This window comes from Eptesicus fuscus, chromosome 3 (assembly GCF_027574615.1).
Source record: "Eptesicus fuscus isolate TK198812 chromosome 3, DD_ASM_mEF_20220401, whole genome shotgun sequence".
In the NCBI taxonomy this organism is placed as follows: domain Eukaryota; kingdom Metazoa; phylum Chordata; class Mammalia; order Chiroptera; family Vespertilionidae; genus Eptesicus; species Eptesicus fuscus.
Genome location: NC_072475.1, coordinates 94,313,487 through 94,385,575, shown reverse-complemented (window position 1 = coordinate 94,385,575; position 72,089 = coordinate 94,313,487). Strand labels below are relative to the sequence as shown.

Sequence of the window (72,089 nt, the reverse complement as noted above, 5' to 3'; positions counted from 1 at the left end):
GGCTGAAGCAATGAGTACTTTTGGTGGCCAAAAGTGTGAGGGAACCTAGGAAGTTGGCGATCGAAATCAGAAGCCAAAGGATAGATAGGCAGACGTTGAATATAAACTTTGATTTCTCCCTATTCTTGTCTAATGTGTTGGATATGTGGAAGGGCATTGACAGAAATGGCATTGTTTATAGAATCCAGTACTAGCAGCTCTTCAAGCTCCAAAATATTGATCAAGGCAATTCTTTGGATGAAGAGGGTAAAGGAGGTGAAATCTTTGGGGATGAAAGAAGACTAGACTTTGGGTGTTGAGCACACAATACTATAAACAGATTATGTATTCTAGCATTGTACACCGGAAACTCATATAATGTTATTAACCAATGTCATCCCAATAAATATAATTTAAAAATAAGTAAATAATTTTATTTTTTTAAAGAGAAATTCTTGCTCATCCTCAGAGAACACTAGTTTGTCCATTGCTCTGTGTATTATCCTGATATTCGATGGTAAACTGGAAGGTCAAATAAGAATCTTTTTATGAAGTTTTCTACTTTTTTATTGATGCTTCTAGTTGCTTATTTCTCATACTTTTTTTAGGCATTTGCCTAATGGATTTGGGGTATTGACAGTTTTAGAGTCATGGATTTAAGCTGTGAAGAGTAAATACCTAAATGTTTGTTTGTTCTGTGCACACACTAAGAAAGTAAACATGAATGTCTTTTAAAATCATGAAAAACTACAATAGAGCAACTCAGGTTAAGTCAATGTCTAAATCATCCTCTAAAATAGCAAAACAAATAGGCACAGAGCTCACTGGTACTTGGCCATTTTTGCATTGACTACCACCACATAATTCCCAAATCACTGCTCCTTCAGTTTGTGTGCATTCTGCTATCACCCGTTTCTTTCCTAGAAATACTTCAAACAATCTAATTTAACTCAGTACATAAACCTCTGAAAATTTGTCTTTTTCACAAGTTTTATTGTTAATTACCCAGGACCTGCCAATTTAGAGCATGCTAAATAATGCTCAAAAGCTCAATGGTTTCCTTTCTAATGATTTTCTTTTTGCTTGTGCCTTGTTAAATTATAATGCAGGAGAAACTGCAACATAATAAAGGTACACAAAGACATATTCGAAAGAAAATCGTAAGGAAGAAAGATGAGATGACAACTTTAAAAGACTGGGAAAGATGATCACAAAAACAATATAGATAGGAAAACAAGTGAAAAGAAAGATTATTATACAATTAGGGCTCTTTTATGTGTGTGTGATCACTGTCAGCTTTTCTTAAAGTAACTGGCTTCAGACTAGTATATTTACCTTTGAGAATATATTCATGCATGACTTCTGCCCTGAATTTCTGCTCATTCATTTCACCAGGCACATTTTGTTTAGATCATGTTCAGCCGTTTCTCATTAAAAAAAAAAAAAGAAAGACTTTGCATGTACCCAGAAAGTCATGGCATATAGCACTAATGACTTATAAATAAGCTCTACCCACCTCACCAGGATAATCACTGTTCTAGTTACACTGGAGAAAGAAAGAAGATCCATTCGAATGAATAATAAGACTGCACATTTAGAAAAGCCTCTTAGACTTTTTATTTTATACTAACAGTTGTTGGCAAAATGAATTAATAATTTAATAAACCAGTAGTACTTATTAGTATTACTGCAGCAAAAGCACATCCATCTATCTTCACAAAAACATAAATGTAATATTCTAGAATTTTACGTTTTTGTATTTAGAGTGCATAACTTTGACCTTGTGAAGTTCAACAATATTCTTGCGATCTACCCTTTGAGAATGAATAAGTATAAATGTAATAACTAGTGAGCTGACTTCAAAGCATACTTTAATTCTACAAAATAATTTTATAGTTCAGGCTCAGGTATAATATTCCATTTTATTTATTTCTTTGTTTCTTTCTTTCACCTATCTTTTTTATATTCATAAAGTACATTTCTGTTTTCATAATACTCTGATGTGAATATTGAAATGACTGTATCAGTTGTTTTCTGATGACAGCACATTAAAAAACATGCATGAGGGATGTTACTCTGTATTGTTTTGCTATTAAGTTTTCCTTTCCCCTTAATGACAGTGTTTTTAACTAAACAAGATCCTGAAAAGATTGGTGATAAAATGCTTGACAGCTGTTAGAATCGAGCAGACCATACTTTTTCTTTTAGAAAGAAACCTGAACACCAGGGAATCTTCCCCTACTGCTACTGTCTTTGGTGATTTAAGTAGCCTGCCATCACAAGAGAAAGCTGACATTGTTGGAGTGGTGGGCCTTTCATGCTCTTTCATTTATTATATTTTTACTTTTTGACAAGTGATGTTCAGAGTTTCTTTTTCGTTGTTGCTTGGGTGAGACTCTATAGACAGCAGAAGGAAAACTGGAAATATAGGGAGAGTTTTGACTATTTTTTTCTATATTTGCTTCTTCTGAACAAAGGGTGTTTGGTGGAGGAAGATTAGAATTTAAATTAAAAATAATATCTTTGCTATGTTTTCTTTAAAAATAAAAGTATTTATAGTTCATTTGGTTAATATTTACTTTACCTTAGATCACATAAGGTATATATATATATATGGAATATATCCACTTAGACATGAATATATTACTTCAGTTTATCAGTTTATAAACCTAAAAAAATAAGTTTAGAGGATTATCCTGGTTAAGAATAAAGACAAGTAAAAAGTTATTTTGCTCATTTATTTTTGTTCTCCTTCCCTGCAATAATAATGAAGGTCAGAGGCAATCACACAAAATTTACACTTTTTATTTTTTGTGTATTTGTTTTTAAACATAAAACATAGTTACTTCTGAGTCAAACAGTTCTATTGTGAGCTAAATGTTACCTCCCGGGGTGGGAACCTTCTTTCTGCCAAGGGCCATTTGGATATTTATAATATCATTCATGGGGCATATAAAATTATCAACTTAAAAATTAGCCTGCTATATTTGGTCATATATTTAAATAACTCACCCCTAATGCCTTGGCAGGGCCAGACCAAAGGACTTCTTGGGCCCACGGGCAGAACCTTCCCCACCCCTGAAAGGCATGAAATGTCTATTTAAATAGATGCAATTTATGAATGTGCGTTCTTGTTTTTCATTTCCCTAAATGTACACATTGCCTAAATGTCTGCCCTGGCCTCTGCTCTCTACATTTTCTTTGTAATCTCATCCTCTCCTATATACTCATCAATACTATGAGAGATCATAATTCCTGGGCCCTTCTGATTCCACTCACTGGTTGCAGGAGTGGGAGGAGGGGGGGCAAGCAGGCATTGTCTTTGAAATAGCTGAACAGGATATTGATACATGTGACTGAACTTCAGGTCCCAAACAGAGTTCCTTTTTCTAGAAACAAGAGAAATTGTCACTATCAACACTACAAAACAAACCAGCCCATTTTCTATCTATCTATCTTTTGTGTGATTGATATAGATGTATATGAAAATTCCAAACTATCTCCACCTCCATGGTGCTATGTCTAAAAGAAGGGGCTGTGTAAGCATAAATCTCAAGAATATAAGAATTTCTATAAAGAGAAAAGGCAGTAGGATTTTACATAATATCTCAGGGAAGATTAAAAAAAACATGGTGTCATAATTTTGCAAAAAAATTAAGTTGTCCCTCAGCCCAAGGCTACCTGCATTCTGAGTTCTATCTTATAAATGGTGTTTATTTTACCACACTGGTTTTCTAAAGTATTCACTTTAAATGAAATATCTAAAATCTTAAAAAATGAATGTCTTTAGCCAAAACCGGTTTGGCTCAGTGGATGGAGCGTCGGCCTGCGGACTCAAGGGTCCCAGGTTCAATTCCGGTCAAGGGCATGTGCCTTGGTTGCGGGCACATCCCCAGTGGGGGGTGTGCAAGAGGCGGCTGATCGATGTTTCTCTCTCATCGATGTTTCTAACTCTCTATCCCTCTCTCTTCCTCTCTGTAAAAAAGTCAATAAAATATATTTTTAAAAAAATGAATGTCTATATAAACTACATGATATGACAAAACTTCTGACTCACATATTCATAAATATTACATAATATAATGTCTAAAGCTAGAATTTACCCTTCATTTAGCAGGTTAGAAGTATACCTCTTAACACAGAAGAGAGGCAACCAAATAATGCCATAAGTAAAAATATGTGAATGAATCATTTTGCTCTTTGAGGTATAGTGAACACATAAAAAATATGTAAGACTAAGTTTTGGGAAACTCACTAAAAGAAACATAAGTACCAGTTTTAGACATATTACATTTTTCAAAAAATTACAACATCATCTCCCAACCTACCTATTTTTCCTTGAAGGTGATTTTTCTACTTCTCTGATTGAGAATCAAAGTCTTTATTTTTTTTACCTTCTATCTGGAAGAAGGATTATTATTGTTCTGACCAAAGAAGTATAGCAGAACTGATATATGTGACCTATGAAGCTAGGTAATGAAACAATAAAATATCTGCATGATTCTCTCTTGGGAAACTTGCCTTGCAAGCTAAACCATTTGTGCTGTGAAGAAGAACAAGTTAGCCCATAAGAAAGATCTCAGAGAGAAACTGAGGCCTCCAGCCAACAGCCAAAATCATCCACCAAGTATATGAGCAAAAAAACCTCAACAATTAAAGCTTTTGAGTCTTCAAACCAAGGCCCCAGTCAATATAGAACAAATAAGACACTCTTTTTATACTCCATCTGAATTCCTGACCCAAAAAATTCATGAGCACCATAAGTTGCTCTTTGCCATTAAGTTTTTATATAATTTGTTATAAGGACTGCTTATTGAGGCAAATGCCAGTGGGATGCCAGGTGCCTTCAGTTGACACTTATGGGGCTAGCTCTTTGGGGGAAGGAAGTAGAGCTCAGAACATGATCAACCAAGGTGAGTGACTCCAGACAGACCCAGCCTCTGGGATAAGGAGACCCTGACCACTGGACAGCTGGCATGATGACATTGGGGTTGAACCTCATTGGCAGCAAGTTGGAGGGAAGATCTCTCCCACAAATGGGACATCAATAATCAAGTCACAATTATAACAGGAGACCCCAAATAATGCACACAAGGGGAATATCTGGAGCATCAAGCTCAGATGAATAAAGACACTATAACACTATAACCCTCAAGAACACAGAAACAATTACAAAGAGACAGCTAAAGTGGGTAGAGAAAGAAACAACCCCCAAGTAAGATAAAAGAAGGAATCTCCAGAAAAAGAACTAAATGAGATGGAGGCAAGCAACCTATCAGACTTAGAGTTCAAACCAATGGTTATAAAGATGCTTAAAAAACTAACTACAAATTACAACAACATGAAAGGGGAAATAGAGGCCATTAAGAGGAACTAGACAGAAATGAAGAATGATATATCTGACATGAAGAACACACTGGAAGGTATTAAAAGTAGATTGGATGAAGCAGAGAATGAATCAGTGACTTGGAAGACAAGGTAGCAATAAATACCTAATTAGAGCCGCAAATAGAAAAAAGAATTAAAAAGCAGGATGGAGCTCTGGGACAACATGAACTTAAGGGAGCTCTGGGACAACATGAACCATAACAACATCCGCATTATAGGAACACCAGAAGGGAGCAGAGAATGAGCAAGGAACACAGAACCTATTTAAGGAAATAGTGACAGAAAACTCCCCCAACCTGGTGAAGGAAAATTTTGCACAAGTTGGAGAGACACAGAGAGTTCCAATCAGGATGAACACAGAGACCCATACCTAGACACATGATAATTAAAAAGGCAAATATTAAAGACAGAGAAAGAATCTTAAAGGCAGCAAGAGAGAGAGAGAGAAAAATTACATACAAAGGAGTTCCCATTAGAATGCCAACTGACTTCTCAAGAGAAACAGTTCAGGCCAGAAGAGTGTGACATGAAGTACTTGAAGTAATGAAAACCAAGGGCCTAAATCTAAGACTACTGTATCCATCAAGGCTATCATTTAAAATTGAAAGTGAAATAAAAAGCTTTCCAGACCAAAAAAAAAATCTAAGGCTACTATATCCATCAAGGCTATCATTTAAAATTGAACATGAAATAAAAAGCTTTCCAGACCAAAAAAAAAAGTTAAAGGAGTATATTATCACCAAACAAGCTATGCAAGAAATACTAAAGGGACTGCTCTAAGAAGAAAAAAAGGAGAGAGGGAGGATCCTAGCCATAAAGAAAATAAAAATGGCAATAAATAAATACCTGTCAATAATAACCTTAAATATAAATGGATTAAATGCTCCAGGCAAAAGACATAGGGTCACTGAATGGATAAGAAACATAAACCATGTATATGCTGTCTACAAGAGACCCACCTCAGAACAAAACTTATATACAGACTGAGAGTGAAGAGATGGAAATATATTACATGCATATGGAAAGAAAAAATATCTGGAGTAGCAATACTCCTATCAGACAAAATGACTTCAAAACAAAGGCCAGACTTCAAATAGCTGCAGCAGTCCTGAGAAAGAAAAACAAAGTAGGAGGGATCTCAATACCAGATACCAAGCTGTATTACAAAGCCACTCTTCTCAAAACTGCCTGGTACTGGCACAAGAATAGACATATAGAACAATGAAACAAAACAGAGAATTCAGAAATCAACCCAAGCCATTATGTTCAATTAATATTTGACAAAGGAGGCAAGAACATACAATGGAGTCAAGACAGTCTCTTCAATAAATGGTGTGGGGAAAAATTGGACAGATACATGCAAAAAAGTGAAACTAGACCACCAATTTACACTATATACAAAAGTAAACTCAAAATGCATAAAAGACTTAAATGTAAGTTGGGAAACCATAAAAATACTAGAGGAATCCACAAGCAGCAAAATCTCAGACATATGCCGAAGCAATTTCTTCACTGATAGAACTCCTAGAGCAATGGAAACTAAAAAAAAAAAAAAAAAGGGAATAACATCAAAATATAAATCTTCTGTACAGCAAAAGAAACCATCAACAAAACAACAAGAAAGCTGTGGGACATTTACACTATGGAGTACTATGCAGCTGTAAACAAGAGGGATCTCTCCCCCTTTTGTGCAGCATGGAAGGTCCTGGGGAATATTATGCTAATTGAAATAAGCTAAACTGAGAAAGACAAATATTACATGATCTCACTTACTTGTGGAATCTAATGAACACAATGAATTGAGCAACAAAATAAGACCCAAAGCAGGGATATATGGAACAGACTGACATATCTCAATGTGGGGTTGAGGGGACAAGAATCAATAAACCAATGAACTTATATATTTACTAGAGGCCCGGTACAAGAAATTTGTGCATGGGGGGGAGGTCACCTCAGCCCAGCCTGTACCCTTTCCAACCCGGGACCCCTCGGGGAATGCCCAACTGCCGGTTTAGGGGATCCTGGGGATTGGGCTTAAACCGGCAGTCAGACATCCCTCTCACAATCCTGGACCACTGGCTCCTAATCGCTCACCTGCCTGCCTGCCTGCCTGCCCCTAACTGGCCCCCTGCCAGCCTGGTTGCCCCACACTGCGCCCCTGCCAGCCTGGTCACCCCCAACTGCCTCTCCATGCTGGCCTGGTCGCCCCTCACTGCCCCCTCTGGTAGCCTGGTCGCCCATGTAACCTGCTGTTCGGTTGTTGCATGATGGCCTCCTGACCAATTTGCATATTACCCTTTTATTAGTATAGATATGCACAGCCCATGAACAAGGGCAATAAGGTTGTGAAGACCTGGGTGGGGAGGTAGGGGTTGGGAGAGGAAAAAAAAGGGGAGGAAATGGGAGATATCTGCAATACTATAAAAAATAAAAAATATATTAAAAAAAATGAAAGCACAACACACATGTCACAATAAACAAACAAACAGACAAATTGTTATACAGCCATGGTGATTGAAACATCTACCTCCTCTTAAGTGAATAAAGTATTAAGAGCAATAGTGAGAGTCAAGTTATTTATTTATTTTGCTTTTAAATCAACTATGTACATTCACAATCATGTGCCAGGTGTTTTACTTGGTGGTATGTATATGTATTATTAATATTTTAAACTGAATAAAACAAAACAAAAAAATGAAAACCTTACTATTTATATTACTTTTCTTTTTTAAAAATGTATTTTTATTGATTTCAGAGAGGAAGGGAGAGCAAGAGACAGAAACATCAGTGATGAGAGATAATTTAACTAAAATTAAATTAAGTTTTATTGACATTTTAAGAACATCTATTATATATAGCTATTTATATATGTATATATATGTGTGTATGTATATGTGTATATACATATATGTATATATACACATATATATACATATACACATACACACACACATATATGTTTAATATTTTAAAGGGCATCCTCAAAGTTTTTCACCCATTTTAAACAGTGCATCACAGAATAGAACTCATAGTAACTTCTTAGATATTTGAATATTTCTAAGGTTTACAATAAACATATGTGCATTTATTTTCATAATTAGATTTTTAAATAAACATTCAAACTGTAGGAAAATCATATTCCATGTTATATTATGTTATAATCTTTTTTATTCAACAGACACAATCTGAACAGCATTTCTTGTCCTGGGACTATGAGTTGTCACCTAAACAGATTTACTTTAATTTTTCTCCATGTGAGATTAATTCCTCATTTGAAATAAACAATTGTTTTCTTTGTTCAATTCATTTGATCTTGTACCTTATATTACTTTTTAAGAAATGTCTGTTACTTTTATTACTTTATTATTAATTTTATTATTGTTGTTTTATTATAACAATTGGGTCATCTTAAAGGTCATTAATGATCTGAGGAAAAAGTTAAATACTGAGATAAAGGAGTGTCTCAACCAGCTCTTGGCCTCCCAGAGTGTAAGGAAGAAAAACAAATCAGAAAATAATTTACATTGCTACTCAACAAGAAGTAATGCAAATTAAGATCACTTAATTAAAAATACTTTTATGTAAAAGATAAACTGAGAAATGAAAGAGTAATTTTACAAACACAGATGACAAATGGTGTTGTAATTAGAGAGAACATGTGTATCAAAGAATGCACCTTCCCTGGATCATTTTGAATATGCTAATGACATTGGAACCATGTATTAAATACTGAAAGAAATAGGAACTAACGGCATCAAGAAGAAGTGAGGCTTGTTATCAGGGATACAGGGATTTTCTTTTCTTTCTTTTGTTCCTATTTATTTATTTATTTATTTATTTATATGAATTCATTTTAAAAAAAACTTAGAATGGGTAATGAAAGAAAGGAGAACTGGGAATATATATTTAGATTTATGCTAATGTATTTTAGTTTAAAATTAGAAAATAATCATCACCTATTCTTAAGTGGGTTTCTATTAGACAAAAAGAACAACTGTGAGTAATATGTGGTATTTATCATAGCTATTAGTCCTTACTCAACTGTGGGAGGTGGTTAAGCAGCCCAGGTCAGGCCTTTGTCCCTGCTTCCTGTGTTGGGCCTTAAGTCAATGGAGCCAGAAGTAAGAAAGAAGAGTTGGGCGTGAAGTGGAGAGCAATAATAATTGGCATTTGGAAGAATGGACTGAAATCCAAAAGGATGAACTGAAACCTGTGTGCCTGTCTCTCACCACCTGCAGTCTTGATGATATGGGTGTTGTACAGACTAGGCTTTTGCCCTTCATTAACAGAGTTGTACACACTCCTGGCTCGGGCCTTGCAGAAGGTGAAGGGGAACTGCAGAAGGAGCTGGCAGAGCCGCTGGCCCCGCTGCTCCTCCATGGCAGCAGGATGAACCCACGTTGGTGGCCACGTTCATAAGCAGCAGCACCACCTGACCCCATAACAATGGGGGCGATAGCCTCTCTAAGGGGAGAAAAATTGGCTCAGGGGTGGATTAAAAATATAATCTTGTTACAATTGTTTTTGGTCCTCCAAAATTTAATCCAACTTGGACAAAATCTTATATCTTAGTATTTAATTTCAAGAGGATGAGAAGGGCAATTTGAAAAAAAAGAAGTTAAAAAAAAAGACTAAAAAACCATCCTAAAAACATGTTGAGAAACAGCTACAATAACCCCTAACTATAAACACAGAAATTGCTTCCATTCTGCTTTCCAAATCTCATGCAAATTTCTAAAATGGCCAATCCTAAATTGACATAAAACTGAGGCACCCTACTTATATCTTATGAAGTTTAATATTTCTAATGATCGACACTACAGTGAAAATATCTTACCTTTTGGAGACAATTTTAAATCATCTATACTCTGAGCTGGTTGTCTAATATTGGCTGGTTATGTAATGTCCAAAAGATGAATCATATAGTTGCCTCTGTTGTGAGATGCACCATGTGAAAGCACCAGGTGGAGAGTGACATCAACATGAGTATGTCATTCATCTAACACATGTACTACGTGCTATATAATGCTAAACATAGCCCTTTAATCACATTTAAATGTTAGAGACGATTTTGGACACTTCCAAGTTTTCATCATTTACTATAACTCTTCCACTCTACAGTGATGGAAACTTGTTTGCTGATAGGGTAGGTGACTGGCCTGACTGGTCAGTGGCAGAGTTCCAGGTATCTCTCAGACAACTAAAACTGAAATCTACTTTTTTTACAGTCACAGAATTTGCTTCCCTTGAGTTTATAAATCACTGTTTTTAAAATCAAATTATTTATTTTTTTCTTTAATATTTTGAGAAAATATTTTCTTTGGATGGCAGACAAATGGGCAATAAACAAGCGGTGGCAGGTGGTCTGGTATTGAGAGTACAAGCTTTGAAGTCAGAACCGAATTCTTCAGATTCAGGCTTCATAGCTCACTGATCCATGATCTCTTCCAATTATTTTCCCTCCCTAACCTTCAGGTCACTTAATCTAAAATGTGCTCAAAATAGTGCAATGAGGAAAGTTTGCACTTAAGACAGTGGCACACAGTAAGCTGTAAGTAAATGTAGTTATTACTCTTGGTTGTACTCCAGTAGAGCTTTATTTTTTTATTTAAATTCTTAATTGTTGAAAATGTTACATATGTCTCCTTTTTCCCTCATTTACCTCTCCCTGCCTGCTCCCGCCCCCCATCCGGTAGAGTTTTAACATCAATGTGCTAATGGTAGCAAAACCTACTTACTTGATGAGAATCTAGGGAGCAAAATTTTGTGAGTTGGTTTAAAGAAAATATACTATTATGGAAAAAAAAAAATCATGTCCTCTGTGAATTTCCTTAACTCTAGAAGTACAACAGCTAAATTCAGAAAGCCAGTATTGCAAGGCATTTGAAAGCCAGTGGAGCATGAGGCTGGACAAAGTTGCATTGTTAAGTGAAAGGCTGACTGCAGAGGATATCAGTTGACAAATGATTATTCAAACTGAATGATATGTATGGTATTGCATTGCATTATCCCAAGAATGTCTTGCTAAAGCACGTTTTATTATAGGACTCTGGACACTCTTACTGCATGCTAGAAGATGTGGAATCTTTATAAGGATAGCATTGTCAGAATTCCTCTACAGTGATTCAGTGACCTCAAATTTTCACTGAAAAGGGTTTACTGAAAGACAGTTGTCCATTAGTGCTGCTTTAGATTTCTCAGCAGCAGTTGTACTATATTTGCTTTTACTACACATAATGATGCTATTGGCTCCCTTTGCCTGCATTAGTACTTTTATCAGAGAAAGGGAAATAGCAGTAACTAAATCTAACATGTCTAAAATTTCCTAAATGCCAACCTTTCCAATTTTATTCAATAGCTTCTGGTATTACAGATCTGTAAGATTGTACTAATGCACTCTAATATTTTTGAGAACTGTAAATTATTTAAAATTTTTTGATATTTTATAACAGCCTTGCTGCTGTCATTATTATCTCATTTTACATATAAAGACTGAAATGTCCACCTAGGCCCGGGTGAGGCCAAGCGCCCCTGGGTCTGTGAGAGGCCACACGCCCCAGGGTCCGGGTGAGGCCAAGTGTCCCTGGATCCGGGTGAGGCCTCGCGCACCTAGGTCCGGGTGAGGCCACACGCCCCTGGGTCTGGGAGAGGCCACGCGCCCCCGGGTCCGGGTGAGGCCAAGTGTCCCTGGATCCGGGTGAGGCCTCGCGCACCTAGGTCCGGGTGAGGCCACGCGCCCCTGGGTCTGGGAGAGGCCACGCGCCCCCGGGTCCGGGAGAGGCCATGTGTCCCTGGATCCTGGTGAGGCCTCGCGCACCTAGGTCCGGGTGAGGCCACGCGCCCCTGGGTCTGGGAGAGGCCACGCACCCCTGGGTCCAGGTGAGGCCATGTGTCCCTGGATCCGGGTGAGGCTGGGTCCCGGGTCCGGTTGAGGCCACGCGCCCCTGGGTCTGGGAGAGGCCACGCACCCCTGGGTCCGGGTGAGGCCATGTGTCCCTGGATCCGGGTGAGGCTGGGTCCCGGGTCCGGGTGAGGCCACGCGCCCCTGGGTCTGGGAGAGGCCACGCGCCCCCGGGTCTGGGTGAGGCCATGTGTCCCTGGATCAGGGTGAGGCCTCGCGCACCTAGGTCCGGGTGAGGCCACGTGCCCCTGGGTCTGGGTGAGGCCACGTGCCCCTGAGTCCGGGTGAAGCCATGCCCCTGGGTCCGGCCGAGACCAAACCAGAGGGAGTCGGACTTACGTTACCACCATTTGTCCACCATCCAGAGCTGAGGGGTCAGTGCTGACATGTACACATAAGGAACTGGTGGACATTGAAATTGGGTCTCTAAAGAACTGTTGGTCCAGAAAGAAACTCACTACAGACTGATTCATTTGCCTGTCAGCATAACTATTATTGCTTGTCTCACATTCAGTTCTTATAAGTATATCTCTAGGGACACATGATCTCGCTCATCTAGGGGAAATGATGAACAACATAGACTGATGAACAAGAACAGAACCAGAAACAAGGAGGCATCGATTGGACTAGCAGGCCTCAGAGGGAGGATAGGGGAGGTTGGGGGGAGGGAGGAGAGATAAACCAAAGGACTCGTGTGCATGCATATGAGCCTATCCAATGGTTAAGTTCAACAGGGGGTTGGGGCATCTGTGGGGAGGGGTGTGGGATGGGAAGGGGGGGATGAGGACAAATATGTGACACCTTAATAAATAAAGAAATTTAAAAAAAAAAGACTGAAATGTGGGGAGGTACTATAAATTCACTTTCCCCAGTGTCATGTGAAGAGGAGGGAGAATACAAACTCAGGAATGTTTGGCCCAAACCCCACACACCAGCCTCGCTTTAAAACAAACACCATTCACTTTAATCTCTATCAAATTTGCTATAGTTTTCTGATCAACTTTCCCGAGAAAAAAATCTTAGTTTGAAGTTTGCTGGCATTAATTTTTTTCTGCTTAACTTCATCTTTCCTATGGGCAGTGTTCAAAATCATTCTCAATTACTATGATGTATATGAATTTCCCATCTAGAAAACATTAGTGACTCCTAGAGTGATTATATGTCTGAGTTTGCCAGGGCAGTCTTGACTTAGGCCTGTTATTTCAGTGTACTATTTTTATTAGGATATTTCCTGAATTGTTTATTTTTTAACAATGCATTATTATTATTATTATTATTATTATTATTATTATTAACTGTTACATTAAAATGAGCTGAGATAGGTTTGTAAGACCTTCATCATATACTTGCAGCCTTTGCCATAATATTACTTAGTGATTTGTGCTATTCATATGCAGTGAATAGAATTTTCATTTCTAACAGATGGTTTAATCTGAAAGATTAACTGCCTCTCTTTTCTTCCTGACATTTTCAGACTCTATTTAAGTTCCTTCTTTCAAGATAGCATGCAGTGTGAACTCTAATTGAAGGAAAGGTCCGATGTAAGAGAAATAGGGGCCGCTAATTTTTTATGTGTGTGGCATTGAAGAGAGAAATGGTCACTGCTGAAATCCCGCTGGCTGCTTGTGTACCAGCTAGTTGCTATGGCCATACAGGATCCTGCAAGATGCAAAAAGTCACAAGACCAGTAGTCAATGGGATCATCATAATGTTTGATAAATGGCAGATTAGGTGCTCATGAAATATGAATGAGAAATGAAAGCTTAGCATTCATGCTTTGGTTATATAGAAAGTATCTGGTTACTTTGACTATAGATCTACAAGTATTTATTTTAATGTTTAGCAATGTTTTTTGTTTTGCCACAAACATATTTGCCATCAGTAACAAGAAAAATGAAAGTGAATTTTTTTACAATGCAAGAGTAAGAAGCTTTGATGATAAAAAATTAACTTGCACAAACTGCATCTCAATATTTATGATCCAACATAAGTAGCAGGGCAGTCACACGAGAACCAGAAGACAAAAGTATATATATATTAGAGGCCCGGTGCATGAAAATTCATGCACTGAAGGGGGGGGTCCCTCAGCCCAGCCTGCCCCTCCACAGTCCAGGAGCCCTCAGGGGCGGGAGGCGACCCGGTGATCAGGGGAAGGTGACATCCCCATCACACCTCTGCTGCTGCCACTGCCGGCAGTGCAAGCCTCAGCTGGCCCTGGTTACCTGAGCCTTGGGCAGCCCTGGGCGGATGGGCAGCTACCATCTGAGGTTTGCCTGTACCTCAGGCATCAGCTGGGCAAGACTCGGGCCGGCCCTGGCAGCTGGGGGGCCTGAGAACGGGTCCAGCCACACCATGCGCCTGCTGCTCTCCCACCTGGGCTGAAAGAACTGTGGGACTCCGGCAGGTTTGAGGATACTGGGCGCCGCCATCTTTGTCACAGCATGATGGTCAATTTGCATATTCCCTCTTTATTAGATAGGAGATATGTATATATGTATATATATATATCCCTAATATGGAAATAGACCTAACTGTGGACAACCGAACAACTGAACAACCAGTCCCTATGACATGTGCTGATGACCAGGGGATGTACGCAGAACACGGCGGGCATTGGCTGCAGTGGAATGGTGGAGCAGGTGAGCGGGGACACTAGACCAAGGCGGGGTGCCGGTCACTGTCATTGGGGTGAGCCTCTGGTGGTTACTAAAAATTCTTTGCTCCCATGTGCCGTGGTCCCGCCGAATGCCCGAACCTGCTGCCAGTGCTGGCCCTGCTTGCACCTGCTGCTGGCGCACGCCCCAGGTGCTCCTCACTGCCGTCAGCAGGTGCAAGCAGGGCCAGCACGGTCAGCGCCTAGGAGCGGTGGTGGCGAGAGCAGGGCTGCTGGCAGACAGGGGGCCGGGGGCTGCGGCAGGAGGGGCTGAGCGGGGGCATAGAGGATGGGCCAAGACCCACCCCTGTGCCCACTGCAGCCTCACAGCCCACAGTTCCCTTCAAGGTACACACATGTGTGCACTGGGCCTTTAGTCTGTTAATAAAAGTAAGCTTCTACTACAAGAAGCAGTTCATTCCAATCAGACGCCCTGACAACTCTGAGGTTCACTGCCCAACTCTCCCTGTGAGAGAACTCCCTATGTGGGGAACATAATTGAATCGATGCTTCCTCAGCTCCACTGTGGCATTCCTGCCCAAGCTATGCTTCCTCACAACTGCTTCTAGCCAATGTCTGAGCATGACAGTAGTGCTAGAGGTAGACAATTCCTGCCCAATGCAGGAAAACTCTACCGGACAGTTTTTGCTTGACCTGGGTAAGACTCCCCCAGAACTACACTGAAGCCCACACTGAAGTTCTTTCTGCCAATCATCCTTCACATTGTCCTTTCATGGGTGTCAGATATGCACTGTAGCCTGAAGGCTCTCTCTGCTTTCTCCTGCTTTCTCTTTGTCATTCACTGGTGATTCCCCAACAACTCTCTTGCACATGTACTCTGTCTTGGCTTCTACTTTTCAGAGGACCTGAACTGGTGCAGAGGTGATATTCTACCGATTGAAATAGTGGCTATGGCTATGAAATAAATATTTTTATACATACACAGAATAATTGAGCTGCAAGGTGTTTATGGAAAGCTGATTTTTTTAAAAAAAAACCTTTTTCAGTGTGGCAGTATATGCTTTTATGTGTGGTGCTCATTATAATTTTAGATTTAGTTGAGACCTTAAAATTCTATGATTTTGCTTTAGAATATCTCAGTTTGTAGAAAAAAATATTTTGATTCAATTCTTATTTTATTAGGATAGACATGTCCTGTGAAAAGTGAGAGTAAATTAAGGAGTCCTATGATTTTTTAAATCTCTGAAAATGATAAAATATGCAAAAAGTATATTGATATTGATAAAGGTAACTTCTTTGAAAAAATTTTACTTATAAAATATTTACCAAAGAGCCTTACTTATAATGCAAGCAAAAAAATAGAATAACAACTTGAAAATAATTAGTTAAAATATTTATACATTTTAACATGAAAATTAGGATCTAAAACATCCTACATTTAACAAGTTGAGATCTCCAGGTATTGTACAGATAATTTAATGAAAAATATTGAACATCTATAATAATAAAAGCATAATATGCTAATTAGACCTGACGTCCTTCTGGACAACCTTCTGGACAAAGCTGAGGCAAGGACCAAAGCAGAGGCCGAGGCAGAGGCAGGCGGCCGCCGTAGCAAGCAGGGACCGAGGCAGAGGCCCCTGGCTGCCATGGTGGGCAGGGTCCAAGGCAGTGGCAGCCGCCGTGGCAGCAGGGGCTGAGCCACTTGCACAAATTTCATGCATTGGGCCTCTAGTGATAAGATAATAGAAAAATATCCCTTCAGAAATATATAATGGTGGAGTATAAATGAGATTAAATAGGTGATTATATAGTATTTTCCTGACATAATTAATTAGACTAGAGTTTTTGGAATCAAACTAATTCCACTTTTCCACCCACCCAAAATCATAAAATCTTGTCAATTTTCAATATATATTTCAATACATATTTCAAATCCAATGATTCATCACATATACTATAAATGCCCTAGCCCCAAACACCATTTTGTCTCACCTGAACTATTGCAATCAACCTCAAACTGGTTTTCTAGCTTCTAGTCCTCTCACCATCTAGCCTAGTTTCAACAAAATCCTTTACAAATTTATATTTGATTATTTTAGGTTTCTGCTAAAAATCTTCCAATGACTTCTCCTATCAGAATAAACCAATAGTGCTTACAAAAACCTGTAAGGCCTTAAATGTTTCCCCTACCCACAACTTCCTAGCATCACCTTTTACAACTCCCTGACACCCACTTCCCACCCATATGCACTACACTGCAGTTGCACTGGCTTCTATAATATTTATCAAATATACCAAGTGCACTCTCCTTCCAGGCTTTAAAACTTAGTCCATCTTTTTAAATTCTTCCCTCCACCAAATAGCTCCATGGCTCCATGACAATCATATTATATCTTTTAATCAGAATTCACCATGAACCACTCAATCTAAATAAGCATTTTTACTGTGTACCCCTTTGCCCTGTTTTTATTCTCACCAATTTTATCACAAATATGTATATATGTATATTTTCTAGCCCCCTCTTTGTAGAATGTTAATTTCAAGAAGGCAGAAACACTGTTTTGTTCACTGCTGTACCACCAGAACTTGGATCAGTGTCTGGTCCTGATAGATACTTGGTAAATGTTAAATGACCTAATGAATGACTGAATAATAGTTCTAATCTTGAACTCCAAAGACTTCAGTTTTACTCCACTGTCATTGTTCTTCATGCATGCATCAGAATGTTATGGGTACAAATAGTTATTAGGAGACAATTCTCATTTTTTAATATATACATATATTATTATTGATTACAGAGAGAGGAAGGGAGAGGGGTAGAGAGATAGAGACATCAACAATGAGAGAGAATCATTGATTGGCTGCTTCCTGAATGCCCCCTACTGGGAATCAAGCCAACAACCTGGGCATGTACCCTGACCAGGAATCTAACTGTGACCTCCTGGTTCATAGGTCAATGCTCAACCATTGAGCCACACTGGCCAGGCTCATTGGTTTCTTGCTTTTCTGCACATCTTGTGAGCAGAGCTACTATTTTTGTTCTGAGTTAACTATTCAGTGATGTTTATAAACAGCTTTGGAAGACAAGAAGCCATATCTCCCTCTAAGGTAGAGGGTAGATTTATTTCTTGAAAAAGTAATAAAGATAATCTTTTCAGAATAAAATTCATACCAGCCTCTGTCCATTATAAATTATTTGGGTTCCCTAAAATCGGAATTCCTCTCCTTTAACATGGGCCACTGCAGCACCACCTGTCCCACTTTGGGCTGCAGCTGTAAATAACAGAGCTGGAGAACTGAAGCAAATACTGATGATCGGGCTGCTGTGATTGGAACGTACTTTGTCTCTGATTCGAGAACATTGTATGTATCTCCTTCCACCATCGCTGAATCAGAGCTATGCTAACTTATTAACTTGCAAAATAAATTAAAATCTCAAACTATCACAGTTCTTAATAAGATGGGGCCATAATCAGCCTCAATTGTTTTACATTTTAGAACTAATACAATTGTATCCCTAATTATTTGCATCTAGCTAGAACAAACACATTTTGAGCACTAACCTTCATGGTCCAAGGACTTATGCTAGAACCTCTTGGGAAATATAAATTTGGGAAATGCACACACCTGCCTTCATAGAGAAATATGTATGCACACAAACACATTACAGTATAGTTATAAACAAAAGAAAGATTAAGGCTAGGGAAGGAAAATAAAATTTCTTGAGGACATAAAACTGAGCTAAGTCTGTGATAATGAATTCAATGTGACCAGAAGGAGAAAGAGGAAGGAAAAATATTCAATAAAATGACAAAAAATTAGAGAAGAGTAAGCATTCTTGTCTTACTAGAGCTAAGTGTGCCTGTAAACAAGCGCTGGTGATACATAAGGGAGTAAAAATAAAGAATCATAATTTTAAGATAGAAATCAAAGTTACATTATGGAAGATCCTGAATAGTATTCTATAGAATTAGGAATAAGTACTAGAACTCATAAAATTTAGTTTGTATGTATATGTGTGTGCATGCTCATGTGTATATGTTTTTTCCAGTGAAGTTTTTTTTTTTTCTTTTTTCTTTTAAAGTGAAGGTGACAAAAACAGCTCTGTTTTGAGAGAGAACTGGTAGTCCTTTGGGAGAAAGGAGAAAAACTAGAGCCAGTTGTGCTTTGCAATAATTATGAGAAAAGTGATAACTAAGATTCAAGGAAGATTTTCCCTGGAAAATATGGTTAATAATTTGGTCTTGTGAAATAAAAAAGAAAATGAGTTGAAGATGATCTGAAGGCTTTCAACATGAGACACTGAATGGGTGTTTAGGACATTAACATGACAGGGAATATAATAGGAACAGCATGCTCTCTTAGAGAAGATAATGAGTTTACTTGTGGACCTATAGAGTTGCAGATGTTGCCAAGTATCTGGGGAGCAATCTTGAGTAGCATTTAGAAATGGAATTCTGGAGCTCATATCAAATTTGAGAGTTAGAAATGTTAATTGTAAAATTGGGTTATCATTGATGCTGCTTTGATTTTTATTATCTTTTTGTAGTAATGTTATTTTCTTCTTATTTAAAAAATGATTAGTTTATTTTATAGTCTTTTATTTTGTAATAATTAAATTGTCAGTATATATTTGTCTCAGATTATTATTTTGGCTGAATGCCATAGATTTTTAAATGTAATATTCCTATTGCTATTTCTTTTCTTTATTTATCTGTTTATTTGCTTGTTTTTACTAAAGAGTTATTCAGATTAGTGCTTTTCAATGTTTGAGATCAGATGTTTCAAACTATCATTTAAAAATATTTAATTTTAAAATATATAATCAGACAATGCAGTTTATGTGGCTTCGTTTTTTTGCCTTTTTTGATATCCAGTATGATAGAATATTAGCAATTTATCTGATTCAACAAAAAATTTATATGACTTATTAAAGCTTTTTTATGACCTGTGAATGAACAGTTGAGTACTTGTTTTATGAAATACGTAAATAGTGTTTATTTTAGGGTTTATGCATTTATATTATATATTCAAATATTTAATTTACATATTCAAGTATATTATTTGAGAATTCTGGATAAACAGTCTAAACACGCGAATTTACTTTTGCTTCGTTCTAACTCCCCAACTACCCAATATAGAAAATAGAAACATTTTTACGTTATTAACCCAGAAGGAACAAACTGTCTATAGGCTACATGAAAAGATGATAGCTGATGAGGGATTTCAACTGTATAGCAAGCATCCAGTAGGAATTGTAGGTTAGAAAAGTCAATACACAAACCCATTTTTGCTGTGGTATCGAGAAAAGACTATAGTATCTAAAACATAACATACCTCCTATGGTTGGTGGATGTATGAAGTGAGGAAGGGGGAGGGAGTGTTGCTGAAATTGAAGGACTGGTTAAAAGTCATATATGTTGGAGGAGCCCTGGGCTCCCAATCTACTCTTCACAGCCAGGAAAATATTCTCCACTCCTTACTCCAAAGGACCTAGGGGTTTTAGCCTCAGAGGGAGAGTCTGAGTCAGAGGGGATAGGTTCTAGGGGCAGCAGGCTGATTGTGGACACCTCACTGAGACTGAGTCTACATGATGAAAAGTGAATTGCCACTGTTTTCCTATTGGGCTCCAAGATCACGAGCAACCTGTCCTGTACTTTCCAGGCAATCAGTCCCACTTGTGCACATGGAACAGCATCTGTTTTTCAGAGTTCCAGTCTCAAAGGTGTAGGTGATTCGTGGATCACCAGAAACTTTGATAAAACCTCTAAACATAGGAGAATAAGGTGGAAACTGATCTTCTATATACTGACATTTTATTTCTTGCTTAATAGATAAGGTTATGATAGCGAATTGTCAAAACTTCTAGAAAGAAATTAATGAGATTTTGTATATAGTTGTGAATTTAATTACTTTCCAATATTACTTTTAGTTATCTGTTTTATACTACACCTGATTACCAGATTGAGATCAATAATATTTAAAAAGTAAATTGTTATGATTTAAAATAAATGAATTTAATTTTTTTAGATGAAAGAGATAAATGACCACACTCTGATTCTTTACTCTTAAATTATAAATAATATCAAAAACATTAAATGTAATCTAATCTAATAATAGACAAATATGCAAATTGACCATACCTCCGACACACCCGCAAGCCACGCCCACAAGCCACGCCCACCATCCAATCAGAGCGAGTATGCAAATTAACCCAAACCAAGATGGCTACAGCCACAGAGAGCAAGGTTTCCTAGGTAACAGAGGAGGCCAAGCTTTCCGCCTGCCATTTCCAGGCCTAAGCCTCCACTCAAGCTACAAAGTTTCAATTATAGAAGGTAAACAAATTCAAACAAATGGCGGCAGAATGGAGCTTGAGAGAGCAGGCCAGGGTTGCCACCGGCAACAGGGGAAGCAAAGCTTTCCACACACCCTGGCCGGGCTCACCTGCTTAAGGCAACAAAGTTTCAATTATAACCCCAACACAATGGCTGCGGCCTCAGAGGGAGCCCCAGGCTTGGCTTGGCTCCGCTCCAGGCTACAAAGTTTCAATTGTAGAAGGAAAATAAATTCCAGATACCAGGGCCTCCGCTTGGGTTACCAGGGGGCGTGGCCTGCCTGCAAACCACCACAGGCCCCTCGCTCAGGCCGCCCCACACCCCAAGGGAAACCCCACCTGATCTGGGATGCCCTTCAGGGCAAACCAGCTGGCCCCCACCCCTGTACCAGGCCTCTATCCTATCTAATAAAAGAATAATATGCAGATTGATCATCACTGCAACACACAATATAGCTGCCCCCATGTGGTCAAAGATCCTGCCCCCATGTGGACACAAGATGGCCACCACAAGATGGCCAGCAGGAGAGGGCAGTTGGGAGGCACCCGGCCTGCAAGGGAGGGCAGTTGGGAGGGATCAGCCCTGCAAGGGAGGGCAGTTGAGAGGGACCAGGCCTGCAAGAAAGGGCAGTTGGAGGTGATCAACCCTCCAGGAGAGGGCAGTTAGGAGTGACCAGGCCGGCAGAGGAGGGAAGTTGGGGGCAAACAGGCTGGCAGGGGAGCTGTTAGGCATCAATCAGGCTGGCAGCGGAGTGGTTAGGGGGTGATCAGGCTGGCAGGCAGAAGCGGTTAGGGCCAATCAGGAAGGCAGGCAGGCAAGCTGTTGGGAGCCAGCAGTCCTGGATTGTGAGAGGGATGTCTGACTGCCCGTTTAGGCCCGATCCAGTGGGATCGGGCCTAAACGGGCAGTCAGACATCCCTCAAGGGGTCTCATATTGGAGAGGGTACAGGCTGGGCTGAGAGAGAACCCCCCTCCGTGCACGAATTTCGTGCACCGGGCCTCTAGTATACAAAATAAATGAAGAAAAACAAGATAGCTTCCATTCATCAACATATTCATTTGAAGTCTTACATGAAGTGAGGCCTAATTTAGAATGAAACCAAAGGTGGAACCAAAAGTAAAGGTGTTACTCAATACAGGACAGTTATTTTAAAATTGGGTTGATTTTAGACACATTTGTTTTATTGCATTTACTTTACATCTTTTAAAAAATTCTTAGCCTAAATTTGCTTTCAAAGTTTGACCTCATTATGAGGATGGTTACAATTCATTTACATTTGAAAGAGTGGCCTAATATACACTATCATAATGTAATAATTTTTTTCTGAGTTAAGCATAAATAGGTTGTATATTGTACATATTAATTAATGAAATTTTAACACAACATTAAAAATCAAGGAAAATTGTAAGAAGCCTCTTAGAAATCATGACTATTAATAGTTTTAAATTGAATACCATAGTAGGTGCCCACTAAATGACAAAATAATTTTTGGGTCTTATTTTGTTTTGTTTTTTTAATAAGCTGGTATAATTGCTTTGCTTCAACTTGAGAAGAAACAAAAAAGATTAGTAATGCTTGGTAAATTGTGAGGTTTTCACTGGGGACTGAAAGCTGATTAAAATAAAAGATGCAAATTAAGTAAACACGTTTCAATTTAGATGATAAAGTAGCATTAATGAGTCTGCTTATATGAAACATAAAAGACACATTAATATGTATATTTTTCCCATATGCACACCTGTTTTATATATATGTAGATATATAGGTATATAGATATATATGGATATATGACCATTTCAGAATATTTTTGTGTACTTACTTTTATCAACATTTTTGTATGCTTTGATATTTAGTTCATGAAATTGAAATTGCAAGAAATTATCCAATAGAAATAATGGCTTAAAAATAGAATAAAAATATATTTTAAGAAACTTTTACTAATTTGTGAAATTGGTATCTATTTACATTAAGGTAGTAAAAATAAGTTTAGATTGTTTAAATGAGTTAATCTGGTTTCAAGAAAATAATTAAATATAAGCCTTTTCTACCATAGACAATAGAGAAAATGGGGCTGTTTGCAATGAGGTACCTGGACCAATTCCTTTTCTTTAAAGTAACTTATGAATTGGAGCCCTAGTACACTGCTGGTTGGAATGAAGACTGGTGCAGCCATTATGGAAAACAGTATGGAGTTCCTTAAAAAAATTAAATATGGAATTGCCATTTGGCCCAGTGATCCCACTTCTAGAAATATATCCTATGAAAACCAAAACACTAATCAGAAAGAATATATGTACCCCTATATTCATAGCAGTGCAATTTACAATAGAACATCTTGAAACAGCCCAAGTGTCCATCAATATATGAGTGGATAAAAAAGCTGTGCTACATTTACACTATGGAATACTATGCAGCAGTAAAAATGAAGGAGCTCTTACCCTTTCAGACAGCATGGAGAAACCTAGAGTGATCATACTCTGAAATGGTCACATATCCTCAAACATATATATACATAGCTGGTGTACATGTGGGGAAAATGCACATATTAATGTGTCTTTTATGTTTCATATAAGCAGATTTATTAATGCTACTTTAACATCTAAATTGAAACATGTTTACTTAACTTGCATCTTTTATTTTAATCAGTTTTCAGTCCCTAGTGAAAACCTCAGAATTTACCAAGCATTACCTGGTAAATCTAGACATGTTAACCTTTTTTGCATGTATGTGGAAACATCAGGGGGAAAAGACCAGAAAACAGGGTAATAAAATTAGAAACTGGGTTTTAGTTATTAATAGTTAATGGTGCTGAGTAGGAGGAACCCATTATAAAACATAGTTGGTAAAATAAATTTTGTCCTGCTGCCCTGTTTTGTAATAAAGAGGAAAATATGTGGTTCATTTATTGCAATTGATAATCAAGATTGATACACCATAATTAACTAAAGTCCATAGTTTACATTAGGCTTTAGTCTGTCTTGTAATTGCATGGATTTTGAAAAAATATAATGACAAGTATTCACCACTGTTTATCACACAGAATAATTTCACTGCTCTAAAATTACCTGTGCTCTGCCCTTCCTTCATTTTAAACCCCTGTCATTCATTGATCTTATTACTAGTTCCATAGTTTTGCCTATTCACTAGGTCATATAGTTGAAATCATACATTATGTAGGCTTTTAAGATTGATATGATTCACTTACCAACATACATTTAAGGAGAGCCATGTCTTTAATAGGTTGATAGCTCATTTCTACTTATTACAGAACTAGAGGCCCAGTGCACAAAATTTGTGCATGGAGGGGGGGGGTGTCCCTCAGCCCAGCCTGTACCCTCTCCAATCTGGGACCCCTCGAGGGATGTCCAACTGCCCATTTAGGCCCGATCCCACTGGGATCGGGCCTAAATGGGCAGTTGGTTATCCCTCTCACAATCCAGGACTGGTGGCTCCCAACTGCTTGCCTGCCTGCCTTCCTGATTGCCCCTAACCGCTTCTGCCTGCCAGCCTGATCACCCCCTAACCACTCCGCTGCCAGCCTGATTGATGCCTAATTGCTCCCCTGCCAGCCTGTTTGCCCCCAACTTCCCTCCTCTGCCTGCCAGTCACCCCTAACTGCCCTCCCCTGCAGGGTTGATCGCCTCCAACTTCCCTCCCTTGCAGGCCGGGTGCCTCCCAACTGCCCTCCCCTGCTGGCCATCTTGTGGTGGCCATCTTGTGTCCACATGGGGGAGGATCTTTGACCACATGGGGGCAGACATATTGTGTGTTGGAGTGATGGTCAATCTGCATATTACTCTTTTATTAGATAGGATTATATTCCATTGCATGGATGTACTACCGTTTATCCACTCACATATTGAATAATTGTCATGTTGCTTCCATGTTTTGGCTATTATACATAAAGCTGCCATAAACATGTGTGCAGGTTTTTGTGTAAACATAAGTTTTCAACTTAATTGGGTCAATACCAAGGATCACAGTTGTTGAATCATATTTTTGGGATATATTTAGATTTATGTGAAACTACTAAACTGTCTTCCAAAATGGCTGTATTAGTTTGTATTCCCTCCAGCATTGAATGAGAGTTCCTATTGCTTTACCTCCTTGCCAGCACTTGATATTGTCAGTGATTTGGATTTTAGCCATTTAATAAGTGTTTAATAATTATTGTATTAATTTTTAATTCCCTAAAGACATATGGTATTGAGCAGAGTTTAATAAGCATCTGCTACTTACATAACTTCTTTGGTGAGGTGTTTGTTTAGATCCTTTGCCCTTTGTTAAATTGGGTTGTTTGTTTTCTTTTTCTTTTTTTTTAAGAGTTCTTTGTATACTTTGGATACCAGTACTTTATCAAATACGTGTTTTGCAAAGATTTTCTCCTAACCCTTATCTTTTCATTATTTTAACTATCTTTCACAGAATAAATTATTTTAATTTTAATGAAGTATATCATCAACTTTTTATCATGGATTGTGCTTTGATTTTACTTGAATCTTCCCATCTATGAACATAGAATATATCTTTGCATATTTAGATCCTATTTTATTTCTGTTATCAGAGTTTGTAGATTTCTAATAGAAATTGCATATGTACATTGTTAGATTTATACCTAAGTATTTATTTTTTGATGATAATTTCTATAGTATTGTGTTTTTAAATTAAAATTCCAGTTATTCACCACTACAATATAATAAAACAATTGACCTTTGTGTATTAACCATGTATGCTGTAACATTGCTATAATTATTATTAATTTCAGAAGAGGGTTTTTTTTGTCAAGAGAGTTTTTTATTTTGGATTTTATGCATAGACAAATCGTGTTGTCTACAAACAAAGACAGTTTAATTTCTCTCTTCCAAATTTGTATACCTTTTATTTCCTTTCCTTTTTATTATTGCATCAGCTAGGACTTCAGGATTGTGTTAAATATGAGTGGTGAGAGCAGACATTATTGCCTTGTTCTTAATCTTAGCAAGAAAACATCTAGTTTCTCCCATTAAATTATGATGCTACCTATTAGGCTTTTGTAGGTGTGCTTTATCAAGTTGAGGAAGTTGTTCCCTAATCTTAGTTTTCTGATAATTTTTATTATAAATGGTTGTAGGATTTTGTCAAAAGCTTTTTCTGCATGTATTGATATGATCATATGATTTTATACTATATTGTGAATCATGAAAAATAACATTAAAACAATAAATAAGTATAAAGGTATGGTCAAAATTATAAACACTTTCTTTTCTCTTATTTTATTCACTTACAAATCTGACATATTGACCAGCCAGCAGGGCTCAGTGGTTTAGCATTGACCTATGAACCTGGAAGTCATGGCTCCATTCCCGGTCAGAGCACATGCCAGATTTGTAGGCTCAATCCCAATAAGGGGCATGCAGGAGGGAGCTAATCAATGATTCTCTTTCATCACTGATATTTCTATCACTCTCTTCCTCTCTGAAATCAATAAAAATATATTTTAAAAAACAACAAAACCTGATATTTTAAAGAAGACTATAATTCAAATTATTAAGAGTTGATCTAGCCGAAACCGGTTTGGCTCAGTGGATAGAGCGTCGGTCTGCGGACTGAAGGGTCCCAGGTTCGATTCCGGTCAAGGGCATGTACCTTGGTTGCGGGCACATCCCCAGTGGGGGGTGTGCAGGAGGCAGCTGGTCGATGTATCTCTCTCATCAATGTTTCTAGCTCTCTATCCCTCTCCCTTCTTCTCTGTGAAAAATCAATAAAATATATTAAAAAAAAAAAAGAAAAGAGTTGATTTAAACATTTTTATCTGAGAGCATTTATGAAGAGAATATAAACAGTAGATTATGAAAGTTAAAGAAAATCTCTGAAGATAAATATTTTGAGTCTTAGGAGAAAAATATTAATTCAAGTAATTAATTAAATTAATTTCACTTTTAATTTAATTAATTTCAATTCAATGTGCTCTGCAACATACTTAGCACTGTATTAATTCCTTCTTTGACTTGTTCATTTACTCAACAAATGAAGCAGAGATTGGTAGTTTTCTATGAAAACATCCATTCTCTGTGGCCTGACAACTGTGTCATTTAGTATTCTTAGGAGATCTTTTCAAAGGTAGGGGTTGTATACTTCTCATGTTTTATTGGGGTAAATAGAAAAAAGTAAATAAGCAAGTAAATATGTATTATTTGGTAAAAAGTATTACTAAAGTAAATAAATGCTGCCTAAGAGGAGATGGGTGCCATCATCACTGGATTATTTTCTAATGAAGTGAGATTGGAGCTGAGACATGAGTGAAGTGAGGGGAAAAAATTATCTAGATATCCGAAGGGAGAGTGTTCAGGGAAGAGACCATAGTAAAGACAAAAATCTGGAGTGAGCACTGTGTGCCCTGTTAGAGGTTTAGCTAGAAGAGAGTGGAAATTAAAGGGGCGATACTGTACATGTAGCTGGGCTCCAGTCACAAAGGGTCTTGACATCATGTGAGGGTTTGGGATTTCATTCTAAATGTACTAGAAGTCCATTGAACAATTCATAAAGGAATGCTACATGAGCATATTTCTGTTTTAAAAGAACCACTTTAGCTAATTAATGGATACATGATAAAAGCAGGAAAAAGTAAAAAATGAAAGGAGACAAGTTAGTAGACTATTGCGATAATTCAGCTGAAATTTGATGATGGCTTGAACTATTGTGCCATTATCATGGCACCAAAAGTAGAGAGAGATGTCTGGATTTGGGATATATTTTGAAGGATTTGCTGTTGGATTAGATATGAATTTATTTTTGTACAAGTTAATTTGAAACAGCTATTGGGTACTCATGTTGATCGTCAAATATAGAGTTGAGAGGTTTTATCTGATACATATTTTGGAATAACCAGAATAAAGAGAATATATAAAACAGAAGACCGTATGAACTATTTTAGGAAATCATGCAAATTAGGAAGAAAAATACGTCCAAGGATTTTGCCATTGTGAAAAGTTTATTTGACATACCACTTTAAACACAATAAAATTTTGGCAAAAAGTAAGATGAAAGAAAGAATGAGAAATAGAAAGAAAAGGCATATTATTAATTGTTTAATATCCTTTAAGCATTCCTTCAAAAGATAGTAACTCAAATAAATGGTTATAAGAGAAAACTAGTTCTCTAAGTAACCTATTTGTTGTAAGATTCTAAACTTTTTTCGATCTGGGTTTCCATATCCCAATTTTGATTCTTTTGGCAGTTTCTTTTTTTGTTGATGTTCAAGCTCAATAATGGACACTTCTTAGCTCTAGGGAACTGCTCTGTTTTATTTTTAATTGAATCTGGGACTTTGAAAGTTTGAAAGCCATTTTTTTTTTCACTGTAGTCTTTGAGAAGAGATTGCAAAATAGTGTTTGTCAGGTTTTTTTTTTTGCCTTTGGAGAGTTGGCATATAATCCCCATATGAAGTCACAGAAGCTGCCTCTGAGACACACTTCCTTTGCTTCTCATACCAAGTACTTCAAAACAGGCTGCACTGGTTTCCATGACACATTGGGGCTTGCTAAACATGCTGTATATGCATTTTTCTTTTTTATTAAATTTGAAAACCAAGAGTAAAATTTAATATGATATTTTTTTGTATTTTATACTTCTATATTTTCTAAAAGGATTCTTAATATTAATCTGCAGACTGAAATAAGTGATCTGTTACTGTGGTGATTTGTTCAAACTACAAAATTCTATAGTCATGCATTATTGCATAGCAAAATTCTTCAAATATTGTATGCTCCCACTGCAAGATTTCTTATACTCATGGTTCAGATAATTGATTTATTAGGTTATTGTTGCACATACTAAATAATTCTGAGTATTGTGAATAAGGGGTAAAATTCTGATTGATGGGATAGATAAGGGGACATTTTAAAAGTGTGTGAGAGGTTTAATCAGATTCTAGAATAATCCATAAACTAGATGTCAGAAAGCAAAAAACAATTATTTGAGAATTGCTTACTAAAATTAGTAATAGCTATTGATACTTGTATTTATTAACCAAGCAAATAAGTACACACATTTTTCTCTGAATGTGAAGATTTAGAAATAAAATTTAATATTTTAAGTTATGTAAAACACCAATAAGTAAGGTACTGTGTCTCAAAACTGGAATAAAATAAATAAAATTTGTAGGAAAAATCAAATTTATAATAAATATATATATGAATCCTGACCAGTTTGGCTCAGTGGATAGAGCGTTGGCCTGCGGACTGAAGGGTCCCAGGTTTGATTCTGGTCAAGGGCATGTACCTTGGTTGAAGGTACATCCCCAGTGGGGGGTATGCAGGAGGCAGCTGATTGACGTTTCTCTCTCATCGATGTTTCTGGATCTCTATCCCTCTCCCTTCCTCTCTGTGAAAAATCAATGAAATATATATATAAAAAATATATATATATATATATGAAATTCTTCTGTTATTTTATTTTAAAAAGTCTTTTACTAAAATTTATAAAACAGCACTAAAATTTATTTTATAGTACTATAGCACACATTTGGACAAACTTCCTAAAAGTTAAAATGTGATAGAAAGACTCATTGGTGTATTTTATTTTATGTAGTAAACAGATTGTCAAATGCAAAAATTTCCATTGTAGCTATCATAATTCAAAAAATAGTGTTACATATGATCTAACTTCATAAAGGATTAGTAATAAAATGGTATTTTGAAGACCTGGAAAACAGTATTGTATCACTTTGTGACTATTGAAAGCAATGTATTGAATTAGTGATAATATAAAAACTTATAATTGATTTGCTAAACAATGAATGGTGCTGGCAGAAACAGATGAAGCTACACTGTATCTAATTTGTGCATTTGATGTTACAGATTTCAGAACAGTTTCCTGACAAATATATTATAACTGGAGGCCCACTGCACGAAATTCATGCACGGTGAGGGGGCAGGGGCTGTCTTCTCAGCCCAGCCTGCACCCTCTCCAATCTGGGACCCCTCGAGAGATTTCCAACTGCCGGCCCAAACTAGCAGCCAGACATCCCACTCACAATCCTAATTGCTCACCTGCCTGCCTGCCTGGTCGCCCCCAACGGCCCCCCCGCCAGCCTGCTTGCCCACAACAGCCCCCCTGCTGGCCTGCTCGCCTCTTACTGCCCCTCCTGCAGATCTGGTCACCCCTAACTGCCCCCTGTGACAGCCTGGTCACCTCCAACAGCCCCCATGCTGGCCTGGTCGCTTCAACTGCTGCCCTGCCAGCCTGGTCACCCCCAAATGTCCCCCAGCCAGCCTGGTCACCTCTTACTGCCTCCCCTGCTGATCTGGTCACCCCCAACAGCTCCCTGCCAGCCTGGTTGCCCCCAACAGCCCCTCCCCCGCCAGCCTGGTCACCCCATGCAGACTGTTCTTCAGTCTTTTGGTTGTCCCTCACTAACCCCCTGCTGTCCTGGTCACCCCACGCAGCCTACTTGTTCAGTTGTTTGGTCATCCCTCGGGCTGGCCCTGGGTGGCTGGGGGGCTTAGGGGACTGGGTGCCACCATCTTGTGGCTGTGTGCACCACCATATTTGAGGGCAGGGCAGTCAATTAGCAAATTTCCTCCTTATTGGCTGTTGGCGCCACCACATTTGTGATGGTGTGAGGGTCAATTAGCATGTTCCCTCTGTATTAGATAGGACTTAATAGATGATATATAGAAGGAGAGATTAGATAGATAGATGATAGATAGATAGATAGATAGATAGATAGATAGATAGATAGCTAGATAGATAGATAGCAGGCCACTATTCTTGTTTATTTCCATTATTTCTCTGGTGGCTCTGAGTTCAGGTGACAGTTAAAGGAAATAATATTTATTAAGTATATATGTTATGTGCTGGTCTTTGTTAATGCATTATTCCTTTTAACTCCACAATCCTGGGTGAATCAAGCTATTCATCTAATTTTAGTTATTTATTTTTTACTTCAAGAAGTTAAGTTCACACAGCTAGTTGGAGATAGAACCAACAGTTAAATTCACATAGCTATTTGGAGAATAAATAAATAAATAACCTAGCAAAGGGCTTGGCACAGGTTTTTTTTTTTTTTTCTGTAAGGGACCAGATAGTAAATATTTTCAGCTGTGTATATCATAATGTCTCTAGTAACTACTCAACTCTGCTGTTGTAGCACTAAAGCAATCATACACAATAAACACTTTTGAAAAATCATTTTTAATAAAAACAGGTAGCAGGATGGACTTGGCCCATTTGCTATAGTTTGACAATCCCTTAAGATATCCTGATAAATTAATAACTACTAGTCTAGAATATGTCCAGTGAAATTAACTAGGTCTGTGGTCGGCAAACTGTGGCTCACGAGCCACATGCGGCTCTTTGGCCCCTTGAGTGTGGCTCTTCCACAAAATACCACAGCCTGGGCGAGTCTATTTTGAAGAAGTGGCATTAGAAGAAGTTTAAGTTTAAAAAATTTGGCTCTCAAAAGAAATTTCAATCTTTGTACTGTTGATATTTGGCTCTATTGACTAATGAGTTTGCCGACCACTGAACTAGGTGATAACTTTCTTGGCTATTTTTCTTGTATCCTATCTAATAAAAGGGTAGTATTGAAATTAACTGTCACTCCGTCACAAAGATGGCGGTGCCCATAGCCACAAGATGGTGATGCCCAGTCTTCTCAGCCCCACCAGAGTCCCCCAGTCCCTGGGGGGCAGCCGCTGAGAACAGGCAGCCTGAGCGGCCTGGAGGAATGCTTGCTTCATCGCCATGGCATTCCGCGCCCGGCCGCGGATGGGCCTCTGGGCCGCGGAGAGCCCCTGGGAAGCAGGCATGGAGTGGCCAGGCCCCACAGAGAGCTACTGGCACACAGATTCATGCTCAGGGCTACTAGTCTTCATATAAGTCGTGACACAACATTTCCCAGCACTTTGGAGATCCTTGGTAGAATATTTAAGAAAAGAATGAATGGATTCGTCAATGAAAAGTCCAGAGACATCTACCACACTGCCACATTACCACATATTCTCTTGTGAGTCGGGTTGACACTCAGACAAAGCAGCTTGATCTAATGGAAAAAGCGTGGGCTTTGTGTTTGACAGAATGGCCTTGGTTTAAATCACTGATCTGCTACTTATAATTGGTACACCTTGGACAAATAATTTAGCTTTTAGTTGTAAATGTTTCATTTATCAAAAGGAATTGATGATAGTGACATATTAGTAAGTTGAATATATTAACCTTTTGCACTTGGATGTCGAGTGCAAATTACTCTTTGAATGCATCAATAATTTGAAATATTAAAAAATCCAAATAAATAAGTTTGTATGAAAAGAAACTCCAGTTTTTTATTCTACTGCCGCACTTTGTAAAATCTGGGGTATTTAAAAAATTAAATCCCGAGTAGAATAAAGGAATCGAGAAAAAAGCAAGCGAGTGCAAAGGGTTAAACAAGATATTATTAATTTATTAAATAAATGACATGATAAAGGGTTGGTAATTAGGAAAAAATAGCTTTCATCTTCTTTAGTTGAGTCACAATTTGATTAAATTTGCAGAATCATAAAGTGAGACTAGAAAGAGTCTTAATATTAGTTAAGACCTAGCCTCCTTTCTTACCCTCCCTTCTTAAAGATTACAAAAATTAAGCAAGCAAGAAGCTGGAATTTAGTCTGGTTTGACCATTACTACTTATGGCATATATGTATATGAGGATTATATATGTATTTCAGTATGTTCCCTTGAATAGGGGAACTAAGTAGCCTTTAACATTTATTCAGTGTTAATAGTCTATGTTTACCTTGCAAAACTGGCTAACTCATTTCTCTCCAACCCCATTCTTCCCCAGCCATACACATACAACTATTCCCACCCAGCCATATATCCATGCAATTATAAGCATATCCAAAATGATCTAGAATTTAAATTAAAAACAAAATTTTTAAAAAAGGAAAGAAATTTATGAGAATATGACATGTTAAAGAAGTAATGTAAAACACAAGACCACAGTATGGATTTTAAATGGGACTGGCTTCTGTGATTACAAGAATAGAACCCCAATCATGATGATAGGATAAAGCTCTGATGTGTCAGGTCTTACTACATTGCTGACGTTACTTAACATTCCTTGTTCAAGCATTTCCTTCTGCAACCACTTAAAAAGGCTCTGCATAGGTGGAGAAAAAACACCCAGGTTCAAAAACAGTCTGCCATCCGTTTCACAGTGGTTCCACCCACTCGCTCAGGCACAGCTGCAAGTTTAAGTAGGCAGGCAAACTATAATCAGCCACTTAGATTAGCTGCTCAATCACAGTTGTGCCCAATTTGCCTGTTTAACTTTTTTTTTGCTTGATTGACCTTGGATCTCTCCTTCCCCACATGTGCATGATGACAACAAGCCATGCCATATCTTTTGATGTTGTGAGTGCAACAGAAATAACCCACATACTTAAGAGTAAAGTCAAATGGCCAAAGTATTACAATCTTAGTATACAGTTTAATTTTGCCCTTTTTCTGTATTAAAATTAATTACATCTCACAGTGCTTCAGTTTAGATGCAAGTTTCAATTTCAAATATGTTGGTTTACTGATAATTCTTGAATATATATATATATATATATATATAGATGTAGATATATATATTAGTATATATATATACACACACATATCCATATTTATAATATGTACATGTAGATACATACAAAGTGATATTTATACTATCCTAATATATAAAAACCCAGGGTCCATAACATCCAAAATGACTGGCGGCTTGACCAAAGGCCAGGCTGCATGCACAGCAGGCTCTGGTGGGTGGGGACTGGCAAGCAGGCTGAACTGCTGACCTCTCAGGGAGAGAGAGAGAGGTGGGGCTGATTACTGGTTACTGCAGCTGCTGGCAAGGCCTGAAGAGAGAGAGAAGCTGCGGATCAGACCCTGGAGGCTACAGATCAGACCCTGCTTCTCTCTCTCTCCAGGCCTTGCCAGCAGCCGCACCTCTCTCTCTACAAGGGATCAGCAGTTCAGCTCACTTGCCAGCAGCCTGGGTGACTGCTGATCAGCCCCGCCTCACTGTTGAGGCCCAGAGAAAGGCCCAGAGATGCTGACTGGCACAGAAACTGACCAATCAGAACCAAATCTGGGTGAAGTGCCAGGAGCAAATGGCTGCCTAGGAGGTGGAACTTTTGATGCTGACTGGAATAGAAATCGACCAATCAGAACCTAATCTGGGTGAACTGCAAAGGCAGAACCTAAGGTGGGGGCTGAGGAGGGGTTTTAAGGGCAACAGCTGTTTGGTGTAAGGTGTAAGAAAGTGGTTCAATTTTTTAATAACTGGTTTGGCAGTATAGTGCATATGGCTGGCTATCAGTTCAGATATAAAGATTATATATTTTTGTCTGCCAAGAGCATCTTCTCCTGCTGAAAAAGGCTTTTCTCCCCCATTTAAGCAATCCTATCCTATATAATCTACCTATACTAATAAAAGGGTAATATGCTAATTAGACTGGGTCGACCGGCCATCTTCTGGACATCTGACTTCCTTCCGGACAAAGCCACGGTGGTGGGGGCTGAGGCAGAGGCAGTTAGGCGCAATCAGGCCAGCAGGGGAGGCCAGTTAGGGATGATCAGGCAGGCAGAGGCAGTTAGGGGCGATCAGGCAGGCAGGCAAATGGTTAGGAGCCAGTGGTCCCGGATTGCAAAAGGGATGTCTGACTGCTGGACATTCCCCAAGGGGTCCCTGATTGGAGAGGTTGCAGGCTGGGCTGAGAGAACGCCCCCCCCCCCCCCCCCGCATGAATTTCGTGCACCGGACCACTAATCTATAATAATTAAAGGGTAATATGCTAATTAGACCGGATGTCATTCAGTATGAAGCCAGGGCCAGAGGGAAGCCTGGGTCCCTGGTGGCTGGAGGGAGGTCAGCCTGGGACCCAGGTGCCAGAGGAAAGCCGGTGCCAGCAGCTGGAGGAAGGAAAGCCTACTCTTGCAAAAATTTCATGCATCAGGCCTCTAGTATATTATATATTTAGTTTGTGTATTTAGATATATTTAGTGTACATATATATGTATACATAGAGTATATGTATATATATATATATAGAGAGAGAGAGAGTTTATAAGACTGAAAAATTCTGATATATATATTTTTTCATTATAAAAAGAGAAAAAACAAATGCAAATGGCAATTGTTTTTATGATCAGGCATTTAACTTTCCAGGAATATGGAAGATAAAGAATGTTCATTCATGCTTAGTATAAATAGTAACTCTAACCCATTTTTTACCTCCATTCTTATACTTTCAAATCTGAAAAATGTCCAGCATATTAACTTATAAGATATCAGTTCTGAAAGGGAAAAAGAAAAAGTACTATGATAAATATAGCTACAAAGGCTATATAACATTTTAAAATGTATATCATTTTTAAAGCAATCAAGCTTTAATGTTGTAGAGGGATAGATGTTAAATGGTATAAAGGGGAAGATAAGAATATAACATAGATTTACTATAAATATCAGAGATTTTGTTTTGTGTATGTATGTGTGTGAGAAAGAGAGGGGGGTAAGGAGAGAAGATACAAGACACAAGAGAGAGAATTTTGGCTTTCCTTCATTTTACTGAAGAAACTATGTTTTATGTCTTTAGTAATAGTATGCAGTATTATATATTTAAATTAGATTACAACACTCTTTTTAGTATTAGATTTTTGCAATAAGTTTAATCCAAATGGACATTAGTCTTCTTTTTGTTTTAGCATTAATTTTTAAATTATTTTTCCTTAAAAATCTTCCTATCATTCTATATTTAAAAGTTAAGATGTCTATAACCAAAATGTCAGGACTATTTATTAAATACCAATAATAAATCCTTCTGTTGACTGCTTCTCAGACATAAAAGTGAAGACTAAGCACTTGGAAACCTTATTAAAAATGAAGATTCTCATTCAGATCATCTGAGATGGTGCCTAAGATTCTGCATTTCTAACCAGCTGTTGGATGATGTTGATGTTATGATCCAACTATGGTTATAGTACTTGCTTTGTCAGCACATATACTAAAATTGGGATGATACTGAGAAGATTAGCATGGCCTCTGTGCAAGGATAACATGCAAGTTTGTGAAGCATTCCATATTTAAAAAGAAAACAAAAAAGAAACATTGATTAGAAAGACTTTATTTCAAATCAAATAATGCATTCATAATTATAATAACAATCATAATAATTTTATATAAATCTTATATCCAAGGAAAATAATAGTTAACATGAAAATTAATGACCAGGTACATAAAAAAATTTATTGAATCTTTTCTATGTAAAATATTTGGTTCCAAATGCCATATTAATACTGAATTTCTGCAACTGTTCTAGGGATCATTTGTCCAACATTGATTTGTTGATTGGTTCTAAATCTGTTGATTTATGTCAAATTGTTAGGCTTTGTAAATAATTGTAAATTCAAATATTTCTGAAAACTTTTAAGAAAACGTCTATTAAGAAACAGCTTAAGTGTTTTTAAACTGTTATAAAGTCTGATGGACTGCCAATGAATTGAACTAAAAATAAAAAGCTTATTAGCATCTTAAAACTACAACTCATAACACCAACCAGGAAGGAAAACAATGGGTTATATTCCATTGTAAATTAGTATAAAAATTTGGATTTTGTCTTGTGATAAACAACACTTACTACTACAGATATTATGGGCTAGACCAGATCTGTTCTGAAAGCAAAGTAGATGTACTCCAATGAGGGATTCTAGGAAGATGATTAGCGATAAGGACATGCATGCATAATCACTCTCATAAACTCTGTGTAGAAAATAAAATAAAAAGAGAATTGATGTAGCAGTGGAACATCTCTGACAATAAATCCTAAAATATAGGAGGTAATGGGTGCCAGACACAGGATGTCGAATATCCTAAGTGTCTTAATCCTAAAACAAGTTTTCAGTAAATGATCTGGAATATATATATATTTTTTCTCTATTTTTTCTCTCTGCTTTAGGCATTTTAAATAACAAACTTAAAATCTCTCTTATATATCTTTGTAGTCATTTGTCTATTCTTAGGCTACACTTGCCATGAAAAATGAGAAAATGTCTGTGGTTAAATTAATCCTGTGGTGCATAAGGTGATTTGTTTTAAGGAATTCATTTCACAGATAAGAAAAAATAGTGGTAGAGTAGGATAAAATCCATCAATTAAAAAAACACACACAACTATTGAAGACTATATAAGATACTGTAATAGTCATTGGGGAGAATTAAAGAGAATAATACTATGAAATAAAAAGCAATACAATACTATTTCAAAGCAGTATATGTAGTGCTGAAAGAATTGTTGAGCCAGTGAGTGCTTTTCAGCAGAGTGGTTATGAGGTTATTTTTTGTTAGGATAGCTTTGTAAACACTATTCTGTGATTCTACTCTGTACCAGTTTGCTAAGGCTGCCACAACAAAATACCTTAGACTGGGTGGCTTAAATGACAGAAATGTATTCTTACAGTTCTGTAGACTAGAAGTCCAGAAGTCCAAAATCTAGAAGTCCTGTTGGCAAGCTGGTTTCTTCTGAGAACTCCTCTCCTTGGCTCAAAGATCTGCCTTCTCACTGTGTCCTCACATGTGCATCCTTGGATGTCCCTTGTAAATCCAAATTTCCTCTTCTTACAAGGACTTAAGATTGAGTTAGGACTCATTCTAACAACTTATTTTAACTTAGTCTCCTTTTTAAATGTCCTATCTCCAAAGTCACATTCCGAGGAACTGGGAATTATAGACTGGGGTTACAGATTCAAGGTATGAATTTTGGGGGATATAGATTAGTCCATAACTCACTCAGAATCCTATATCCATAGGAGACCTGGTTCAACACCCTTATTTTATAGCTGAGGAATTAGAGGCCTTCCCCAAAGAACTCAAATTTCTTATGCAAAGTCACCAAATTAGTTAGTGGTATAGTCTAGAATAAGTCATAAAATCTTGAATTCCTGATCTTTTTAAAAGTTTCACTTTATCACATGACTAATGCAAGCCTTATATACTTCCTACAAATACTGAGTCTAGATCTTTACTTGAGGAATAGGTAGGCACAATAATTTGGAAGGCAGAACTTATGGGTAATATCACTCTTTCTAATCCAATTTGTCTAGTTGGGTAAGCTTTTTCAGAACCAGAAAACAGTCTAGTGAACACTGGGATGGATTAGTACAATCAACATCTGAACCTAGATTGGGTATAATGGCCATTAATTCTAACTTGCTGGTCTAAGAATAAGTCCACATTTCGATGATTCCATGACTCTTGCCATGTTGAATGAATTATTCTTAAAAGAGCTGAATTTCACGAAGATTTTAAACTAAACATGTACTTATGAAGATTTTTTGTTGTTATTTTGGGCAGCAATGTATGGTAGATGATATCACATATAAATTATTTGAGAAAAAACTATTTAAAAGAAAGGCTAACACTTTACCAACTTGAAAGATAAAATAGGTATATTAACTATTTTTAAAAAGAGAAAAAGATGGAAATTTTTAAATGTATAAATCAATTTAAATTTTTCTCAATAGCAAATACTTCCTTTCCTGATTGACTTAATGTATAAACTTTTTGAATTATTAATATCTGATTAGATTTTATTCAATTTTAGTTCAATTGTACAAACACAAAGATCAATGGAATTTTATAAAAATTTGAAATGCTAGTAAGCAAGTAAACTAAAATGCAAAATGCTATCAAGTGAACCAGGAATAAACATATTTAAACTAATTATGCCAAAATGAGTCTCAGTTGTAAAAATCCTTCATACAAAAATAAATAATAAATAAATAAATAAATAAATAAATAAATAAATAAATAAAAGATTGCATTTATTTTTGATAGTACTCTTTAAATTATGACAAAGGTTATGCTACCAACCCCCTGATACCATTTTCTGAATTTTAGTTAGCAAACTTACATTAAAAGAATGCTTTCAAGTACTGGGTAAAAGTTTAAAATGAGTCTTTTCTTTTCATACATATATTTATCCTATACTAGAGGCCTGGTGCATGAAATTTGTGCATGGGTAGGGTCCCTAGGCCTGGCCTGCAATGAGGGCCGATCGAGTTCCCCACTTCCTCGCCTCCCTGCATTCCAGCCTCCTCCTTCCCTTGCTCCCTCAGTGCCCTGCTGCCTCTGGTGGTTGCACACGTCATAGTGAGCAATCAAACTCCCGGTCTCCCAGTCAAACTCCCAAGAGGACAATTTGCATATCAGCCTTTTATTATATACTAGAGGCCCTGTGCATAAAATTCGTGCACTGGGGGAGGGTGTCCCTCAGCCCAACCTGCACAGTCTCCAATCTGGGACCCCTCGGGGGATGTCTGACTGCCTCTTTAGGCCCGACAGGGATCGGGCCTAAAGAGGCAGTCAGACATCCCTTTCACAATCCGGGACTGCTGGCTCCCAACTGCTCACCTGCCTGCCTGATTGCCCCTAACCACTTCTGCCTGCCAGCCTGATCACCCCCTAACCCAGTGATGGGCAACCTTTAGAGCTTAGTGTGTCAAACTTCGCCAAAAAACTGAGCATAACTCGGGTAGCGTGTCACTTTGAGGAAAAAACTAACTCCAAGACTCTAGTCGCAAATGTTTCATCCTCAGGAGCAGCAAATGTTTCATCCTCGACATGCTGCCGCATGTCATCAAAAATGGCTACGTGTGTCAGTGCTGACACGCATGTCATAGGTTCGCCATCACTGCCCTAACCACTCCCCTGCCAGCCTGATCGACGCCTAACTGCTCCCCTGCCAGCCAGATCATCTCCAACTGTTTTCCCCTGACAGCCCGGTCACCCCCAAATGCCCTCCCCTGCATATTCTCTCTTTATTAGATAGGGTTTTTTCTTTAACATATTGGACTGCTCTAACTGGTTTGGCTCAGTGGATGGAGTGTCGGCCTGCAGACTCAGGGTCCCGGGTTCGATTCTGGTCAAGGGCATGTACCTTGGTTGGGGGCACATACTGCAGGAGGCAGCTGATCGATGTTTCTCTCTCATAGATGTTTCTAGTCTCTATCCTTTTCCCTTCCTCTCTGTAAAAAATCAATAAAATTTATTTTAAAAAAACATATTGGACAGTGTACCTGCTGTGGACTTGACAAAAGAGTAAAAATGTAAACCCAGACTAAAAGAATCATAAAATAAACTCCTTCAACAGGAATTTCATGAGACTTGGAAAGGTGATATCCTGTGGTTGTTTCTTCCTTTTTTTCTTCTCTTTCTTTTTCTTGATGTTTCATCTTTTGTCCTTTCTTACTTTTCTCCTTCTATTCCTTTTCTATCCTCTCTTTCTCTAAACTTTTCCTTTGGAAGAATCATCAGTACTTGACTCGCTCCCTGGGGGGCGCGGGTGCCTCCCAGCCAGATACCTAGGGCTGCCTCTGGGAGGGGTTGGCGGGGTGGGGTTGAGGTCACCTCCCATCCAGACACCCCGGGCTGCCTCTGGGAGGGGATGGCAGTGTGGGGTCCTGGGCGCCTCCTATCCAGACACCCTGTGCTGCCTCTGGGAGGGGATGGCAGTGTGGGATCATGGGCGCCTCCCATCCAGACACCCCGGGTTGCCTCCAGGAGGGGATGGCAGTGTGGGGTCCTGGGCGCCTCCTATCCAGACACCCCAGGCTGCCTCTGGGAGGCTTTGGAGGCGTGGGGTCAGGAAGCCTCCCAGCCGGACACCCCGGGCTGCCTCCCGGAGGGGTTAGCGGCTTGGGGGTGCAGACGCCTCCCATCCGGACACCCCGGGCGGTCTCCGGCGGCGATGGCGGCTTGGGGGCGCGGACGCCTCCCATCCGGACACCCTGGGCGGTCTCCGGTCGGCCTCCTGGAGGGGTTGGCGGCATGGGGGCGCGGACACCTCCCATCCGGACACCCCGGGCGGTCTCCGGGCGGCCTCCTGGAGGGGTTGGCAGCATGGGGGCGTGGACGCCTCCCATCCGGACACCCCGGGCGGCCTCCCGGAGGGGTTGGCGGCGTGGGGGCGCGGACGCCTCCCATCCGGACACCCCGGGCGGTCTCCGGGCGGCGATGGCGGCTTGGGGGCGCGGACGCCTCCCATCCGGACACCCCGGGCGGCCTCGCGGAGGGGTTGGCGGCGTGGGGGCTTGGACGCCTCCCATCCGGACACCCCGGGCGGCCTCCCGGAGGGGTTGGCGGCGTGGGGGCGCGGACGCCTCCCATCAGGACACCCCGGGCGGCCTCCCGGAGGGGTTGGCGGCGTGGGGGCGCGGACGCCTCCCATCCGGACACCCCGGGGCGGTCTCCGGGCGGCGATGGCGGCTTGGGGCCGCGGACGCCTCCCATCCGGACACCCTGGGCGGTCTCCAGGCGGCGTTGGCGGCATGGGGGCGCGGACACCTCCCATCCGGACACCCCGGGCGGTCTCCGGGCGGCGATGGTGGCTTGGGGGCGCGGACGCCTCCCATCCGGACACCCCAGACACCCCGGGCAGCCTCCCGGAGGGGTTGGCGGCGTGGGGGCGCGGACGCCTCCCATCCGGACACCGCGGGCGGCCTCCCGGAGGGGTTGGCGGCGTGGGGCGCGGACGCCTCCCATCCAGACACCCCGGGCGGCCTCCGGGCGGCCTCCTGGAGGGGTTGGCGGCATGGGGGCGCGGACGCCTCCCAACCAGACACCCCGGGCGGTCTCCGGGCGGCGATGGCGGCGTGGGGGCGCAGACGCCTCCCAGCCGGACACCCCGAGCTTCTCGGCTCTCAGCGGCAGTCCTTCCTGGAACTGGGAAACTCCGGCGGGATGAGTGTACTGGTCGCCGCCATCTTGTGGCTATGGGGGCCGCCATTTTTGTCGCGGAGGTACGGTTAATTTGCATACTACTCTATTATTAGATAGGACTAGAGGCCCTGTGCATAAAATTCATGCATGGGGGGTGGGGTCCCTCAGCCTGATCTGCACCCTCTCCAATCCGGGAGCCCTCGGGGGATGTCCAACTGCCAGTTTAGGGGATCGGGCCTAAACTGGCAGTTGGACATCCCTCTAGCAATCAGGGACCTCTGGCTCCTAACCACTCACCTGCCTGCCTGCCCTAACCACGCTGCATGCCTGCCTAATCTGCCTAACTGCCCTCCCCTGCCGGCCTGGTCACCCCTATTAACTTTTTCTTTTTTTTAACTTATCCCCTTCACACACAATTGTATTTGACTTCCTTATTGGCTTCTCCCTCTCACACAATTTTTCTCTCTCCTTTATGTAATACTTTTTCCTACTGACTCATCATTTGTAAACTTTTCTTTCCTCCTTATTTCCTACTTCTGTTCCATCATCATTCTTCTCATCTTTCTCCTCCCCTCCCTCCCTCCTTTCCTCCTTCCCTCCCTCCCCATATTCCTTCTTTCCTTTATCTTTACCCCTGCCTTCCCTCCCCTTTTCCTTCCTTCCCACCTTAATTTTTTTCTTCACTTCCTCCCTCAGACCTGCTTTACTCCTTTCCCGATTTCTTCCTTTTTCCCATTCTCCTTTCAAGCTCTACTAGCTCCCCTTTAAAACTTTTCTTCCCTCCCTCTTTCTCTCTCATCCTACCTTTCCCATACATTCTTCTCTACTTACTTCCACTGTTTTAATATCTATCTATCTACCTGCCTAATTATTCAATATCATTTATCTTTTTTTTCTTTTTTGACTCTTACTTTTAAAATCTGTCCCCAGTACACAACTATACTTGATTTTCATTATAGCTCCTACAGTTCACTCACACATCCTCTTTTCTTCTTTAACTCTACTGTCTACTGACTCTTTTATAAAGTTCTTCCCTCCCTCCCTCCCTTCTTAAAGCTTCTGTGCTTCCCTTTGCAGGGGGGGGCGTTAACCCCAAGCCCAGTACTGAACCCCGGACAGGTGTTTGCCACCCCCCCTTCCCTGCCCTCCCTGCCACCGATCTGCTCCCATTCCCTGCCCAGGATGCCCAGCCCAGCAAGTGTGGCCGAGGGCTGCAGTGCCCGGGCGCTGCTGCTGGCCCCTCGAAGCAGGAGCACCTCTGCCCAGAAGGCCTCGGTCTGTGTCCCAGACTCATGGGTGCCTCCCCGCAAATGGCCAGCACTGGGGGCCACCGCCTTCCACCCTCCTCCCGCATCTGGGTGGGGCTCCCACCCCACCCCTCGCCAGGCACACCTGCTTCCCCCTACCCCCCACGGTTGCCACCCCCTCCCACGTGCAGCCCTGCGTTTCCTTCCCTTTTCCATTCCTGCATCTTTTTCTTGTTCCCTTTCTGTATTTCTGTTTCTCCTCTTGGCCTGTCTGCATGCATGCTTACCTTACTCTCCCTCTCCTTTCTTATCCCCTCCTATTGTATCCTATCCTAACCTGGGCCTTGCAGCTGCCTGAACAGAGGGTGGGGACGCAGCCTGCTGATCTGGTCATGACCTGAGGCTGTAACAGATAATTTGCATATTTCTCTATTATTAGTATAGATGATAGGCTTGGGTACTTTGAGTCTGGCCCATCTGTGACAATGAACCCAACATGCAATCACAAGCTGCTTTTCCTGATGAAATTATCTTTCTATCACTTCCCTAGAATGAAATCTGGAAGTTTAAAGCATTGTGTTGGGAAAATATTTGTTTAATGTAAAAGGTAAGTACATTCTATGGTAAAGATTAGTCTGTATATCTGCTCTGCCCAGCTTGCCAAAAGTTAATATAGGTTATTATAGCTACTCCTCTTTCCCACTTGCATCATTTTTACAGTGACTCTATTAGTTTACTTATCTGGTTATAAAACACTCTTCATATGCCTTTGGAAGGAATATAGACTCAATGGAGTCAGGTAAAAGCTGTTTCAGGATCAAATATCACCCCCATATGATAACACTTTCTTAACCATTCTAACAAATGGAGTTTTCAAATTTCTTGTGATGTTTCTTACCAAGACCCTGATTTATTTTGTATGGCCTTTATCTTTAACTAAAATCCTGTATTTTCCTTTCTTCACTCATCCATATATATATAAAAGGCTAAGCAGCCATCGCATCTGAAACAACCAAACGGACAACCGAACAGGCTGGGTTGTGTGGGGCAACCAGGCTGGCAGGGGGTTAGTGAGGAATGACAAAACGATCGAGCAGCAGGCTTCATGGGGCTACCAGGCCTGCAGGGGGGGAAGTTGGGGGCAACCATACCAGCAGGGGGCAGTGAAGGGTGACCAGGCTGGCAGAGGGGGGCAGTTAGGGGTGACCAAATTAGCAGGAAAGGCAGTTGGGGGCGACCACACCAGCAGGGGATGAAGTAAGGGGCAACCAGGCTGGTGGAGGGGCACTATGGGGCAACCAGGCTGGCAGGGGGAGCAGGCAATTGGGGGTGACTACACCTGCAGGAGGGGTGGTTGGGGATGACCAGGCCAGCAGGGCAGGCAGTTAGGTGCGATCAGGCAGATAGGCAGGTGAGTAGTTAGGACCCAGTGGTCCCAGATTATGAGAGGGATGTCTAGCAGTCCTGGATTGTGAGAGGGATGTCCAACTGCCTATTTAGGCCTGATCTCACTGGGCAGTCGGACATCCCTTGAGGGGTCCCGGTTGGAGAGGGTGCAGGCTGGGCTGAGGGGACCCCTCCCCCCTGTGCACGAATATCGTGCACTGGGCCTCTAGTTAGATTATAAAGTCTTTGTAAGTGGGGACTAATCATTGCTATATCCCAGCCTCTAAAAAAATATAAAAATACCTAATATGTATTTGCTGGGAAAATTGATCAATTAATTTACTGATGCACACTATAATAGGTGTTCAGTGATATTATAGTTGTTGTTGTTCTGATTCTCAAGCAACTATTGTTTGAGCCAATCATTACCTGATGTCTGTAATTTCAAGAGAGTCTTTTTCAAAGTTTCCTAATATTCATTTGTGTTATTTTTATAACAACCATTGATGGGAGTTATCTATAAAGGGAACTGTGTGTGGGAAGGGGGTTTTTCTACAAGGGTTAAAAATAAGATACTTATTAAACATCCTTATAGAATGTTGTCAGTCCCATGGAAGGGTGTGGTGAAGAGAGGTAGCACAAAGAAAGGAGAGAAGGGAAAGGCAAGGACAAGACCACAGAAACAAAACGAAATCTGGGGAGAATTTTAAAGCATTATAAGTAGCTAATAACAAAAGACAGAAAGAACACTTTTGCAATTATTCAAAAAGTAATAGTGCTTACCCATAAAAGTGCTGCAATTTGTAGCTGACTGGGTATGAAGATATGTTAATAGGTAGCTTTTCAGTACCTGCCTTGTGTCTGTCTGTTCATGATTTTTATATTATACTAGAGGCCCAGTGCACGAAATTCGTGCATATGGGGGGTGGGGAGGTCTCTCAGTCCAGCCTGCACCCTCTCCAATTTGGGATCCATTGAGGGATGTCCAACTGCCTCTTTTACAGGCAGTTGGACATCCCTCTCAAAATCCAGGACTGCTGGCTCTCAACTGCTCGCTTGCCTGCCTACCTGCCTGCCTAATTGCCATTAACCACTTCTGCCTGCCAGCCTGATCACCTCCTAACTACTCCCCTGCTAGCCTGATCGATGCCTAACTGCTCCCCTGCTGGCCAATTGCCCCCAGCTGCCCACCCATGCTGGCCTGGTTGCCCCTAACTGCCCTCCCCTGCTGGCCTGCTTGCTCCCAACTGCCCTCCCCTGCAGGCCTTGTCTCCCTCAATTGCCTTCCCCTGCAGGCCTGGTTGCCCCCAATTGCCCTCCCCTGCAGGCCTGATCCCCCCCAACTGCCCTCCCCTGCAGTCCCAGTCATCCCTAACTGCCCTCCCCTGCAGGCCTGATCACCCCTAACTGCTCTCCCCTGCTGGCCATCTTGTGGCGGCCATCTTGTGTCCATATGGGGGCGGCCATCTTGTGTGCTGGACTGATGGTCAATTTGCATATTACCTCTTTATTATATAGGATGATAAAAATGTAGATAAAAACTATACAAAGTTCTATTATATAAAAGAACATCAGGAAAACATTTAGATCGTGATTAAAAATGTGAAGTTGAGATTATCTAAACATATCAACTATGCAAATTCACAAAATTAAAGTAACAGAGCTGCAAAATCATCATTTTAATAAGTACTTACTTTATACTCTTGAAGTATAGGCGATTCTGCTGAGTATTCCTAATTTTAATTATTGAATTTTTTGGGCTTCCCCTTTTAAGCAGAGTTTGTAAAAATTCCTGATTCAATTTACTAAGAGCAGAAGAACATTCACTTCTAATTTATCTTCTGCATGTTATTTTCTGGATTCAATACATCCAAATCAAAGCATTGATGTACTCTTGGTATAGCAGGGTTATCCTGCCTGAACAATTAGTTAAATGGAATAGTGAGACACAACCATGAAACATTCAAGATTTAAAAAGTCTTAATAGTGAAATTGTCTACTGGTGTTAAAACTTTCTAAGTATAGGTCCCTTTCTACAAAATAAACTGAGTTAGAAATGTAATAAAACCTATAAAAACATACTGCCTCAGGTGAAAAAAATCAGTGGTGATCTGGGATCCTCACTCACTCCTCTGTCCCCTACCCCACAGCCAAAAAATCAAATAAACAAACAAAAATGTTCTAATTGATTTTTTAACCAGAATCATTATGGTTACCAAGATCCATCTATTTTTCACATTGGTGGCCTTTAAGTTTTATTAATAATACTAAATGAGAAAGAAATACTTTTTTGGGGGGGAAGAAACAGATTATTTTTTATTGATTTCAGAGGGGAAAGGAGAGGGAGAGAGAGAGATAGAAATATCAATGAGAGAGGATCATTGATCAGCTGCCTCCTGCATGACCCCTACTGAGGATTGAGCCTGCAACCTAGGCATATGCCCTGACCTGGAATCAAACCATGGCCTCCTGGTTCATAGGTAAATGCTCAACCATTGAGCTACCCCGGCCAGGTAAGAAACAGATTTTTTAAAGCCCTTTGCCCTCTCTATGCTATGGGATTTAAGCAGAATCTTGGGTTCATTGTAAAATAAAGGTTTTCAAACCAATTTCCTAAATGCAAAATTTATAACAACTAGCAAAGTTCAATCCTACTAATCCTATTGCTCTTCCTATAACCAAGACACCTTAATCTCCCATGCCCTTATTACCTAGTAAGGCAGGGGATGAGAACCTGATTAGAAGCGAGTGAATGCCTCATGCTTTCTCTTTATTCCTGATTAGTTGGACCAGACTTCTTGGCACCCTGGCTGAACTCTGGAAAATATAAACCCGAGATTGTATGAATATGAAAAGAGGAAGCAGTTATTTTAATTTCTTGGAGGTATTTGAAGACAAGCCTTTAACATGAATTCACTAACTCAATTAACAGGAAATAAAAGTCATTTTTCAGAGATAAGGCCAATGAAAGGTATTCTGAACTTAAAGAGGGATTAAGTAGAAGGGTTAGAAAAATTAATATTTTCTGCCTGAATTAATTTCCAATTCTATTTCAAAATTAGACACCTGTCTTATTTCCAACAAAACTCTGCTTAAATATTTCAGTTACCAGAGAACATGCTATTCTGAAATCTGACTCTTTCATTTGTGTAGTTCTAATTAGCTGGAAATCTATATATATAAAACCCTAATATGGAAATAGACTGAACGGCAAAACAACCAAACAACCGATCGCTATGATGTGTGCTGACCACCAGGGAGTATGCATGAAACATGGCAAGCATTAACATGAGGTGGCAGAGTGCAGAACATGGCAGGCATTGGCCACAGCAGGATGGTGGAGCAGGTGAGCAGAGGGGCCAGACCAAGGCAGGGCGCCAGTCACTGTCATTGGGGAGAGCCTCTAGTGGTTACTGAAAATTCTTTGCTCCCATATGCTGCAGTCCCGTCCAGTGCTTGCACCTGCCACTGGCTCTGGCCCCACTCACACCCGCTGCTGGCACTGGCCCCAATTGCTTGGAGCCATCAGCAGGTGCAAGTGGTGGCTGCCAGCCCCAATCACCCTCAGGGCTTCTTCACCTCCCCCTGCTCCTGAGGGGAGATTGGGATAGAAGCTGCTACTCACACCAGCTGACAGTGTTGGCCCCGCTTGCACCTGCTGCTGGTGCCAGCACCAATCGCTCTGCGCCATCAGTGCATGGTAGCAGTGGCAGCGGGAGCAGGGCTGCTAGAAGACAGAGGACTGGGGCCCACAGCTGGAGGGGCATGGCTGGGATATGGAGGATGGGCCAAAACTTGTCCCTGTGCCCACCATAGCCTCGTGGCCCACAGTTCCTTTTAAGGTGCACAAATTCATGCACTGGGCCACTAGTCTATATACATAAAAAGCCAGAGACCATAATGCTGTCACGACCATAATGACCTAATGACCAGTCACTATGACACCCACTGCGGCCAGCGAACCGGCCTGATCTGGGCTGGATCACCTCCAACACGCCGATCAGGGTGGGGCCAGCTGGCCAACTGCCTTGGCTGGCATAAATTTGGGGTCTGGGGATCTTAGAGTTGCTCAGTCTCAGTCTTAGGCAGCTGTGTGGGCCAAGCTCTCCTTTGGCGGAAGTGGATCCGGGATCAGGTTACTGGAGTTGGGGATGGAGTGGGGAGGCTTTCCTGGTGGCCACAGCAGTCCCCACTGGCTGTGCGCAGCACCTGGGCATCTGGCCCCAGTTGGAAGAGTGGTAGGAATAGGGGCCTCAGGGCACAGGTGGCAGTGGCACATAATAGCTAGGAGGTGTGAGGCCTGATGTGGGTTCTTACCCCACTTGCTGGGCTCAGCAGCGCCAGCAGGTGGGCTATGATGTGTAGCGAGGTGCTGGGCCGCAGATTGGAAGGAAAGTGAGCCAGGAGGGCAAGGCCCTGGGCCAGACAGAGCCCTGAGCAGCTTGGGCAGGGCTGGAGCTGTAAATCCTGATGGGGTGGGTGGGGCTATAGCCCTGTGCCTTTTTGGCCTTGGCCTTGGAATTCAGAGGTCAGCCCCACTTCAAGAGAGAGGATGTGGCGGAAAGTGGCAAGGCCACAGGAGGGATGGGAAATGTTGTGGCCATCTTCGGGAAACACAGCTGCCACGGTCTTCAGTAACTATGAACAGATACTCTTTGGTCTCGGTTCTACAGACGAGGAAGCTGAGACTCAAAGAAGGGAGCCTTCTGCAACACCTCACCCACTTCTCAGACCTGACCCTGTGCAGCATTGTTTTTGTTGAAAGTAGAGGATCCAAAATGTTTTTAGATCTTTGTTATTTTAGGCAGGAAAGAATTTAGCACAGGGAATTGGTGCTTGGGAAATCATTGGAAAGCTGGAGGAGTGGGTATTAGTCTGGGCTGCCAGGAAAGACTGCCTGCCCAGTGGGAAGCGCTGCCCCCTCAGCCACAACAGAATTCTAGGACACTCTGGCACAGCTGTGACCCAGGGATCAGGAAACTGCTGCCCTTGCAAGTGCCCTCCAGCTCCCACAAAACAGGTCACTGAGCACTGCCTCTGCCACAACTGCCTGTGCACAGCCTGGATTCCACTGCAGAAAACCTCCACATCTCTGCAAACACGATCACCAGCAGCAAACAGCCCAAACTGCGGGAAGATGCCTCTGCCCCACTTCTGCCGTCAAAATATTGTGCAAGCGCATCCAATCAGCAGAAATGAATTCATATCCAGAAACCTAGCTGCAAAGGAGTTTGGGAAATTTCAGACTTTCATCTAGGATAGAGATCTTGCCAACATACCTCATATGCCTGGTATTGATGAAAATGGGGCCCAGCTGGTAGGGCTCAGTGGTTGAGCATCAATCTATGAACCAGGAGGTCACAATATGATTCCTGGTCAAATTTTGGGCTTGATCCTCAGTAGGGGTGTGCAGGAGGCAGCTGAACAATGATTCTCATCACTGATGTTTCTATATATCTCTCCTTCTCCCTTCCTCTGAAATCAATAAATATTTTTTAAATGGGGTCATGCTGTATCTATATGTTATAATGAGTTTTTCAATTCATAGATCATTAATGTCTTTCCTGTTAAAGCCATACTAAGAGAACATTATTTATTTATCATTCATTTTAATTGATTTCAGAAAGAAGAAGGGAGAGAGAGAGAAACATTGTTCCATTGTTTCCTGCACTCACTGGACTGGGTATTGAATCTGCAACCTGGGCATGGGCCCTGACAGGTAATCGATCTGCCACTTTCTGGTGTATGGGACAATGCTATACTGGTACCCTGACCCCAAATTCCAGCCTCCAGAACTGTGAGAAAAATACATTTCTGTTGTTTAAGCCACACAAATGTATGATATTTTGTTATGGCTGTCTGAGCTGACTAATCCTATCTAATAAAGAGTGAATATGCAAATTGACTGTACCTCCACTATACCCACAAGCCATGCCCACCAGCCAATCAGGAGCAAGTATGCAAATTAACCCAACCAAGATGGCTGCAGCCACGGACAGAGCAGGAGGCTTGGGTTGCCCCCAGCAATGGAGGAAGCCAAGCTTTCCACCTGCCCTGGGGGGCCCAGGCCTCCGCTCAAGGCTACAAAGTTTCAATTATAGAAGATAAATAAATCCCAACAAAAATGGTGGCAGCCACGGAGCTGGAGAGAGCAGGAGGCTTGAGTTGCCCCTGGCAATGGAGGAAGCCAAGCTTTCCACTTGCCCTGGCGGGCCCAGGCCTCCACTCAAGGCTACAAAGTTTCAATTACAGAAGATAAATAAATCCCAGATACCAGGGCCTCTGCTTGGGTTGCCAGGGGGCGTGTCCGGCCTGCAAACCACCACAGGCCCCTCTTCCAGGCCACCCCACGCCCCAAGGGAACCCCCAACCTGATCCAGGACACCCTTCAGGGCAAACCAGCCAGCCCCCACCCATGCACCAGACCTCTATCTATCTAATAAAAGGATAATATGCAAATTGACCGTCATTCCAACACACAAGATGGCTGCCCCCATGTGGTCAAAGATGGCTGCCCCCATGTGGACACAAGATGGCAACGACAAGATGGCCAGCAGGAGAGGGCAGTTGGGAGGGACCAAGTCTGCAAGGGAGGGCAGTTGTGGGTGATCAGGCCAGCAGAAGAGGGAAGTTGGGGGCAACTGGACATGCACAGAAGGGCAGTTATGGGGGACCCAGGCCTGCAGGGGAGAGTAGTTGAGAGGTACCAGGTCTGCAGGAGAGGGCAGTTAGGGGCAAACAGGCTGGCAGGGGAGTGGTTAGGGGGTGATCAGGCTGGCAGGCAGAAGCGTTTAGGGGAAATTAGGAAGGCAGGCAGGCGAGCAGTTGGGAGCCAGCAGTCCTGGATTGTGAGAGGGATGTCCGACTGCTCCTTTACGCCTAAACAGGCAGTTGGACATCCCTTGAGGGGTCCCAGATTGGATAGGGTGCAGGCTGGGCTGAGAGACACAAACCCCCGTGCACGAATTTCGTGCACTGGGCCTCTAGTCTATACAAATAAAAGGGTAATATGCTAATTAGACCAGGTCGACCAGACATCTTCTGGTCATCCTTCTGGACAAAGCCACGGTGGTGGGTGCCGAGGCAGAGGTGGTTAGGGGCAATCAGGCCAGCAGGAGAGCAGTTAGGAGTGATCAGGCTGGCAGGGGAGAGCAGTTAGGGGGATCAGGCAGGCAGGCAGAGTGTTTAGGGGCGATATGGCAGGCAGGGAGGTGAGTGGTTAGAAGCCAGCGGTCCTGGATTGGAGAGGGTGCAGGCTGGACTGAGGGACACACAAACCCATGCACGATTTTCGTGCACCAGGCCTCTAGTCCTATATAATAAAAGCATAATATGCAAATAGACGGAACTGAGGAATGACCAGGGGACAGACGCTCAACACAGGAGTGGCCCCCTGGTGGTCAGTGCGCTCCTACAGGGGGAGTGCCGCTGAGTCAGAATCCGGGCTCATGGCTGGCAAGAGCTGTGGTGGTGGTGGGAGCCTCACCTGCCTCCGCTACAGGTGGGTGGTCAGGAGCAAGGGGTCCTGGACTGTGAGAGCGTAGGCCTGGCTGAGGGACCCCACCTCCAGTGCACGAATCTCATGCACTGGGACTCTAGTATTTACATAAAAGTGAAATATGTCATCCTGTAATTATGAGCCATTATTTCTAGTTGTCCACTCTGGAAAGTCAAAGGATAATCTCTATTTTTTTTTAATCATTCATACATCCATTCATTCAGGCAAATGCTTATTGGGGGCATTCCCTATGCTAGACATTGAGCTAGGCAATAGGGGTCAAAGAATGGATAAAGGAAAATTCCTGTGCAGACGAAGCTTAGAGTACATTGTGTTAGGCAGATGCAAACAATGTAACTGTGTGGCATATAGGATTCTAGGTACCTGCCTTCCTTTTTCCATATTATTCATTTAAACCATTATGTTTTCAGTTGCTCAAGCTGGAAAACTGAGTCTTTCTTGGTTCTTTTTCCTCACTGCCTTATTCGGTCTATCATTTAGTTCTATTGAATATACTGCTAAAGTATATCTCACATACAGTCATTGTTCTCAGTTTCATGATAAGCTTTATATTCCAAACCATCACCAATATAGCAATGCGTAATTTCCTTCTTGGCCTTCCTGCTTTCACTGTTGGTGGTCTACAAACTATTTTTTTTCAAAAAATGTAAACTTTATTTTGTTATATTTTACCAAATAATTTATTGTCACATTTCCTCTTTATATGCCATTAAATATTTTTCAAAGTTATTGCTGTGTAAGTCTACATAATATTCTATTGTGTGACAATACTGTAAGTCATTAAAACCATTTCCTGCTATGCTATGTTTTTGGACATTTATGTGGTTTCCAAAATTTGGCTATTATAAATAATTCTGTGATAAGCATTGTTTTATATATATAAGTCTTTGCCACAAGTTCTGACAGATTCCTAAAAAGAAATTTGCTGTGTCAAAGAATCATTTTTTAGGATTCTTAAAATATAGCACCATATATCTTCTTGTATATGAAGGTGCTTTTGATGTATATCCATGTCAACATAGAGTATATCATTTTTTCTTTCAATTTATTTTGTTTCAGATGTACAGCTTAGTAGTAAACTATTATATACTTTACATAGAATTCCCCTCCATATTTCCAGTACCCCAACTGACACCATATATAGTTATTGCAGTATTATTGGCTATATTCCCTATGCTTTACTTACATCCCTGCTACTATTCTGTAACTACCAATTTGTAATTCTTAATTGCTTCACCTCTTTCATCTAGTCTCCCAAATCCCCTACCCTCTGATAACCATCAGTTTTCTCTCTGTGTCTATGAGTCTACTTCAATGTTGTTTGTTCTTTAGATTCCACATATAAGTGAAATCATATGGTATTTGTCTTTCTCTAATTGACTTAATTCACTGAGTATAATATATCTAAGTTTATCCATACTGACACAAATGGTACAATTTCATTATTTTTTATGGCCCACTAACATTCCATTGTACATATGTGCCACAGCTTTTTTAATCCACTCAGCTATTGATGGGCACTTGGGCTCATTCCATCCATATCTTGGCTACTATAAAGAATGCTGCAATGAACATATGGGTGCATATATTCTTTTGAATTAGTGTTTTGGAATTCTTCAGATAAATTCCAGAAGTGGAATTGCTATGTCCTAAGGCAGTTCCATTAAAAAAAAAAAAAAAGTCAGTTTATATGATAACCGCTAAAAAAACCCTTCAAATATTTTTTGGTGTCTTGACAGTTAAATCATCATTCTTTACCTTGCTTTGTAGAGTTTTGCTTGACTTAGTCACTGCTTTTCTTTTGCAAATTTACCTCCTCTTGTCTACCACTGATTTTATCACCATGTAGGCATGTTTCTTCAGGATCTCTGTATATACAGTGCATCTCTGTACTGATTTCTACACTTAAAACTCCATCATCTATTCACATCTAACTGATACTTAATACAAGAGACTTTCCCTAATCACCCTAGATAAGCAAGTTAACATAAGTTCCTTATTTGGCACTACCTTCTTATTTTTTAACTTTGCATATTTTGTTTTTAAACTTTTTATTAAAAGTCTTCTCCACTGAACTGTAAGTTTCATCGTAGCTAGTAGTTGAATCTCTCATTGCCTGATATATATTAGACATTCAGAAATTATTATTGAATAAATAAGAAATTGGATCAATATATACACAGAAAGAAAACCTATCATATGTTTGAATGTTTATTACCTAGACTTATGTTGACAAAGTTAGCAGGTGAAAATATATAATAGTACATAAACTAATATTTTCATAATTTAGCTCTGTCATCATCCTAGTTATTCTTTTCAGAATAATTAATTTTGTCAATAGTCATCTTGCAAATGGAGTTCAAATATTGCTGCAATATAAATTACAGTGAACCTCTATGGAATAAATTTGGTAACACATATTCAATTGTAATATTACCACTTTGACACAGCAATTCCAAATATAGAATTTTATCTTAACAAAATAATTGAATCTGTACACAAATATTTCAATATATGCATTTTTATCACACTGTTATTAAAAAAGTGCTTGTCAAATCAAAATGTTTGCTTGTAATAGGTTTTAAATACCAATATAATCAAATCACCCTGAATAATTTTCAAAGAAACACTGGTTTATAATAAAAAACAAATCACTAACACTAGCTGGAGAGAATCCTCATAACCAAGGATGAATAGAAACTAGAAGGAAGGGTGGAGACATGAAAGGGCTGGCTGAGCTCCCACAGACAGCAGCTAAAGTTCTGGAGAGATATCTCAACTGTGGGAGGTTGCCACTGAGAACTTTGGGGTATAATCCCCAAGCTGCCCCCCACCCCCCGACAACAGAGAGCACCAGAACTGAGAAAGATGCGTACATAACATCTGGCTGTGAATAGGAACAGGGTTGCTGTCTGCCAGGGAGAGATGGCTGGAAGTGCAGGCACCCTTTTAAAGGGCCAATGCACAAAATTTTGAGGGCAACCACTCACCTTCGGCTCTTGCAGAGGGAGGGCAGAGTGGAATTGAGCTGTGTAATAATAAGAAAGGGTTGGGGAATCTGGGGTTAGAGCTTGGAAAGCAGACACCCCTGTGTCCTATGCTGAGTCATTCCTTCACACTGCAGAGATCATCTTTCTCAGCCAAACCTTTGCTAACTGGGTAGTTTATAACTGGGGATGGGGGGTGAGGGGGGGATAGAGTTGACCCCCCTATTGAGTATTTGCCTGATCTAATTAGTCAGAAATACTAGGTGTGCCAGTTAATAATGTGGATTTTTTTCAATAAATGGAGTTACATGTATGTTGATATATATACGATTTGATATGTATGCTATTTTGTTGTATTGACAACAAGCTTCAAAACTTCATATGTCAAATTTGTTGAAAGTGTTAACATTATAGATATTTTTACACTTAAATATGTCAAATTTCAATTATAGAAGATAAATTAATCCCAACAGAAATGGCTGCCGCCATGGAGCGAGCAGAAGGTTTTAATTGTAGAAGATAAATAAATCCCAGATACCAGGGCCTCCACTTGGGTCGCTGGGGGGTGTGGCCAGCCTGCAAACCACCACAGGTCCCTCGCCCAGGCCACCTCATGCCCCAAGGGAACCCCCACCCTGATCCGGGACACACTTCAGGGCAAACCAGCCAGCCCCCACCCGTGCACCAGGCCTCTATCCTATCTAATAAAAGAGTAATATGCAGATTGACCATCACTCCAACACACAAGATGGCTGCTGCCATGTGGCCAAAGATCCTGCCCCCATGTGTACACAAGATTGCCAGCAGGAGAGGGCAGTTGGGAGGGACCAGGCCTGCAAGGGAGGGCAGTTAGGGGTGACCAGGCTGGCACAGGAGGGAAGTTGGGGGCAAACAGGCTGGCAGGAGAGCAGTTAGACATCAATCAAGCTGGCATGGGAGTGGTTAGGGGGTGATCAGGCTGGCAGGCAGAAGTGGTTAGGGGCAATCAGGAAGGCAGGCAGGCGAGCAATAGGGAGCCAGCAGTCCTGGATTGTGAGAGGGATGTATGACTGCCCGTTTAGGCTGGGATCAGACCTAAATGGGCAGTCGGACATCCCTCGAGGAGTCCCAGATTGGAGAGGGTGCAGGCTGGGCTGAGGGACACCCCCTCCCCCCCGCCATGCACAAATTTTGTGCACTGGGCCTCTAGTATGGTTAATAAAGAAAATGTCCCTGTTATCAGGCCATACTTATTAGCCATTATTATTATTTTGGATTATATCAAGTGACCAAGATAAAATATGTTCACTAAAAGTGCCTAATTTTACTGGATTATCTGATTAACAAGGCCCTATTAAGTGGTTTCAGCTATATTAGCATTTGAGTTCCATCAGGAGAAAGAGATCTTTTGAAGTGATTTAGAAATTCAAATTATTTTAAAAAATTAGATGTTATGGTGGTCAATAATTAGTAAATACTAAGTTGAACTTGAAAATTTGTACTGAGTAGCAGATTAGAATAGAAACATTGGGTGTTATTGAACTACAAACATGGAGCTGAGAAAACACTTTAAAAGCCACTTGTTCTTTGGCATGCACAATAAAGTATTTAAGTTTTTAAAAGTATTATGTTCCTTTTAGTAAGATATAAATACACCAATTAAATTAATAATGTTATTTTCAAAGGCAGGAATGATAAGTATTTTACGTGTATGCCTACTTATTGAAGCTGCTAATTACTTTCAATAAACAAATTCACAACTAAATTCTTAACACTATGCATGGTATAAAAAAGAATAAAGTAAATACATAAACAAAATAAAATCTCTAAAGTACTCTTTTGAAAATTATTAATAATAACAATTTTGACTGAATATTAAGAAGGTAACTTAACATTTCCTAAATCAATAGTAAAGGATATAATAAGACTAAATTTTATTTTACTGTTCATTTTGTTCTTGGAATATTTTATAAAATCTGTAAATATTTCCTGGGCTGCTTCTAGTCAGACATAATTATTTTATCCTCTGAATATGTAATGATAAGAAAAAGAGGCATGATTTCTATTGAGGGATATAAATTAATATCAAGGATTCATCTTTGGCAAGAACCATAGAATAAACATGGCAGAGGAAGAAAAAGATATAATTGTAAAGAAACTATTGCAGAAAATTGCAAAGGATGGAATACTTTCTATATCAATTCTTTGAGATTAGAATTAACCTGATACTAAAACAAGACAAAAACATTATAAGTAAACTAGAGCAACACTGATACAAAATTTTTAAATAAAATCTTAACAAACTGAATTTAAAAATACACCATATTGATACTAACAATCAAGTAAGTGAGGATTTTTCTAGGAATGCAAGGTTGGTTTATTCAAGAAACAAAAGTGGAAAAGTATGTGATCATCTCATTAGAGGCAGAAAGAGCAATTGACAAAAAGAAAACTCTATTTCTTTAAAAATATATCAGTGCCTGGCCATTGTGACTCAGTGGTTGAGCACTGACCCACGAACCAGGAAGTCAGGGTTTGATTAGGGGCACATGTCTAGGTTGCGGGCTCAATCTCAGTAGGGACTGTGCAGGAGGCAGCTGATCAATGATTCTCTCTCATGATTCATCTCTTTCTCCTTCCTCCTCTCTGAAATCAATAAAAAATATATTAAAAATATCTCAGCAATCTGAGAATAAAGCAAATTGTCTCAATCTCATAGAATATCTATAACAAATCAATATCAAATATATTTAATTGTGAAAGAATGAATGCTTGCTACTTGATAGTAAGAAAAAAGCCCAAAATGAATATAGTCAGAGGGCCTAATGTAAAATATGGTAATGATAATTGATAAGACTGTATGTATTCTGTAAGTGAGGTTTCCTGAGAGGGCAGAACTTAAATATTCTCACACACTCCCTGAAAAACACAGAAAGACAGAAGGAAGGAAGGAGAGAAAGAAGGAAGGAGAGATGGAAGGAAGGAAGGAAGGAACGAAGGAAGGAAGGAAGGAATGGAGGAAGGAAGGAAAGAAGGAAGGAAGGGAGGGAAGGGCAAAGTTCATCCAACTTCCATTAGAAAATAGTCTAAATGGAAATTTTATGGAATCATCAAAAAAGCTGCTAAAATAACTACTTTAATAGTTCTAGTAGTATAAACTAATTATTTTATGGTTTAAAAGGTTGACATACAGAAAATGTCTTATATACCATTATACACTTGGAAATTGAAATAAAAATTCAATAAAATTTGCATCAGCATAAAAATGTTAAATAATTTAATATAAATATGATAAAAAGCATTTAAATGGATACATTTAAAACTTTAAAATTTGTCTGGGAGAAATGAAAGAGTACCCACATAAATGGATGTATACTGTATTTATGGATCAAAAAATATTGCTAAACTGTCAATTTTCTCCAAATTAATGTTTAGATTTGCAGCAATATAAATGAAAATCCCATCAGGTATTTTTTAATTGAAAAGCTGATTCTAATATTCATACAGAAATGCAAAGACTTAGAAGAGCTAAAACATCTTTGAAAAAACAAAACAAAACACCAAAGTTGGAGGACTTACTGCACCTGACTTTGAGATTTATCATGTGGCAATCACACTTCAAAAACAGTTATTCATTATTTTATTCAATCCAGAGATGGCTATAAAAATTGTTTTTGTAATCCATATCTCAAGCAAAAAACAAGGCTTTGCTAATTAGCATATCAAATGTTAGAAATGGACTTTCATTTATGAAATGATTGGTATTTTACATATTTGGATGACTGAAATATCTTAGAGATACTCCCTACTATTACATAAAAGCACAAGCAATTCTGTTATTCAGATAGCATGCTATCTTTAAGGATAATTCTCCAGCCTATTCCCAAACTATTTTATTTGTGAATGTGAATGGTGCCTAATACCAACTATAAGTATAACTGAATCCTCCTTCTAGAGCATTGACTAGTTTGCCTGAAATGAACCTTTTATGCAAGATAGTGTCCAGAACAACTAAGGTGACTAAAAGCTGACTGCATCCTGATAAAACCAAGATGGCGGCATAGGTAAACACCTAAACTGCTACCTTGCACAACAATTTCAAAACTACAACTAAAAGACAAAATGGACACCATCCAGAACCACAGGAAAGCTGGCTGAGTGGAAATACTACAACTAGAAGGAAAGAGGAAAGTACATTGAGACTCAGAGGAGCTGCAAAAGGCTGAGGTACAGAGACGCACACGGAGAGGACGGGTGGCTCAATGTAAGGGTGGCTGAGTGCACGGCTGGCTTTCTAAAGTGGGAGGGAGACAGAAGCTCCCAACTGTGCTGAACTCCAGTCCTGGGCGACACTCTGGGAAACCAGATTCATTCGGGAGGAATCTGGACTGTCAGGAGAAGAGAAAGCACACTGAGACTCGGAAGCTGCGGAAGGCAGAGGTCCAGAGGCACACGCACGCAGAGAGGACTGACTGCTGAATGCACTGGTGGCTGAGTGCGCAGCTGGCTTTCAAAAGCTCCTGACTGCACTGAACTCCAGTTCTGGGCGAGTTTCTGGGAACCCAGACCATTTGGGGAGAAACTGGACTGTCTGGCAGTGGGCAAAACTCGAGGGCAGCTTTCTCTCAGAGGTGTTTGCAGCGATTACCATGGGACACTGAGACCCAGGGGCCTCATAAGGCAGGGCTGACGAGAAACCAAGGCTGTCTGCTCCACCCTGAAACTCTGCCCCATCCAAGCTGAGCACAGAGGCTTTTGCAATTTTTCAAGTCTTGTCCCATAAGGGTGTCTCCAGCACAGAAGTTCTCCCAGCATAGACACAGCTGATCCACACAGACAATTGGTCTGGAGGGCAATTCTTCCCAGTGATACCAACAACAATCAAGACTAAACTACAACAAGGCTGAGCACACAGCCCACAAAGGGGTGCACCAAGAGTGTCCACCTCAGAGCCACTGTGCCCTATAGGACACCTACCACACAAAGCTACTCCACCAACTCAGGGAATCAGCAAAAATGAGGAGAAAAAGAAACCGGTCACAAATGACAGAAATGGAAGAAAGCAAACTACTGGATATAGAGTTCAAAACTATGGTTATAAGGTTTTTCAAGAATTTCCTAGAAAAGGCTGATAAATTTAGTGAGACCCTCGAGGATATGAAAAAGCACCAACTAGAAATTAAACATACACTGACTGAAATAAAAAATATTATGCAGAGACCTAACACCAGACTAGAGAACCGCAAGAATCAAGTCAAAGATTTGAAATACAAAGAAGCAAAAAACACTCAAACAGAAAAGCAAAAAGCAAAAAGAATCCAAAAATTTGAAGATAGTGTAAGGAGCCTCTGGGACAACTTCAAGCATACCAACATCCAAATTATGGGGGTACCAGAAGAAGAGAGAGAGCAAGATACTGAAAACCTATTTGAAGAAATAATGACTGAAAACTTCCCCCACCTGGTGAAAGAAATAGACTTACAAGTCCAGGAAGCGCACAGAACCCCAGACAAAAGGAATCCAAAGAGGACCACACCAAGACACATCATAATTAAAATGCCAGGGGCAAAAGACAAAGAAAGAATATTAAAAACAGCAAGAGAAAAACAGTTAATTACCTACAAGGGAGCACCCATACGATTGTTAGCTGATTTCTCAACAGAAACTATGCAGGCCAGATAGGAGTGGCAAGAAATATTCAAAGTGATGAATAGCAAGAACCTACAACCAAGATTACTCTACCCAGCAAAGCTATCATTCAGAATTGAAGGTCAGATAAAGAGCTTCACAGATAAGAAAAAGCTAAAGGAATTCATCAACATCAAACCAGTATTATATGAAATGCTGAAAGGTATTCTTTAAGAAGAGAAAGAAGAATAAAAAGGTAAAGATAAAAATTATGAACAACAAATACATGTCTATCAACAAGTGAATAAAAATCAAGTGAATAAAAAAATCTGATGAACAGAATAAACTGGTGAATATAATAGAATCAGGGGTATAGAAAGAGAGTGGACTGACAATTCTCAGGGGGAAAGGGGTGTGGGGGTTGCAGGAAGAGACTGGAAAAAATCATACACCTATGGATGAGGACAGTGGGCAGGAGGTAAGGGCAGAGGGTCAGGTGGGAACCAGGTCAAGGGGAGCTATGGGGGGGAAAAAAGAGGAACAATTGTAATAATCTGAACAATAAAGATTTATTAAATTTTTAAAAAAGAGAGAAAAATAAAAAAATAAAAGCTGACTGCATCTTATATAATAAAGAGTTGATGTGTAAATTGACCCTCACACTCTCGCACAAGATGGCCACCCCATGTGGTCAAAGATGGTCACCACAAGATGGCTGGCTGGGGAGGGTAGTTGTGGGCAATCAGGTCAGCAGGGAAGGGAAGTTGGGGGGGACCAGGCTTTCAGGGGAGGGTAGTTGGGCGGGACCAGGCTTGCAGGGGAGGGTAGTTGGGGGCGATCTGGCCGGCAGGGCAGGGCAGTTGGGGGCAATTGGTCCAGCAGAGGAGCAGTTAGCCGTTGATCAGGCTGGCAGGGGAGTGGTTAGGGAGTTGATTAGGCTGGCAGGCAGGCGAGCAGTTGGAAGCCAGCAGTCCTGGATTGTGAGAGGGATGTCTGACTGCTGGTTTAAGCCTGATCCTATATTGGGCCTAAACCGGCAGTCGGACATCCCCCGAGGAGTCCCTGACTGAAGAGGATGCTGACTGGGCTAAGGGACACCACCCCCCACCCCACCCAGTGTACAAATTTCATGCACTGGGCCTCTAGTCTGGTATAAAAAAAACAAGGTTTGGTATTGGTTTTTGTACCTGCTTGCTAATTTTATTAAATGAAAGTTTGATAAAAATAAATGTGACAAATGTTGGTCTGAAATGTGCTTCATTCGTAACCTGGCAATAAGGTTTTGGTGATATAGAAATAATCTTTAACTGCCTTAAATTTTTTCACTTACAACCACAGGCCAGGCAGAGCTTTATTTCTTGAGAAAGTTCATTATTTCTTAAATTTTAGATGCACTTAATTTAAATGATCACTTAAAATTTTGTAAAAAAAAAACAAAAACAAAACATGATCAGCTCCAAGAACTTTAAAGATCTACTTACTCATAGAAAGCAGAAACTGCGTGCAACTGTATTTTGAAAGTTTTCTTTTATATTTTTGGCTGCTATTTCTGACAATATTGTAAAAGTAATATCAAAAATCTTAATGAAGATACCCTGCTATATTGGGTCTCTTTCATTCAGACATCTAAGAAATTTGAAGTTGCAAAATGAATAGCTGTCTCACTAATCATTGATATTTCTAGCTCTCTCTCCCTTTCCCTTCCTCTTTCTCTAAAAATCAATTAAACCATTAAAAAATAAAAGAAGTTCTACTTAGCAATATATATTAGCTATTTTGTAAGTAATTCCTCCTCTGAATATTATGTTTTTGGCATATATATATGTATGTGTGTGTGTATATATATATATATATATATATATATATATATATATATTTTTTTTTTTTTTAATATGAAGTCACACCTCTCCTTCCCACATCTGCCGTAATTGTGTATGATCACATGCATATTCAGTGTTTGTGTGCTATTACTTGAGGAATCACATGGAGTTTCTGGCAGAAGATATAGCATCATACCTTCCAGTCAACTAATTCCTGGAGAAAATAAAATAGAAGCAGAAAAAAACTTGCTGTGAAATATAGATTGTACTGTTAAATCTCATAGCTAAAATTATTTCATACCCAATAATCTATACCTTGAATTGTCTGGAGATTGAACTTTAACTTTTTTATTTCTTCTTGGAACAATATTCTTGAGGCTGAAGTTGGTGTTTATTGTCCTCTGACAATTATCCTGGCATCTAAAGCAAATCTTTACAGGACTAGAGGCCTGGTGCACGAAATTCGTGCATGGAGGGGGGTTGTCCCTCAGCCCAGCCTGTACCCTCTCCAATCTGGGACCCCTCAAGGGATGTCCGACTATGGATCGGGCCTAAACGGGCAGTCGGACATCCCTCTCAAAATCCAGGACTGCTGGCTCCCAACTGCTTGCCTGCCTGCCTTCCTGATTGCCCCTAACCGCTTCTGCCTGCCAGCCTGATCATCCCCTAACCACTCCTCTGCCAGCCTGGTTGATGCTTAACTGCTCCCCTGCCAGCCTGTTTGCCCCCAACTTCCCTCCTCTGCCGGCTTGGTTACCCCTAACTGCCCTATCCTGCAGGGTTGATCACCTCCAACTGCCCTCCCTTGCAGGCCGGGTGCCTCCCAACTGCCCTCTCCTGCTGGCCATCTTGTGGTGGCCATCTTGTGTCCACATGGGGGCAGGATCTTTGACCACATGGGGACAGCTATATTGTGTGTTGCAGTGATGATCAATCTGTATAGTACTCTTTTATTAGATAGGATAGAGGCCTGGTACAGGGGTGGGGGCCAGCTGGTTTGCCCTGAAGGGTGTCCCTGATCAAGGTGGGGTTCCCTTGGGGCGTGGGGCGGCCTGAGTGAGGGGCCTGTGGTGGTTTGCAGGCCCTGGTATCTGGAATTTATTTTCTTTCTACAATTGAAACTTTGTAGCCTGGAGCAGAGCCAAGCCTGGGGCTCCCTCCGAGGCCCACAGCCATTTGTGTTTGGGTTATAATTGAAACTTTGTTGCCTTAACCGGGTGGGCCCAGCCAGGGTGTGTGGAAAGCTTTGCTTCCCCTGTTGCCAGCGGCAACCCTGGCCTGCTCTCTCAAGCTCCATTCTGTCGCCATTTGTTTGAATTTGTTTACCTTCTATAATTGAAACTTTGTAGCTTGAGTGGAGGCTTAGGCCTGGCAAGGGCTGGCAGAAAGCTTGGCTTCCTCTGTTACCTAGGAAACCTTGCTCTCTGTGGCTGTAGCCATCTTGGTTTGGGTTAATTTGCATACTCGCTCTGATTGGATGGTGAGCGTGCCTTCTGGGCGTGGCTTGTGGGTGTGTGGGAGGTATGGTCAATTTGCATATTTGTCTATTATTAGATAGGATACTTGGAAGGTAGGAGTGCATTAGTGTGGAGTGAAGATTTGACTCTCTCTGAACCTTGGAGAGACAGGTTCTTGAATTATTGTAGGAAGAAGTGAAGACTAAACTCTACCTCAGTGTGAATGGGAATGGTGACCAGATGAAAGTGTGTATCCTCTCCCACAATAAAGCAGCTGTCAGGATGAACTCCCCTTACCTCTTGGACATGTTTTCTGAAATATATATTGCTATAAGTTTTTTCCCATAGCTTGGGTTAGATGGCCGGCACCTGAAGAAGCAAGATAAGAAGAACTCCCCTCCGCCTGACTGACCAATGCATTATTCTCCCTTTGACTCCCTTGACTGACTTGTGCCCTCCTCTCCACTTGACTGAAGGGCACAACCACATTCTGACCTTATATTGCACAATTTTACCCTATATAAGAGAACCTAAGTGAAATGAGTTTTAGGGATAAAATAGGCAGGTTTAGGGAGCTTTAGGAATTACAGGGTCCATGGGGGAGGGCTGCAAATGTAAGGGCTTGGAGCTGCCAAAAGGCATACATTCACAGAGAAAACAAAAGCTGCCACAGGATAAGGGAGAGGAAGACATCCATTCACAGAAGATGGGGAAAAGCCACAGGGTGTGGGGAGAAAGAGGAAACAAACTTTCACAGAGGATAGAAAAATGCTGACAAATGGGAGAAAGAGGAAACAGGTTTTCACAGGAGATAGGGAATTCTACCATTGAAGGGGGAGAAATAGAGGGGGCACCACGTGGGTTTTGAGCTTTGAAACTGATATTCTACCAACTGGAAGGCAATATAAAGAAACAAAGAACTGCAGCCTTTATAAACCTCAGAAAAAAGGGGCTTAGTGGGTTACCCCCTGAAACCCCCTCCCAACGTGGGAGATTGTACTTGTTTCCAATAAATTTCCACCCTTTTCATCTACCACCTTTTGTCTGTGGCTTCATTCTTTGAATCCATCTGGACAAGAACCTGGGAAAGAAACCACTCTTGAATCCTGCTCAGGAAATCCACCCGAGTCATCACCACCACCTCAACACACTGGTGTCAGTGAGAGAATGCAATAAAATTGCTTAAACTCTTACAATGTCTCTTGGCCTGACTCCTGTTGGCACAGATCTAAGAGCAACCATGAGCTGGGTAATAAATTGAATATCTTTGGGAAATGCTATAGAAGAGATTGGATCTTTGGACGCTTAAGGAAGTTATATTTAGTGTGACAATCTAAAATTTATGTGTTGTTATTCACTTGTTTTTTTCTAAGCCTTCAGTGAAGTGTGTAGCATTGAAGGAAGCTGAGGATGAAGTCTGCGCCCATGGTTGAAAACCACAGAAGAGCAGTATCAGATTGAGGGGAAACATATACTCCTGAGACTGTAGGCGGCAAACTGTAAAAGAAAGGAATGTAGTCTGCAGTCAGACTGATGGTAAGCAACTTGTGTGCATGTGGCACAGTGTCTCTGACAACTGTGCTTTCACTTTAAGAAAATGTGACTCTGTTAGGAAGCTTTACTTTTTTACTATTTTTCTCACCCAGTACACTGACAAGTTTCAAAAAGCTCTTAATTTTATTTAATAATATCTTATTAGACCTTTATCCTAAAGGAATAATACAAAACATGAAAAGCTGTATGGGTAAAAATATTTGCCAAGTAAGTATTAGAAGAAATCAAACTGTCCAATAACAGAAAATTATGAAGATAATAAATTTACTTGATAGCATAATTTGCAACCATTAAGAAATGGCAAATACACTAGTAAATGCCTATAATAAGATATTAAGTAATAAAAGCAGGATACAAAATGTCACACAGTGAGAATAATATGTGCTGAGAAGAAAATGACTAAGAAATAATATACTAAAATGATAGGAAGGGTTATAGGATGATGGTTGTATTGTAACTATTTTAATTATTTTCTTCTAGACTCCTAATTATGTTTAATAGTATTTTTTTAATAATTAAAAATAAATAAATTTAAAAGAAGAGAAAGGCACACTTGCCTAACTAGGTAAACTGAAAGTTGGAGCAAGAGGCAAACAGAAAGAGCTAACTGAGGAAACTTGACTGCTTACACAACAATGTGAGTGAAATAACTTTTTAAAACCCAAGCCTCCCCTATTCTGCCAGGCTAGCTAAGTTAGATGATTTATTGAGATTGAAACCAAAACACATAGTCCAAGATAAAAATATTTTGTAAGCTGTGTATTTTTATTTTTGAAAGACAAATTTGACTTCCTATGGACACATATTGTTTTCATCCTCCTCCCATTTGACAATGCCTATAGGAAGTGCACATCCTTCCACAGGGCAGAGGACTCCTCTGAGTCTTTGGCTTGATGCAAGTCAATTCACGGTTCTGGAGTTCTCCTTTAATACTACCTTTCTTCTCCATTTTCCTCACTTTGTAGGTGTACAGAGGGAAAATGTATTAATCCTTTCTGTGTATATTTTTTCATTTTTATTGCATTATTTTATTGGCTGAATTCCAAGTAGCCCACAGATAGACAGAGAAACATCTTCTGGATAGATTAAGTGCTACAGTATGGTCTAATGGTAATATCAATTTTTTATTTTTTAAAAATATATTTTATTGATTTTTTACAGAGAGGAAGAGAGAGGGATAGAGAGTTAGAAACATCGATCAGCTGCCTCTTGCACACCCCCTACTGGGGATGTGCCCGCAACCAAGGTACATGCCCTTGACCGGAATCGAACCTGGGACCCTTGAGTCCGCAGGCCGACGCTGTATCCACTGAGCCAAACCGGTTTCGGCGGTAATATCAATTTTGATGTCACCATCAAGGAAGAACATACTTATGCCTAAATATTTATGTATGGCACTGTGATGTAACACAGACCAATTAATTATTATGAAGAAGAGCTATGCATTTGCAGGAGTTTTAATCTTCTCTGTTCTTTTTTCTCCTTATTTACAGACTTTCCCTATTCCCCTATGTACTAGCTTCATTTCTCTCTTCTTTACTCTCTATGTCAATGTCTACTCTCAGGAAAGGATATGAAAAAAATAAAGTTTCATTAATTTTGTCAACTAGCCAAAACCGGTTTGGCTCAGTGGATAGAGCGTTGGTCTGCGGACTGGGGGGTCCCGGGTTCGATTCCGGTCGGGGGCATGTACATTGGTTGCGGGCACATCCCTGGTTGGGGGTGTGCAGGAGGCAGCTGGTCGATGTTTGTCTCTCATCGATGTTTCTGGCTCTCTGTCCCTCTCCTTTCCTCTCTGTAAAAAGTCAATAAAATATATTTAAAAAAAAAAATTTTGTCAACTATGTAAAGAATTAACTCTTTCTGAAAGATGAACATTTCAAAGTGTACAAAAACTTTAACTTTCAATACAATTTTGAACACAGTTAATATAACAGGTAGATTTAGCTTGGAGGGTAGATAAAGGTTAGAGAGTAATAAGTAACATTCTGTTAACTAGGCCATACCTTAAAATAATCTATATCCTTAAAGAAAGGAGAAAGAAAAGATTTATCTTGTTATTCAGTTCACATCTGGCCTCCTCCTACCACAGGGAAGGTACTGGTTGATAGTAAGAACAAATGAAGCAAACACACAAAGCTAACAGGAAATTTGGTTGCTTGTTAAAACAATAAAATGGAGAGAGCAAGAAAGTGATAGAAAGTAATGACATCATTTGAAATCATGATTTGAAAGCATATTGCTCACCCAAATTTCTCTTTTCCAATCATCATTATCACAGAAAACATTTACAGACCTTTTACTATATATGTAAGTCACTAGATTAAGTGCCTTCTGTGAATATCCTCAATGAAATTTTATAACAACCAAGGGAGAAATGTTCTATTATTACCTACCAGAGGCCGATGCATGAAATTCATGCCAGAGTAGGCCTTCCTTCCCTCAGCTGCCAGAACTGGCTTCTCTCTGGCACCCGGGACCCAGGCTTCCCTTGCAGCCTTGGCTTTGTCCAAAAGTTCACCCAGAAGGACATCTGGTCTAATTAGCATATTACTCTTTTATTATTATAGATTTATAGATGACAAAACCGAAAGACAGAGAGTATGTGTCACAGATTGGATTTCCAAGGAAACTGACCCTTACATGGAGTTTAGCATTTAGAATGTTTGTTAAGGTGTGCTCTTGAGACTAATAACTATGGAAGGAAAGGGAAGCATGTAGAAGTGAGTAGAGAGAGAATCTGGGCTTCAGTGTAGGCCTAAAGATAACTCTTTGGAAGATTCTCCTGGAACTCTGACACTATAATTCACTTCAAAGTGTTCCTATAGAGCAAGAGATTGGTTTTCTATAGCTCATTTAATCAGTTCTTAGATATGGGCCATCTTGGGAAGAGGGTGTGACTTTAGACAAGGTGGATCTCTTCACCTGAGGCAGTCCTTGAAGTACTAACAATTGTAGGCTGATGCTTAGGGCACTCACCACAGATGCCATTAACATTCTGATGCTTCTTTTCAGCCTTATCAGTATTGTGTTCTCATACTTGCAACTGAAAGATTACTGGGTTATATGATATCCTATATAATGAAAGGCTAATATGTAAATTGTCCCCTCGACTGGGAGTTCGACCAAGAGTTTGGCCAGGGTCGGGGCCAGCTAGCCAACTGCCTGTGGCCCCTTCCTCCCCCCTGATTGGCCACCCTCACCCCTATTGGGGGCAGGGCCAACCAACCTCCCGCATCCCCTTTCCCCTGCCAGCCCAGCTCAATCAGCCCCAATCGGGATAGGCCAGCCAGACCCCACCTGTGCAGAATTCATGCACTGGGCCTCTAGTTTTCTTATCTTTTGTAATCTTCCTCACTGGTAAGAGGAGTTAGCTTGACATGCAGGCAGAGGGGGCAGGGGTCCAGTGGAAAACAAAGGCAGGTAGAAAATAGGCAGGGGCAGACAACACAGTTTGAGCAAGCCTGATCACAGAACCCAACCATGCAGAAATAATAGAATGTTTTTGGACTCAGAGCAGGAGGCATGTGAAACTAGGGAGGGTCTGCAACAACAAGGTGAACTGACACATAGGAACATGGAATATTCAGGTCTGTTGCTGGGCAAGAACAATGGAGGGACTCAATCAGGTGGTGACACAGGTAGATAATAAAGCAGGATTGTAGCACATATATACCCCTAGACAGATTAGCTTCACCAGTAACCTATTAATGGCCCCTATCCCCATACAGTGAGTCTGAATCTGCTTGCAATATATTTCCATGCTTTTGCTTAAATCTTCTGGTCCATGATCTCATTCTTCAGCTTTACAAGACACAACCCCAGGAAGAAAACCCTAGCTCCCCATTCTGGTTATCACTGATACTTGTGTTATAAATTCTTTAAATATTTATAAGTATATGTTTTATGTAAAGAAATGCAATTGGGACAAATTTGCTAAGGTAATAAGCTTACTCTGCAAATCTAGCACAATCTTACTTTTTAGAAATAGCTTTCCTGTTTTCCCTTCCCAAAATAAATCAAGATTTTAAACAATGTCTCACAGAACCATCATCATTTCCTTCAGAACATTTTTCTCAGCATATGGTAATGAGATAAGGTATAGCAAATAGGCTATAACCAATAAGGGCTACCAAGGACTATTACAGAGATAGTAAAACCAGCTCCCAATGGATTTATGGTTTAGAACTGTTAGACAAGCTCAATCCAACATGGAAACTAATTTCACTTTGCAGAAATTCCTTTAATAATATACCACCAGGATGAGAAATGGAAAGCCAATATAAAGACACACTATGGTTCATGGGGCTCTTCTATAAAGTCTCCACCCTTTTCCCTGGAAAATCTTAAATATTCCTCCCCCTTATTGAATGCCCTACTGCTGGATTAAATGAGCCTCAATAAAAGATGTAAATCCCACTTGGGAGGGCTGTTCTGCCTATGAGATATCCTTTTCTCTGTCCTATTGAGAAGGTTAACTTGAAACACAGGCAGATAGGGTAGGGGTCCAGTGGAAACAAAAGCAGGTGGAACATAGTCAGGGGCAGACATGGGAGTTTGAGCAGCCTAACCACAGGAACCAACCAAGTGGAAATAATAAAATAAAACTTTTCTGGACCCAAAGCAGGAGGCATAGAAAAACAAGGGAGAGCCTGCAGTCACAAGGTGTACAAACACTTAGAAACAAAGAAAGTTCAGCACAGGAACAGAGAAAGAACACAGAAACAGGAAAAGTTCATATCTGTTGCTAGGCAAGAATAATTGAGGGAATCAATCAGGTGATGACACAGGTAGACATAGAGCAGGTTTGTAGCAAACATATACCCAAGGGCTACAAGGCTTTAACGGCCAGCCCATTATTGCCCCCCCCTCCCCTTGCGGGAGTCTGAATCTGCTTGTAATAAATTTTCCACACTTTTGTTTAAATCTTCTGGTCCATGGAGCTCATTCTTCTGCGTTGTGTGACACAACCCTGGGAAAAACACCTCGGCTCACTGTTCTGGTTATCACTATTTCTTCACTAATAAACCTTCTTTCACTTTAAACTCTATGCTGGCTTGAATTTGAATTATTTCCTGCTTGATGACAAGAACCCACAATGGTCATAGACTTACATTCCCAGACACCCAGAATGCCAGTATCACTTGTACATTTACTTGTTAGAGGATTTAGAAATGCTTAGCAACAATTTGTTAAATGAGTGAGTGGGTTAATAAATTATGAAGGAGTGATGCTATTTTTATACATTACTAGAGACCTGGTGCACGAATTCGTGCACCAGTGGGGTCCCTCGGCCTGGCCTGTGAGATCAGGCCGAAACCGGCTCTCTGACATCTCCCAAGGGGTCCCAGATTGTAAGAAGGCACAGGCCAGGCCGAGGCACCCCACCTGTGCACCATATGGGCCGGGGAAGGATATGGGAGGTTGACCAGCCAGGGAGGGACTGAGGGAGGGCTCCAGGACATGTTCAGCCCATCTCACTCAGTCCCAATCAGCCGGAACCTAGCAGCAAGCTAACCTACTGGTTAGAGTGTCTGGCCCCTGGTGGTCAGTGCATGTCATAGTGAGAGGCTGAGTAGCCTTAGCATATCATTAGCATATTATGCTTTGATTGATTGAATGGCTGACCAGTAGACCAGACACTTAGCATATTAGGCTTTTATTATATAGGATTTCCCCTCACCAAAGAGAGTAAAATGTTTGGGTCTTTTGGTGTAAAGATTAAAAATGAAAATCTACCTTTTAATTATTATTTTTCACGTCTTAAAGTTAAGGTCACAATTTTAATCCTTTTAGCAGAGATAATGCATTAGCTGAAGAGAAGTTAAATGCCTTTTATCTGAATAAATTAATTATTTTATTATATACACAAAAAAAGATATCCCATAACAAATAGCAATTGAATGTAATTAAATGGCTTCATGCTTGCTGATGGGAATATTGGTAAAATAAGAATATGTGGGTGTATTAAATTGAAAACAAAAATCAAAATTTTTTTTTCTGATACACAGACATTGTATTTTTAGTTAGCAAGTTTCAATAAAATTAGTTGTCTGTTATGCCATCTCAGGTTTAAATCTAGAAGTGTTCAAGATGTATGGAATGTACCAGGCAGTTTTATATACTTCTTAAGGATAACTACAGAATCTTGCTAAATCATTATACCTCAATGGGGATAAAATAGATTCAAGCTATTGATTTTTTAATATAGCTATCTCAATCATTTGGATTTCAGTTAAGTACTAGGGGAAAATAATAGGGAAAAAAGTGCAATGGAAGAGTAATTATTGAAGTACAACAGGTGTTAGTAGAAGTTTTAACAAAAGTAGAGGCGTTGCTAATTGCAACTATAGATGAAAATCTGATCTCCAAAGGAATGGAAACAGAAACCTTGCAAGTTCAATACAGTAAGATATGTATATAAGTTGAAAAAAATGAGTTCTACTGAGATAACACCAAATAATTAGAAAGACAAAGCCAAGATAAAAACAAAAAGCAAGCTCAAAACAATATTGTAGGAACAAGGATTTTTTTAAATGAAGAAGAAATTGAAAGATGACATACTTGAAAACA

At 40.4% G+C, this 72,089-nt stretch overlaps 1 non-coding gene across 1 annotated transcript; it reads left to right on the top strand.

Annotated features, from left to right (window-relative positions):
• Positions 1-36,205: 36,205 nt before the first annotated feature.
• LOC114229510 (U6 spliceosomal RNA) lies at positions 36,206-36,312 on the top strand. The gene has a single exon (XR_003615542.2). It is a non-coding gene; the product is annotated as a U6 spliceosomal RNA (small nuclear RNA).
• Positions 36,313-72,089: the final 35,777 nt, after the last annotated feature.